General features: G+C 35.3%; 6 protein-coding genes across 8 annotated transcripts; 4 read left to right on the top strand and 2 right to left on the bottom strand.

The window, feature by feature from the left end:
- Window positions 1-5104: 5104 nt before the first annotated feature.
- Window positions 5105-10469, top strand: MNS3 (alpha-mannosidase 3). Its single transcript, XM_059579690.2, has 6 exons — window positions 5105-5440; window positions 6851-7791; window positions 8123-8384; window positions 9013-9210; window positions 9416-9564; window positions 9725-10469. Exons 1-6 carry the CDS (start codon window positions 5360-5362, stop codon window positions 9981-9983), a joined length of 1890 nt encoding a protein of 629 aa, XP_059435673.1. The 5' UTR covers window positions 5105-5359; the 3' UTR covers window positions 9984-10469.
- Window positions 10360-15166, bottom strand: LOC132168677 (potassium channel KAT3). Of its 2 annotated transcripts, none has more exons than XM_059579687.2 (11): window positions 13940-15166; window positions 13637-13852; window positions 13385-13540; window positions 13240-13297; window positions 12822-13139; window positions 12229-12468; window positions 12044-12142; window positions 11923-11955; window positions 11648-11833; window positions 10889-11540; window positions 10360-10692 (listed from the first exon to the last, which is right to left on the bottom strand). In XM_059579687.2, exons 1-11 carry the CDS (start codon window positions 14119-14121, stop codon window positions 10532-10534), a joined length of 2301 nt encoding a protein of 766 aa, XP_059435670.2. In that variant the 5' UTR covers window positions 14122-15166; the 3' UTR covers window positions 10360-10531. The 2 variants fall into 2 exon arrangements, with proteins under 2 accessions (XP_059435670.2, XP_059435672.2); XM_059579689.2 differs by having other exon boundaries at window positions 10360-10674; window positions 13940-15164.
- A 21966-nt stretch (window positions 15167-37132) lies between these two features.
- PFD6 (prefoldin 6) lies at window positions 37133-40425 on the bottom strand. The gene is made up of 5 exons (XM_059582176.2): window positions 40286-40425; window positions 40034-40104; window positions 39589-39713; window positions 38480-38540; window positions 37133-37343 (listed from the first exon to the last, which is right to left on the bottom strand). Exons 1-5 carry the CDS (start codon window positions 40362-40364, stop codon window positions 37287-37289), a joined length of 393 nt encoding a protein of 130 aa, XP_059438159.1. The 5' UTR covers window positions 40365-40425; the 3' UTR covers window positions 37133-37286.
- Window positions 40426-45220: 4795 nt separating this feature from the next.
- LOC132171966 (choice-of-anchor C domain protein, putative (Protein of unknown function, DUF642)) lies at window positions 45221-51609 on the top strand. Its single transcript, XM_059583386.2, has 3 exons — window positions 45221-45399; window positions 49556-50062; window positions 50702-51609. Exons 1-3 carry the CDS (start codon window positions 45312-45314, stop codon window positions 51295-51297), a joined length of 1191 nt encoding a protein of 396 aa, XP_059439369.2. The 5' UTR covers window positions 45221-45311; the 3' UTR covers window positions 51298-51609.
- Window positions 51610-53937: 2328 nt separating this feature from the next.
- On the top strand, window positions 53938-62961 carry LARP6A (RNA-binding protein). The gene is made up of 11 exons (XM_059581187.2): window positions 53938-54296; window positions 55229-55310; window positions 59837-59931; window positions 60033-60104; window positions 60201-60280; window positions 60403-60487; window positions 61905-61952; window positions 62045-62110; window positions 62180-62317; window positions 62498-62591; window positions 62674-62961. Exons 1-11 carry the CDS (start codon window positions 54042-54044, stop codon window positions 62811-62813), a joined length of 1155 nt encoding a protein of 384 aa, XP_059437170.2. The 5' UTR covers window positions 53938-54041; the 3' UTR covers window positions 62814-62961.
- A 2061-nt stretch (window positions 62962-65022) lies between these two features.
- TRANS11 (translocase 11) lies at window positions 65023-69541 on the top strand. Of its 2 annotated transcripts, none has more exons than XM_059582322.2 (8): window positions 65023-65438; window positions 65516-65590; window positions 65769-65983; window positions 66203-66635; window positions 66770-66834; window positions 67308-67501; window positions 68158-68366; window positions 69148-69541. In XM_059582322.2, exons 1-8 carry the CDS (start codon window positions 65307-65309, stop codon window positions 69328-69330), a joined length of 1506 nt encoding a protein of 501 aa, XP_059438305.2. In that variant the 5' UTR covers window positions 65023-65306; the 3' UTR covers window positions 69331-69541. The 2 variants fall into 2 exon arrangements, with proteins under 2 accessions (XP_059438305.2, XP_059438304.2); XM_059582321.2 differs by having other exon boundaries at window positions 66203-66653.
- The last annotated feature ends 563 nt before the right edge of the window (window positions 69542-70104 follow it).

Below are 70104 nucleotides of genomic sequence, written 5' to 3'. Positions count from 1 at the left end.
ACATGGCAAGACAAGCACCACGGGAAGGAGACTTTGACATTCTCACCTACCAAACAAAGCTTATATATATATATATATATATATATATATATATATATATATAGATCCTATAGATTTGTGCAAACACATAGCAAAGTGAGCCTCCCCATTGCATGCATGGAGTACACGCTACGAAAATGTCAATAGCCGGCCCGTGAAAGAAGAGCCCCATCAACGATGCAAACTCACGTGCTTTTCATCCTGCTGTATTTTTTGGCTACACCTTTGAGCCACACAAACATATTGGGTCCACTTCCATTAAATTCGAAGGAGCAAGGAAAAACATACTAGGATGTCAAACTACGTAACAGACATCTCAGCTTCTAAAATGTCAAAATTCCCACTCCATTAATGCAATTTTTCATTACTCAAAAAATAAATTCTCCAAAGTCAAAATGGCATGGTCCCAAAAATTCTCTAATTAATATTTGCTGATAATTAATTCATACAAAGAAAGAATACCCTTATGAGCCTGCTGATCAAAAATCTATCTTACCATATTCTTTTCCTCTTCAAAAGAAAATTGTGGGAAAAAAACATATCATTTCTACAAAATGTAATATGCAAGAATTACACTATTCAAAGAAAGAACATCTATAATGATTGTTTTGACTAAGATCACCCGAGTTGCCCAAGATCATCATCATCTAAACAAGAATACCAAGAAAGATACAAAGAAATTAAGTGCAAAGAGATGATAAAAACTCTATGGTTTTGTGGTGGAGAGCTCGCAGTAGGAGACGGATGTGGGGTATTCATTGTGGCAAGGAGATGAACCTGAGGGAGGGACAAAACCCTTCGGAAGCATCACTGAGAAAGGCCTGGCGGCTTTGATCCTGTTCTTCTTCATCTTCTTTCTTTTCGGGATTTTCCTTCTGCTGATCATCCTCTTCTTCTTGCTCATGAGCTCTTCTTCTTTGTCTAAGAAGAATGTGTTGGTGTTCTTGTGGTGGAACACTCGGAACTCCGCCGGGGGGCCGTGAATGTCGGCCGGCGGGGCTTTGGGTTGGATTTCATGGGGGGAGGAAGGGGAAGGGGAAGTGGGGGTGATGATCAGGAGAAAGAGGAAGAGAATGGCGGCCAAGAAGTTGTTCAAGTTTTTGTTGAAACCCATGAGAGCTGAGAGATTGAGTGGTTTTGGTGCATTTGTGGGTGTAAATTCTGAAAGGAAAGAGAAGATTTGGACTTTCAATGGTTTTCAACTTTTCTGAAGGTCAGGGCTATTGGATTAATCTGTAATTTTCAATTGACTAATATATATATATATATACTTTGGGATTTATGGAGTTAATTAACCACTTTGAAAACTGGGGTTTTGGGTATATGTATATTTTAAGTTTAACCAACATTGATGATTGGGATACAACCGACATTACAAGACTTGATTTGCACAATTAATGGGACTATATAGAACTGGGGGGAATAGGATCCTCTCCATTTCAAAATCCCTCCATTTCCTCCATTTAGTGCATTTTGAAGGGTATTGTATTTATTGCACTACCATCATTAAAATTTTTGGACAACACTACCCTTCAAAATACACTAAATGGAGGAAATTGAGGGATTTTGAAATGGAGAGGATCCTTTTCCTGAATGGGGATGCCCTACAAACTAAAAGTCACCCCCTACCATAACATTTTTTTTTTAAAAAAAAAAAAAAAATTGATATAAATCACACTTTTATTTCACCATTATTTTACTATGCTAATGTGACATGTTAATTTATTATTTTGAATTTTTTTTTTTTAACAAGAGCTAATTCACATCAATATTTGCACTGAGATAGTGGTAGTTTCTAATGTTACATTTTATTTTTATTTTTTTAACCAAATACAAAAGACATGGGAGGAAGGTTCATGGAGGTTTACTCTGACAAAGAAGCCATGCATATATAGAAGTTGTGTACAGTGCTTACCCAAACAAACAAACAAAAAAAAATTAAAAAAAAAATTAAAAAAAAAATTAAAAATTAAAATTAAAAAGTAGTGGGATGACTTGCCTAGATAATTACCAAGTAGAGTATTAGATAGGAAAAATTACCGTCAGATAATTATTTTACAACTTGTTAATACGTGTCAACATGTGATTATTAGAGGGTATTAAAATCTTTCTTAGCGGTTAACGTGTCTCCAACCATGTACTAACAAAGATATAAAAGACTTGCAAGTATAGCATTAATCAAATGTATAAGTATTGTATAAGTATTAATCAAGTAGTGTCTCCCTTGAGATCTCTCTTCTTGATCCTGACCCCATTGATTTATGTTCCTTTTTCTCTCTTTCTATTCTACTTAGTTCCCTCTTACCCATTCCAAATGCCCTAAAATAAAATAAAATAAAATAAAATAAAAAATCTTAAAATTTAAGAGAATTGAAAACATTGTTTTCATTCAAAAGATTTAAATTTTGTTTTAAATAATAATAAAAAATGATGCATATAATATAGTACTCACTACTCATATTAATTATACCAAGACAAAGCCCTCCTTGTCAAGCATGGGTTGAAACTGCTTGAGGAAGAAGACCTTCTGCAGGGGGAAATCCCTCAAAAACAAGAATTTTTTGGAAGCATTGCCCTTCTCAAGGGCCTCATGGCTGTGGGAGGGTATTATAAAAACACAATGCCCTCAACAGTAAAGGGGGACCTTAATTTGGATCCTTTCTTTGCCAGGTTCCAATCCCTTTCTTGGCTCTTTCCCAAATCTGAAAGTTGCAGATAATTCTTGGCCTCAATCAAGGCAGTGGGGTTTGAGCAACCTAAAAATTAGCTTTTTGGTCAAAGCCCTATTAACCATATTCAATTAATGAATACATCTAAGTGGCTAATCTCTATCAGATCAATGGCTATGAATTCCCTCATCATCTTCTTGAGCCTTTACAATTAAATCAAGGAATTTCTGAGCCCAATTCAAACGGAGGTTCAAAGCTCGGCTCCAACTTGAACGCTTAAACATGATTCTGTTCGGCCGATTCTTGAACACTATGCAAGGCATACCAACCTTCAGAATGACCAATGATGAATGTTAAAAATTTCATTGACCATTTACACCACAATAGTTAGAATTTATTATTTATTTATTTATTATTTATTTTTTTTGAAGTTTCAGCATTGTTAATTAGCTGACTATTTACTTTCAAATTAAATATTATTTTCAAATTTGCTATATCAGTATTTATCATCTTTACCAACTTAATATTTATTATATTTTCTTATTTTAAAAGTAACAAATGATAATATAATAAAATAATTATTAATTATTAAAATTTGATAGAAATCTTAAAAATTCTATTATATTCTTATATATTCTCCAATAACTCAAAAGAAATTCATATTTTTTTAGGAGTAACTTTACTTTATACCCCTGAATTAGTAAGCGATTTGAGAAACCTTCCCAAACTTCAAAACCTCTTAATTTTGACCCATGAACTTTCAATTGCAATCAATTTGAACCACCCCATCAGATTTTAAATGTTAAAAGTGAACAATGATATTTATACCCCTGCTTTTTTTATAAATTTCAAATTTACTATTAATTCCAAATAAATAAATAAAAAAAATTAAAAAGTTTTTTAAAAAAATCAAGGATATTTTGGTCTTTTTAGAGCTAAATCTGATGGAGGGTTCAAATTGACTGCAATTTAAAGTTCAACGGTCTAAATTAAGAAGTTTTGAAGTTGGGAGCTTCTCAAAATTTGTGGGAGGTCTAAAGTAAAATTACCCCTATTTTTTAAAGAGATATGCTAGAATCTAATAAAAAATTCCATATTTTGCTCATAAAAATTCATGTGGCAAGATGCCACATCATCTTCTTTTTGTTTTGTCTTTTTTATTAAAATTAGAAGATGATGTGGCATCTTGCCACATGGATTTTTATAGGTAAAATATTGAGTTTTTATTAGATTCAAACATTTCTATTTTTGAAATGAGAAAACCTTTTATTAGGATCATCCTGATAACATTCTTTTTATAGCCCCCAATCAATAACCGACACATAAGCAAAAACATAAAAAAAAAAATGCACAAAAATAAGTTAGACCAAAATACACTTGATTTTTAGGGTGATAAAATCCCTAAAGGGTTAACCTTTCACCTTTAGGTTTTAGTTTTAAATCAAAAAATGAGTTTTTGAAGCATTAGAAATGGGTTTTGAGGCATTAGAAACGGGTTTTGGGGCAGATCACGGATGTCGGGGTTTGAGGCGTTCACCGCTGGCCATAACTCTGGGTCCAGAGACCCAAGGCGTGGGTCTATGGGTCCGGCGAGACCCACGACGTGGGTCTGGCCAAACCCACGTGTGAGTCTCGCTAGACTGTCCAGCTACGGGTTTTTTTTTTTCTCTGATTTGGTGTGATTGTTTCCACTTTTATTTTTTACATTTTTCTTAAATTAATGATTTGTCACATAATAATTAAAGACGGCAAAATTGGTGTTATCAGAATGAACCTAATTGTAGAGGTTGTCTTTTTAAATTAGTAAAAGCATTCCCAATGGAGGAGCCATATTTTTATGTAAAATGGCTTTTCAAAACTCACTTTTATCTAGTTTAGCTAAGTCATTTTTAAATGTCTCTACATTCGATTAGCTATATTTCTATCTATTCTATTAAAATATTATTAAAAGTAAGAAAAGTTTTGAGAAAAAGAGAACATGTGAGAGAAAAAATGGGAAAAAGAGAACATGCAGAGAAAAAGTAGGAAAAAATTTGGAAAAAAAAAAAGAAAACAAGTGAGATAAACAATGAAAAATAAATTAGCTCTCTTGAAAAGTGTGGCTATATTTAGCTTCTTTTTTTTTTAACTATTCCAATCAAATATCTATTTTATATTTTCTTTTGGCTAATCCAATGTAGGGGTTTTTTAAATATATGAAGAGTCATTTTAGATAAAAGTAACATTTGACTCTTCCATTGAGAATGCTCTAACTAGATGGTATAAATGATTTATCTACTAAGATGAACTGTCGTGTAAATTTATAAAAAATTATAATAAAAGTTCGGATGTCACAATCATTTTTATAAATAATATTAAAAAAAAAAAGGCTAAAACCTTAATGGTGAGAAGGTTCCGTATGAACACCTGGCCAACCTCAATTGACTTGGAATCGAAAGCCAAAGTCCGAACAACAGAGTTTCGAGCTCAAAGGCATTTTCCCGGGAATCGAATTCCGCGCTTTGAATTTCCTCTCTTTCTCGGGAAATTTTTATATCGGGATCCGGTCAAACCGATCCGAAATTCTCAGACAGTGTGAGTGCATCCGAGCCTCCGACGTAGAGCTGAGCGGAGCAGATCACGGAACCGCAGCCGGTGATCTGGATCCAGCTATGTCGTCGAAGCCTCTGCCTTACTCTATGAAAGATGTACACTACGACAACGCCAAGTTCCGGCACCGATCCTTCTTCAAGGTTTTGAGATCTCAGTTTCTTTTCGCGCTTCTTCTTGTTCGCTTTTGAATTCGGTTCATTCTTGGGATTTTCGAGTTTGGTTTATGATACTTATGTCAAATAATGGTGTATTATTAGCTTGAATTAAGACTTTCTGGTGTGGTAGTTAGTGACCTTTGATTTGTTCAAGTTTTGGTTATTGAATTGTGTATGTACGTTTCATAATTCGGTGCACATTGCATTTTCTAGAAATTGGAGTGAAATTGTTGTGGAATTGAAGTCAACTGCATTTGGAGATTGATAACAATTTAATTGTTCCGATTATTTGATAGCATTATTAGATTTGGAACACTATGTTGTAGCTCAGTATTAGGACTCAGCTCCTCTAAAGCGGAAGGGTGAGATGGGCCTAGGGTTCGGGTTTTTCTATTGAATTGTTATTGAAACTAATGATTATAAAGATTCAATGAAGCTAGATAAACCGTTACCAGGACTGTTTGGGATTGGCTGCTCCCCATTCAACGTAATTCATTTGTTGGTCTCAGCTAACAGTAACTTTGGTTTGATATGTCTGCATATACGATCAATGAATTATTAAGGCAAAAGAGATAACTTTTGAGGATTTTTTTTCTTCAACAAATGAGTAATGTTAGACGTCCTCCCCTCCCCATGTCCCCCTTGTGTCCCCTCAAAACTAATGTGACTTTTAAAATCATCAGTGAATTTGTGATAATCACTATTAGATTTTGATCCAATGCTAATTGTAAAAGCCATGTCAATTTTGGATGGACACAATGGAGTTATGGGAGGATGTCTAGCATTACTCTAAACAAATAGTATGTCTTGGAGTCTCATGTGAAAGTTTGTGCCATGGTGCTCCACCTCTTGTTTTTGTGATTTTGTGGACATGTTGCAGTTTCAAGTGTCAGTTAAAAAGTTTATATACTCGATTGTTGTTTTCAAAAATTAAGATTTGTTGATTGCAAAATAAATTTTAGAGCTATTAAAGAAGCTTCATTCTGTTAAGGAGAAAAATATCTTGAAAAAGAACAATTTAAAGTAATATGAAGTGAGTGTGGATGTAAATTTGCTTGTTATTGGCAAGAATAAAAGAGATGGCTAAAATCACAAACAGAGTTCCCAAATTAATCTGAGTTTCTCTGAACTTGATGTTACTTTATCTTTTCTCCCTTTTGTATAGTTTTGCAACGTTTTAATGTGTTATGCCAATGAGCTCTAGCTCAAGGAACACCTTCTCTAAATAAGAACAGGGTGGAGGGTAAATTTTGGGATTCAAGACCCATCAGGTTTGTTTGTAACTTATTAAAAAAAGTGAGTAATTATTGTTGTATCAATGGCTTTTCTAAGCGATTTTACATAGCAGATTCTTTGCTTGAATATCACTCTCAGTTATCTTATTTTGTTCTCCAGGTTATTACTCAGACCTTGTTCACTGGTAAAGTAAAGCGCGATTGTCAAAGTTGTAGTACAGGGAAGTTTTTAGTGTTACTACTGATATTTGGTTTAGCATATCTTATGCTTACACATACAAGTCCTGCCCATTCTGTAACTGATAGATTAAGTGTTAAGAATAATGAAGAGAATGTCGTCACAAATGGGGGCAGCAGATTGGGAAAATTTTTGAGAAGAGCACCAAGGCTTCCTCCTCGATTACCACCTGATGAGAAAAGTAGTAATAGTAGCGTTGGTCTTGAGACTGAGAAGCTAAAATGGATAGCAAGGCAAGAAAGTGTTAAGGAGGCTTTTGTTCATGCGTGGTCTGGCTATAAAGGATATGCAATGGGTAATGATGAGCTTATGCCAATGAGCAAGCGGGGAGTTGATGGGTTAGGAGGTCTTGGTGCTACTGTTGTGGATGCTCTTGACACTGCCATGATAATGGGTGCTAATGAAGTGGTCTCTGACGCAGGCTCATGGATTGAGAAGCACCTTTTAGATAGGATTACTAAGAAAGGTCAAGTCAATTTGTTCGAAACTACCATACGTGTTCTGGGTGGTCTTTTAAGTGCATATCATTTAAGCATTGGGGAAGGAGGGAGCAACTTGATAAACATGGGGCCTAAACCAACTGTTTATCTAGAAATCGCGAGGAACTTGGCTGATCGTCTCTTATCTGCTTTTACTTCCAGTCCATCTCCTATTCCCTTTAGTGATGTTATTCTACATGATTCCTCAGCACATGCAGCTCCTGATGGATTGAGTAGTACTTCAGAAGTTTCCACTTTACAGCTTGAGTTCAATTATCTCAGTGCCATTTCTGGTGATCCAAAGTACAGCATGGAAGCCATGAAGGTCTTGGAACATTTGAAGACTCTTCCAAAGGTAGAAGGATTGGTTCCTATCTACATTAGGTATTGACCTTGCATATTTCAGACTACTAGTGTCTTTTTTCTTTTGTTGTGGGGCTTCTTTTTTTTTTTTTTCGGGGGGGGTTTAATATGCTTTGATTGAATTTACTTCACAAGAAACTACAAGAGTTTTTAAAATTACAATGAGCTGCCTCATTTTTAAGGGTTGTTTTTGGACAATAGAAAGATCTTTGCCTTTTTATTGAAGAAATGGTTTTATGAGCTCACTCTTTTGAATTCAAATTGATTCACCTTTAATCCATAATTTAATCATATTCTTATTTTCCTTTTCCCTTGATGACTATTTTTCTTATTTTCTATTTACTGAATGCAGCCCTCAATCTGGTGAATTTAGTGGAGAAAATATAAGACTAGGATCTCGTGGTGATAGTTACTATGAGTACCTACTCAAAGTGTCGCTTCAGCTGGGAAAAAGCCAAGATAGTAATTCAACTTATCTACATGATATGTATGAGGAAGCAATGAAGGGTGTTAGACACCTTCTTGTTCGGAAATCAATCCCAAATGGATTGGTTTTTGTTGGCGAATTACCTTTTGGACATAAGGGTGCTTTTAGTCCAAAAATGGATCACCTGGTATGCAATACTTCGTCTACTGCCTGATATTCACCTAGCTCAAATGTGCTAATCGTTGCTGGTCTCACTTAGTATATTCTTTGTAGTTCAACTATTAAGAAATGGCTGGTGAATTGGACATTACTGATGTTGCTCCACATTGGTTATGTTTGACTTACTTTTCTTGGAAGTTGCTCCATGTTGGTTGGTATGATTTAATTGGCTCAATTTAGCCTCATCAAAAGTCTTTGGAAGCCAGAACGGACTAACATGTAATTTGTGTATAGCAATCCATGTTGAAATTACAAGAGGAATAAAAATTTTCACCCGGATACAGGATGTACATTCTTTCCTCCTGGAACATAGCACATTAAGTGATACTAGATTTATACCAACTTTTAACCAGCAAAGATTACTGCATCGATAGCATGAAACTTAGTATTATATCTGATGAATAAAGATATGCTTGCAACTTATCGAATGTAGATATACTTAACCTTGTTCTAATTATTAATAAATGTATGTTTTATGTTGATGGTACCATGGGTAAAGGCAATTATGCCATTACAGTAATCTTCACAAAGACTCTTCTTTATCTCTTTTGGAAATAGTCCTTGTTGTAAATTGTTTTTACTGCTTTTTTTTTCAGGTCTGTTTCTTGCCTGGTACTCTTGCGCTTGGTGCCACTAAAGGCATTACAAAGGAAAAAGCTATGAGCAACAATTTGCTTAAGTTTGAAGACCTGGAGAATCTGAAGCTTGCAGAGGATCTGGCCAAAACATGTTTTGAGATGTATTCTGTAACTTCTACCGGTCTTGCTCCAGAAATTGCTTACTTCCATACAGAGGTTAGTTGGATATGTATGACCTATGTGTCGGAAGCACTGATTCGGTGAATTAAGTATATATGTGCACCAAATTGAGTAATATTATTAATATTCTCCTCCGTTTAAAGTTGTTGTCATTTTTTGCTTTAATTTATTATCTTTATTCTTTCGTTTACTTTTTGCCTATGTTGTACGGGTATTTGACATCTTGCTCTGGTTGAAGCAGGAATTTTCTGAAGCAGGTCTAGATGGTGGGAACAAGAGTTCGAAATTCATAAACGACATTATAATCAAACATGCTGATCGTCATAATCTGTTGCGTCCTGAAACTGTAGAGTCGTTGTTTGTCTTGTTTCGTATCACTGAAGACCCAAAGTATGTTTTCCTTCTTTTTTTCTCATGCATTGCATTTTCTTGTATAATTCACGTTTTGTTGTCCAAATCTGACATACACGCAGAGACACACACATGGAGAGGGGGTGCCCCCTAAATTTATGCTGCTTTTAATTAATGATCAAATTGATGAGTTCTGCAGGTACCGCGAATGGGGTTGGCAGATCTTTGAAGCATTTGAGAAATACACAAGAGTTGATACTGGTGGATACAGTTCTCTGGATGATGTTACCTCAATCCCCCCTCATAGAAGAGACAAGATGGAGACCTTCTTTTTGGGCGAGACACTTAAGTATTTGTACTTGCTGTTTGGGGATAGCTCTGTTATTCCATTGGATAAGTTCGTCTTTAACACAGAAGCTCATCCTTTTCCCATCGAAGGCACTATTAAGAGGGAATGATACTCGTCACCTCAGAAGGATTCATGCGAATGAAAGCATGTATAAACTGATCAACTAAAGCATTTTCTTCCGGGCACAGACTGGATTGCTTTTGAGACTGACTGGTGTATCTTCTACATGGTCCTAATAGCATTTGCTGTTTCTAAAGGCAGTGAACCTGAACAGTCAGGTTATGAAAAAGTATAAGGATAGCTTAATTTGTTTCTTTTCATGTGCGGCGCATCAGCGATTAAATCTGCTTTCTTCTGTCATCCTCAGAAGCTTGGAGAAAGATATTTTCTTGGACATTCATATACTTGTGGAGCGACTATTTGATGTATTGTTGTAATGGATGTTTTGAGTAATTATTGGATGGGGTTTTGCCCATCAGAAAGTATTGAGTGAAATTCCACCTTTTTGTAATTGACTCCAGTTTTCCAGTGCTATTGCTGGCTATGGAGACTCAAAATCACCGACTGATGCAATCAAATTTTTGTTACCAACTTATTATACATTGCCTAAAAGTTACAAGTCGTCTGCATCTCTACATCATTGCCTTTGAATAATAATTAGGTCATATTGCAGCCCATACTTTCACACTCATTATGAAGGAGAAACAGATGATCACCATCTCGAATGACGTTGATGTCATCTATTTCTGCATTCTCCGCACTAATGACTTTTGTAGGTTTGTAGCCGCCGAACTTCTCACCTGCAGTTTCACAAGCCGCTGGGATAACAAGAGGATAAAGCTTGAGGAAGAAACTATGCATTCATTATAATAGTTTGTCAATCCCTGTTCAAGGTTGAGTTTTCCTTTCAATTTCGGCTTTGCTTGCATTGTTATTGTGTCTATTCAAAATTTATTAAGCTAATAATTATAATTCTCAATTTTCAGTTTTACTTCAAGTCCAAACAAAGCTTACCAGCTATTTTGAGCAGCTCTTCTATTGAATCAGGTAAGATAATTAGCCTCCCAAGCTGCCTCTGTGACGTACTATTGTGTTGAAGCTTCATGTGGATGGTGACTCTCTTCTTGATCATTTTAGTCACTCCTGCATCAGTGGGACAACAAAATCTGCTTTGATAGGAGTTTGTGGGTTCCTTTTTTAAGTGGGAGTCAACAGATTGGGGGCCTTTTCTTCTGTGTATTCTTTGACTATACATGCTGGTGTCATCGGATGCTGGCTCGATTAAATCTATTCTGTGTTCATCTGATTTTCTTCTATTTTCAGAACTCAGTGAGAGGTCATGCACGTTCTTGTTCTCTTGCTGTTGGGCTAGAGCTTTTGGTGTCCATCCACTGGCATCTTGTTTGTTTACATTTACGCCACCTTCCAGCAGAATACTAACCATCTCAAGATGCCCGTCGTGATCAGCCATCGTATTTAAATCCACTGCCGATCTGCTACAAGTCTTGATTTTGTCTGTTTCACTCTTTTCTGTAGCCTCTGGTCCTGGGAAATGTAAGTCCATTACTTCCTGCATCGACGGATACCCTTCGGGTGAGCAGCTTCCTCTAAGCCCCCGATCTTTCTGTGCGTTTTCAAACCCTAAGCTTTCTTGCCCTTTCAGTTTCTGTTGATATGAAGCATCGGTTGTCAGTTATTTGTTTGGGCAAAAGAAGGGCAAATCTCATAAAATATTTGTTTTTTCTCAATTAGTATGACTAATATTGTACCTACTTGGAAAAGATTGTTCACAACTTTGTGCCCATCCTCCGGATTAGCTTGTATAGCGTTCATCAGTGAAGTTCTGCCGAGTCTGAGTATTTGAGAAATCTTAGTCGTCCGAACAGTAAAACGTTGTGGCCTAGAATACATGACTTCAAACTCTCCAAACGATTCTTCTGCATTTGCCTCTCCATGAACCTGGTCAATGTCCGAATATGAAGTTAGAATTACCTTTTTGTCCTTTGTTCGAAATAGACTGTTAAAACTTTCAAAATTACACAACGTACCTTTTCACACCCATCAATATTGCGCAGGAAACGCTGCAGCAGCAACCACGAAATGTTAGTAGGTAGGCTTTCTTTAGAAGTTTTGGATGCTATATGTAACGGAAGACTAAAATCAGCTTACCACCACGCCTGAGACCAGTACATAAAGATCTGTTGGAGCCTCATTCTGCAGAATTACATTTTCATTGGGTGGAAAATACTCGGCCTCCATTTCTGAAACCTTGTTATGAGAAAAGTGGATGGAATTAGCATCTTGTGAATGAGAATGTACTCGAGTCTATTAGGGCATGTGAAGAATATTATTACCAATTGGAAAAGGAAGTCATGAGAAACCCCTTCGAAGAGAGGGACATTTTGAACAATGGGGAGGAAGAGATGGTGTGCGATGCTTGAACGGATAGCTTTTGGTAGGCCATTTAAGGTCTCTTGTTGATTCAATCCTTGTGTTTTGAACTTGAGACATATGTGTGACAACATCTGATCCTGTATGGGACGGGGCAAATGATTTCTTGTTGCAAATTCTGAAGCAGCTCTGACTGTGTCTCTCTGTAGAAAACCAATGCAAGCTTCTTTAGCATGCTACTCCCAGGGCCGAGAAATCCCCCCTTTCTTTTGAATAAAATATAATTCCGTAATCGAATAAATGTTATTTAGTATGCTGCTATACTACTACCATATAATTGGGATAACGTGACAGTGAAAATCAACTCTTGATTTTGTTTTTTTAATGCTGATAAAAAATGTGGGGTAGACAGGATATTTTTCAAGAAAACTTTCAATGCCCCCAAAGTAATGGGGCCTTTAGAATATTCTAGCTACTACTTGAACTATGAAGTTGTTTAGGAGGTGAAAAAATCAATTGGAGCAATAATGAGAGGCATTAAGGAAAGACGACGTACGAAGTTTCTGGTGCGGCTTGTCCAGTGGACAACAAGGTTGGTCATGTTTCCAATGAGGTAAGAAGTCAATCCCAAGTTGAAGAGCATGTAAAAGATATCAAAGAGCATCTCTCTGGGGTTTTCAGCATGCAAGTCCCCATAACCGGTGGTTGTCAATGTTGTGATAGACCAGTAAAGAGCAGTTACGTATCTATCCCAAAGGCTATCTTGTTTGAAATTCGGGTTTACTGCACCAATCCATGTTCTCTTTGGATCAGGGTATCTGTCTGCAATCAGATAGTTTATGCATCCAGCAAAGTGTACAGCATACAGGGTTACCTGAGATCCACCAGAATGGTTAATCATCCAAATCACTTTGATGGGATCTTTAGAAATTAAAGGAGAGAATATATATAGTATGAGTTGGTGGGTGGCTTACAGAAATGAGCTTTATGCACCGCGTCCAGAAATAATTGAATCGAATGTCCTTCTCAAGTCTGAAGGAAAGGAAACTGGCTGGTTAGTATTATGATGTTTCTTCCACCACAACAATTGTGAGATTTGTTAAGAATATGGTGATGGACCTTGCAAACAGAGAGCTGACTCGTCTGAGACGCCAGAGTCTGAGCATGTTGAGTATTTTAAACCCGAGTTCACCGCTATGATTTGTGAACAGGAGGCTGATGGACTGAATTGGTGCGGTGGAACAGACATCAAAAATAAACCAGGTAGATATGTACCTGAAAGTTGGGAGGGAGGACAGAATTGTTGATTCTTGTCGAACTCATGAAATAAGTTGATGAGCAAATGCTGCAAAAGAATATTTATATATTCACCTGACTGCGATTTTCTTGGGGTTGTCGATAAGAAGATAGGATTGGCTGTCGAGATATGCAACAAAGAAGGTGAGAACGATGTCAATGGCAAAGAAGCCATTGACAATGTTGTCGAAGACAAAGAGCGCATCTTGCTTGTAAGGCAGAAATGCAAACTCGAAAGGGCAAATCCAGGCGGAGTAAATGACCAGAACAACAAGCAGCATCTGCCAAGCCCTGAAAAAATGAGACCACCATGAGAGAATTGCAGCAGCTACATTATACAAAAAAATATCTGAGTCAAAGTGTGGCAAAGGTCATCACCTATAGCGGGGACTGAAAGGCGAAATTATATGTCGTCGAAGCTTATTTTCCTGGTTGATTCTGGCTCCAAGTGATGGTAAGAGATCATTACTAGAGAAGAAGCTGCCACCAACAGCACTCTCCATATGAAGTCCATCGGTACAGAACCGGTTGAAGAAGCTTTTTGCACAAGAAAACGACATTTTTTTTTTTTTTTGGTGATTTTTGAATTCCTCAAAAGGGTACAGTAGTGAGTGTTAAAACTCTTCCGCAGGGGTAAAGCGAGCCTCCGGGAACGGTTATAAATAGTACTGAGGTTGGTGGCTTTCTTCTTTTTTTTGTCGCTTTTCTCTTCCTATGCTTATGACAATATTTGTTTTAACGACTATATATGCAGGAAGCTTATGCAGCATCTAGTGCGTCATTAACGTCTGAAAAGAAAAGTAGCAAAAAAGTTGAAGGGAGAATTTTCCTTCCTGTTTGAGCAAGAAAGGTAAATCAAGAAGCAGGCGATCGATACAACAGACAAATGCGAGAGGAGAAGAACTACTGCAGGAAAGTGGCAGACACACCAGACTCTCTGTAATGCAGTTGCAGAGATAAGAGGGCAAAGAAAATGGTAATGGTGCTTTCTTGTTGTGTTAATGGTGGTTGTGGGAAATCCATCATATATATGAACATGTGGAGTCGTGAATGGATTATATAGACAAAGGCTCTGCAGGATGGACGGATTTGAGTGAAAATATATGGTGTTTTCACTTCAATATCCAGAATTGGACCAGGCACTCGTGGGGCCCAACTTATGGATGCCACATAGACAAATGGAAGGTTTTCTTAGACAAGTTCACACGTATGAATGGTCAAAACTATGTTTCTATCTTATAATTATCTCACAATGTTAATGCGACGTTCTAAAATCATCTCTTACAAAATTTTTAAAGTTGGTAAGAATTGTCAAGACATCATTGTGAACATAACTCAAATTCCTAGAAAGTGCTTAGGTTGTTCTTTTATGCCATGCAATCACAACCATACGTGTGAGATTGATTCCCGCCATATATCTACCATATCTCTCTCTCTCTCTCTCTCTCTCTCTCCGTGTGCTGTGTGTGTGTGTGTTTGACCCGTTTGGTATATATCCGCGGACCTCTTAAAGAGTTACTGATTTTCAACGACTAGTTGTTTGTGTGGCCCAGATCTTTTATGATTATCCCTTGCTTAATGATTATTCCAAAATTCCAGAGTGTTTTAGATGAATACCGTACCCAATTGAAGGGTCGAGGTTATCTCTTAAATTACTTAATATAATGATTCCAAAATTCCAAAGTCTTTTATCTTTTCCCAGATTGATGTTACTAACTAATGATCATTTAGAATGATTACACTGCTGCAAAGCAAAAAGCAGCTTAGCGAAGAATTTGGGAGATTGGATTGTGGAGGGATTCCTGAAAGCAGAGAAATTGGAAGAAAGCTGTAACGAAAGAAAAGAAACCACCACCTCAAAAAAGTTTTGTCTTCTATTTCGACACGTGCCCAGAGAAGTCCCATGGCCATGGATGATGGATCGAATCCTTCAAGAATCTTTTCCCAGTGATAATGGAGTGACAGATTATGATTCCCACTAGCCCAAATTCATAGACAGCAGCTAAAAGAATGAATGAAGACAGCTAAATTATTGTACGTCTGCCTGCCATTTCTGCAACTCTGCAGTCTTTTAACGAGGTTCGATGGTTTCTGCAAATTGTTATTTTAAATCTTTTAAATATTATTTTTTATAATATTACTGAAAATGTCAAAGTCTAATAAATATTTTAATTAATTAATTAATTAAAATAAAAAAACTTTGAAATAATTGGCCTTCTGATTGCAGAGAAGGGCCACCTCCCACCTGGTCGTATTCATGTAATGTAAGCCAACCTTCCCGGAACAAGGACGACATGCAGATACGCTAAAATCTTTGCACCACTAAAAGCACGTGCACTCCCCGCCAAAACCGAAAGAGGAAAAGGGCAAAAAAGGAAAAAATGAACAGTAGGTGCACAACACAACATGTGCCATTGGGTTGGGTTGGGTTTGGTTTGGTTTGGTTTGGTTTGGTTTGGAATTGGGTTTGGTTTGGGTTTAGTTAGGCTAAAACCCCCTCCACTCATTTTTATTCTTTATGTTTTTTTCTTTGACAAAATTATAAAAATCTCTGGCATTTTTAGTTACGGAACTTCAACTTGTGTTAGGTTTGAGACTTTGAGTCTTATGTTAAAGGTATTGATATAACTTATAAGATGGTATAGATTAATCTTAATTCAACTAATTTAATTAAACAGATCAAATCACTTAACTCTAACTTATTAATTTCGTATTGATGAGTTCATATCGTGTTCGCAAATCATATCAAAAATTGACAGCTCTAATGTTACCTGTCGAATTATTTAGGTGGTGTCGAGATATGGATATAAATAAGTCAATCTTAATTTGACCAATTTAATTAAACAAGTCAAACCCTTTAATCTTAACCCGTTAATTTTGTATTGAGTTCGTGTCGGATTTACGATCGTATCAAAAATTTCTATCCCTACTTTCACATATAATTTAGCAAAAAAATTATCAATTTTTAGCAGGGAAAAAAATTATTTACCAGAATAAGTTTTAGTTAGTTAACTGTGAATGCTTAACAAAAAAAAAAATTGAAAATTCATTTGAGTTTGTTAGGAATCCTCAAGAGCCCCGTGGCTCTGAGGGAGGCTGGAATGACGTGGACACGCGGCTAAGAGTGAGACAAATCTCCTCCTCTTCTTCTCCCCTCTCACACAATTTTAAAGCAATGGTTGAGCTTGTCACGTAGCAGCCCCCACACGGGAAAAAAGATGCATTGCCTCATGAATGTTGTGAAAGAAAAGAATGATGTGGCACTTTCATTTTATTATTATTATTATTATTACTATTATTATTATTATTAAATTATCACTTATTTTAAAATTATTTAAACATAATAATCAAGTCAATCCTAATTTTCCAACTCTTCAAGAATATTCGGGAGTCATAAGGGAACCTCATTTGCCGACCACCAAAGATCCAAATAATATTCCCTAACCCAATCTAAAATTAAAGAAAAAGAAATTTCTTTTTCTTTTTCTTTTCAAAAAATTCTCATTAGTGATACCTCATTTTTAACCTTTCACATACGTATAGTGACGTGTCAAAAACGGGTGGTCAAAAAAAGTTTTTTTTTTTAGTTAAATTTTTATGGAAAAAGTAATGAGAAATGTTAGGTATTTTTTTAATTTTATGTAAATATTTTTTTAAAAAAATCAAGTGAGAAAAATAAGAGTCAATTTTATTTTTAATTTTTTAAAAAATAATATTCACGTAAGACCATAAAAACACTTTAACATTTTTTAAAACAAATATTACAAGTTGACACAGAAATGGAGGATAAAAGATAATCCACGATTAGCATTAGATAACACCGAGAAGTGAACACCAAATCTATTATTGCCGGTTGACTGAAAAGAAAAGATATAAAGTTTTATAAAGCTACTTTTACTTTGATTATGTTCAGAAAGTGGGGGCTAAAATAAAAATAAATAAATAAGATTTCTGTTATATGTTCTTCCTCTATCTAGAACTTGTTTGTTAATGGGTTTTGGATTTTTTATTTTTATTTTTATTTTTATTTTTTTTTAAAAAAGAGTGTTTTTGATGTGATATAAATGTGAAAACAAATTTATTTGAAAAAAAATAGTATTTCGTGTTTCAATTGTTTATTAATAATGTCTTTCATTTGAAAACATAAAACAGAACAAAATCGTTAACAAACATGGTTCTAAATTTTTCTTAAGCATGAGATTAAACTACTTAAACGCATAAATAGGCTCAAAAATTGTTGAAGTTATCTCATATCGGTTATAGAAAGGGCTGGTGGTCACTTTATAAGTGTGAGGGAAAGCCTCACCTCTTGAGCTAGCTTTTAGAATTGAGAGAAGCGCAAAACCACCCAACAAAAATAAATCTTGGACACATTATTAAATCATCATTTATTCCAAAAGCTTAAGCAAATAAGAAAAAATGAATTTAATCATTTAAACGATCAAATGCATGCAACTCTTAAAAAAAAAAAAAAAAAAAAAGATGAAGAGATGAAGAAGAAGAAATTAAAGTTTCTGGTGATGGTTGGAAGGCCACGGGCAAAGATGGAGGCAGGTGGTCCTGTAAAACGACGGTTCATCATGAGAATGCCCCAACTTTCCATAGCTTCTCAATCAATCATGTGGTCCTTTATTGTGTTTAACTAATCTCATGACTACTTGGAAAAGTAGGGAACTTGTGAAGCATATATCAAATTTAGGTCCCCAATTAATGGCGATGGATCAAATCTTGTATGCCATCCTTTAGAGCTAGCCTTTAATAGTTGATCTTTTGGCATTTTCCCAACCAAGAGTGTTTTTGGGATTATATTAATCGATTGGTGGCTATCATCATCTAGATTAAGTAAAGTTTCAAGCTATTTAGTCAATGAAAATCATGTTTTGATCCCAAAAAATTTGATTATGGTCCATAATGACAAGAACCCAACAAGGATTAGTTTGAATTCCAAGGAATAGGATCATCACTGTTGGATCAAACATTTGATCGACTATCTTATTTTTTTTATGGCATTTAAAATCACACCCTGCAATGTATATTCTAAGAGTCATCCTTGTGAGCACAGCAACACTGTTGCACCTCAACAATCTCTATTTCATGGTTTAAATTAATTAAAATTTTATAAATCTAACGATATATATGTTACCGTATAATAAAACCTTAATTTGAGTGTATAATAAATTCACTTTATTTCAAGTGAAATGGAGAGGTCTGGCTCAATTCAAAATGTTTGGAACTAGGAAAGGAAAGCAAAAATGCTGCTAATAATGTTTAGATATAACTCAAAGTTCTTCATTCTCATGAAGGGTGGTGTATACAAATACATTCATTAGAAACTCCAACTAGAAATTAATTTCTTGATATTAATGCTCTCCAAGAGTTTTTGCACAGGAATTACTTTATGCACTCTATCCAAATTCCAGAGACACGAGTTTGTCCAAATTCCAGACAAATCTCCAGCTTCTTGCTGCACAATTCTTATGCCGGTAATCTTTTATACGACTCATGAATTTAATATGAACCTAACACAAAATTAAAGGGTTAGAAATGAGGAATCTGACTCATTTAATTAGATGAGTTGGGTAATGATTGACCTATTATACACATGCCTCGACATGCGACATATGACTGACAATTTTTTACATGACCTGCAAACCCGACACAAACCCAATACAAAATTAGAGTGTTAAGATTAATGAGTTTGACTTATTTAATTAAATTGGTCGGTTTACGATTGACCTATTATACACATACCTCGACACGACCTGAATTCGATACGCGACATAATGGCTGATAATGTTTTACACAACTCATGCATCCGACACAAACTCAATACAAATTAGAGGGTTAGGGTTGATGGCTTTAACCTATTTAATTTAATGAGTCAGGTAATAGTTAATTAACTTATATAGTTTTATACTTATATTTCAACACGACTTAAATCCGACACGCGAACATGAATTGTCACCCGTTAATTGGGGCTTTACAGCACACCCTTTGGACATCTCTCTGCACGTGTAGGGCGCATGATATATAAATATGTGAGTGGGTTTTGGTTCACATGGAAAACTGTGTGAGTTGGTCAACTTGGCAATAACCAAAAAGCATGTCACAAGACACAAAGCAGATATGGTTTTACTTTTTAAGATGGGTCAGATATATACCACTCTCTATCAAAACCTCATGATATCTCCCAATTCAGTTACCCCTCTGCCCTACCTACTAATCAAACTCAGGGTCATTACCACTCCATGGGAACAAAGAAAAAAAAAATATGCATGTGCTTTCATGGCTAGGGTTGGGTTTTTTTATGGCACAGACATTCTGATATTAGTTTGGTAAACTATTATATAATTGGGACGACGTGACAATAAATTTATTCTCTTTTTATTATTATTTTTTTTTTAACAAGAACTGATTCAATGACTGATTTTCATTATCGCGTCTTCCCAATTATATGGCAGTCTACTAAATAATATTAGTGAAGTTGTTTTTGTAGGGTGTGGCACCATGGCAATAGTATGATCATATAATTGTGGGTTGGACAATAAGCTAGCCTTTAAGAAGACTCTGACCACAACATATTAATTCCAAAGTAATCACCAATATTAAGCTTTTCATGGGGGACAAATAAACCTAATTTGGTGGGTTTAACTCATATCAGTATCATCCCAAGTTTGGATATGGAAAACAATTTTCATACAAACAAAAAAGGTCACAAAATTTTCATACCAAATAATATGGAAACGTTCTCATCAAGACACACCAAAACATAAGGGTTCATCTCTACATTGCATGTGCAAATCCCAATTGCACATCATTATGTAAGAATATTTTGTAAATTTGTTTAATTATAATATGTTTAGTGGGACTTAAATAAATTAAGTACTTAAAACTCATTGAAATGAGTTGATTTATATATATATATATATATATATATATATATATATATATATATATATGATCAACAAATTAAGACTAATAAAACTATATAGATGGCAATCATCTATCTTAATAATCATTGATTTGATGACTGTTTTTAGATAGAACCCAATGGGAATGAACTTGACATAAAGGAACTTAAGTTTTATCCTTGCTTTATATTTTGGATAACATCATCTCATGTGTGGCCGGTTCTTTGTCTGGTTTAGTTTATCAAACCCAATTTCCCAATTAATTGTGTGAAACCAACAAACAAATCCCCATCCGATCGAATTCAGTACAAAATTGATGGGAAGCCTTCTTTTCCAACCATTATCATTGATTAGATAGGCAACTTTAGTTGGCCCAATTGTCTTTAACGGCTTAATTTGTCCTACGTCAAGAATCAACCAAGCCTCTTGGAAAAAAGTTTTTTTTTTTAATAGCAACAAATATAGCTATGAAAATTTGAGATGATCGATTTCATGATTTAGATTAGATTTTATAAATTTAATGGTATACGTCTAAATGCATGACGTGATACTATGTACACCATTAAATGCAACAAAACAAAATCTGAACCTTTAAATGTATGTTATCCATTCATTTCACATATATTCCATTAAAACATGCTTTGTTTAAGATTATAACCGGCGAAAAGTGTGGAGAACAATCCATATATAATGATGTGATGCATGCATTTATGTTTTAGAACCAACTATAGCACATAAAATATACATATAAAAAAAAAATAGAAAAGCAGCATATAGTGGTATGGAATTAATTTTGTAGATTAATGCTATTAATTCTTCATGCCGACATTAAAAATCACTTAAAACACGTCATATCAATAAGTGTAAAATTAGTGTAAAAGTATAATGTAAAAAGTAGCATTACTCAATTTTGTAACTTTCTGCTTATATATATATTACCTAAAAGGCTAAACTCACCATTGCGGGAGCACATGCAATGCAAAGTAAGCTCCTTAACGGACAAACAATTACAATCTTGAGAATAAAACAATAATTACCCTTATATATAAAAGTAAAGTTACTCTTCACACCTAATATTTATCACACTCATATTCACATACATCAGCTGAAGTACAATATTTTAAATGGGTTTTTATGTTAGTTACTTTAAAAAAATAGTATTGTTAGTTACTTAAAACACGCAATATCAGTCGATGTGAAATGAGTATAAAAAATAACATTACGCTTACTCTATATATATAAAGACATCATAACCAATAGCAAAACGACAAAATCTTTGACATCATGTTGCTCTTAAACTCGAGTTGACGAGTTAGTTCATTTGTTAGTTGAGTAGTATTACTACTCTTCACATTAATTTAACATCAGTTGACGTAACGTGTTTTAAGTTATTTTTTTATGCCTGTCACTAAAAAAAAAAACCCCATTAATCACTTAAAACATGTCACATCAACTAATATAAATCCCGTGCTTGTAAGAGTAGCATTAATCTTGGTCCGTACGTAGGTAGTTTTATTCCTACTTGATTCTTCCATGGAAAAGACGCCAAATATCTTCCCCACCACAAAGTGATTGGCCAGCGCAGCCCATTAACTTTGATTGATCGAGGACATCGGGACCAATATTGATAACTTACACAAAAGGAAAATCTTCTAACAATGCGGTGGTTGCATGTACGTCAAGTGTGCCTTTTTCCAATCACCCCATACACATGCTATGCCTATGGCCATATTTCTGGTCCACACTTTGAGTGGTAGGGAGCTATTACTTATCCCTTTATAAAGACCTCAAAATACCATTGAGGGCCATGGCTAGGTCAATGGCCTCAAGGCAATCCGTCCCTACGTGGTTAGGTAAACATTAGGACATGGGTTTAACTCCCGCAATGAAAACTCTCATTTCATTTAGTGTAAATCATCTTGGCTTCCACTAATATCCTCATGGGTCTAAGTCAACGTTTGCAATTTCCACGTTCTAAAACCCTCTTGTCATTGATTTCTAGGGACTCCAAATTCTCAGTAACATTATTACGCATCTACAAAATTAGATGGCTCATCTTTGTAGGAGACCAAATATGGTCCTTTTGTTGCCCTAAAAATCATATTCTTTAGCTGATAATGAAATGAGCTAGCTTGACATTCTATTCAAAAAACATTCTCTTTCCTTTTTAGTTGAGTAAGCTAGTTAATTTGTCCAAACTTGGCCATGACAAAAACATGATGTTGGAAGATAAAGAAGAGTACATTAATATACATAATTGAACACAACTCTAGCCCAAAACATAAGCTAATGGGCTAATTAAAGTCCACTTAAGTATATTAAGCATTTTTTTCTTTTATATTTTTTCAATGTGGGACACAACACTCACAAGTGCACTCACAATACATGACATGGCTAATTCTATTCCCATATCCTTATCCACTCTTTTTGTAAGGACTAAAGAAAGTTGGTTAAGTTGGTCTTACTTATTGAAAGTGCCAATTGATTTGTACTTTAAAGATTAATGTTCAGTCAGAGTGCTTGCATAATTAGAATTAAGATTAGCTTGACAACATAAGCTAGTAATTTGAAACTGGGGATTGAAGCTGTAAGGTGAATCGGGAAGAGAAAAAATAATGAATAAAGTAGAGCAAACCCTAACTGCATAAGGATTGAAAACAAATGAGTACTATGAAAATACGAAATATTATTCCCCAAAGTGAAGTACATCAAGTTCTACCAAAAAAAAAAAAAAGTCTAATTATTACATAAAATAAAACTAGGAATCCTGAAAAAATCTGGAGAAAATCTGACACTAATAACCTTTCTAAAACGACAACATAAATATTTCCTAAAATAGAAAGAAAAAATCAAGTGAAAACTAGAAATTTGGAGGGAAAATAGTAGATTTTGAGCTCGAAAACAATCGTCACCGAGCATATATAGCTTTATAGCCATGACATGCGCGCTATGAGGTTTTATGCCCGATTCTAATATTCGTAATAAAAGTTATATATGTCATGTTTTATTGTAAACCGGGCAATATTATCCCAATTACACCTAATTCTGCCAATTCTTGTCATTTATATACTCATCATGCATCTTTGTCAAGATATTTCAATGTTATTAATTCAATGCTCGTCAACTCAACATCTGTCGATTCTCCTGCAACAATGTGCCAACTTGTTTGTGGTGAGGGGGCTTCCTTTGAACCTGCCATGGTGCTGCTGGTTGCTAGCAATCATGGTTGTCATTTATACTCAAACTAATATATTAATATGGTATCAATATCTCATATGACTTGCCTACTAGGTTGAAATGGGATAGAAAGGTGCATATTCAATTGATGGTGTAAGTTCTTCCAAGTGATTAATTAATAAAATCTAAATATATAGCCCAATGGGTAGAAATTGAACTTCTTTTTCTCAGTTTTCTTGAGTTCTATAGCATTATTTTTTGACTAATTATTTCTATCTTCTTGAAGTACTCTTTCTTTCTTTCTTTCTTTGAGTTGCAACAATATTGTGTCGAAAGTAGATTGGTTTGAACCCAAAAATATCGAAGTACTTTCTCATTTCCCTCAACTTTTTGACCCTCATAATATATGTTAAGATGGGCACTACAAGCATATAATATCACCAAAAGGAAAGCATTAATTAGCAATTCAACATAAATTTAAAGGATAAATGCAAGTTTCCACTAGAAATTGTCTGCTTCGGCACTATTATTGCCAAGGGGAATTCTAAAAAGTAATTGCATTTTTTTTTTCAGTAATGATTGCCTCTCCACAAATTAAGGAAAATATCAAAAAAATCTGTTGATAACCACCTTATTGAATATCTAGCGAGCTTCCTCCCTCCCTCCCCGCTTGTGCAGTTTTTCCTTCTGTTCTGTTTTTGTTTTGAGTTTTTTTCTCTCTTGGTGCCCCATAGCACAGCGGCCGTCGTGACTCTGCCTTGCCGTCTCCACCGTACTACCGATCTCACCTCATCTCTTCATCGCCCTTTTTTTGCGCCGCCAGCAGCCTCCTCCGCTCCTTGCTCCAATGGTTGTTGCTGTGTTGTGGGTTTCTTTGTTGTTTTTTTTTTTCCCTATATTTTCTTGCTTATTTTGTTGTCCTGGCGTTTGTGCTTAGGACATAAATAATTTTTTGGCCTTTCAGCTCGAGAATGACTTGTTTTGGTGTGGTGCTTTTGCTCATGCCTGGAGAATGGCTACCTATATTGTCCCGGATTGAGTCTGCACCGAGCAAATCTGTTCTTTAAGCCAAAGATTTGGCATGGGTTAGCGGATGTAGACGATATAGGATTTCAATGTAAGATTTGTTTATTGTTGACCTCTATGTCGTATAATCCTTTACCTTCAGCTATGAATTTTAGAGCTTTATACTCTATGATTGTAAGAGCTTTTATGCTCTTGATTATTCACCAATGAAATCGGAATGAATTTCTCTTAAAAAAATAAAGAATCTCTAGCAAAAGGGGAAAAAAACAAAAAGAGATTTTAGTTACTTACTTTTTCTCAATAAGCCTAGGGCCTAGGGTGTGTTTGGCATTGCGAATGATGAAAGCTAAGAGATTAGGATTGGTAAAGTCTAACACCGTTTGAGTTTGCGATTCTAAAAAGTGCAATTTTCAAATAACAATTTTAAAACGTGATTTTTAAAAACGCAGTTATAATCAGTTGGCAAAACATGGTTTGACTTTTAAAATTGTGCATTTTCAAAAAAAAAAAAAAAATTCTTACTTACAATTTGAAAAAACAAGTTTTTTGCGTTTTCAAATCGCAATAGCAACTTCTTTTGTATGTTCATAGTATTTGTAATCATCTCAAGAATCCTTTAGGTCCACCAAGCTGACCAAAATCCTGCCTGATAAGCAATAATTAAGACCCATTTCTGCTAGCTATATATATATATATAACTTCCAGCAACTAGGGAAAATGTTGCAACAATAATTAGGCTACGAGTTTGAGCTAGCTGTGTTAGGGTGAGTTAATTAGGGTCATTGGGATTAATTTGTATCATTTTTTTTTTTAAAAAGTAATTTGTATCAATTTTTGATTGCTCAGAGAGATGGAATCATACATCCATGGTTTTGGTCTCAAACTATCCATAAATTTTAAAACCTCCTCAAATCAGACTATCTTGACTCCGTCTTAAATTATGCACAAATTTTAAAATCGGAGGGTTGTGAGTCATGCCCCATGGTCCTTCCCTCATTCCATCTCTAGTTCAAATTGAAAGTAATGAAAAGTTAAATGAATATAGCCTAATTATATGTTTTCATTTTTTAAAAACTATCATATTTTATGATAATCCGAAACAGAAAATGCTCTCTCTCTCAACCAACAAATTAACATCTTAAAAAACGATAGGGTAGTTACGGTTCTAAAGAGAGAGGCTCTGTCTTCTCTCTAGAACTACTCTATTTTTTTTTCTAGACAACACCAAGAAGAACTTCAGGAGGAAGGAAGATCTAGATCTAGATCTTTCCTCTTCCCCTTTCACGGTAGTAGTGTTCGATGTCTTCTCTGTAGCCTGTAGGCTCCACCGGTCTCCATTTCTGGCAGGTTGCTTTAGATCTAGTTTGTAGATCTAGATCCAAATCTAATCTCTTTAACTTTAGATCTGATTGTCTTCTTCGGCCAAGGCATGTCTTCCGAAAGGATGTCTACGATGTCATGCTCCTCCGCTGCTGCTTGTGGGGTTTTTGTTTTTTGTTTTTTATTTTGTTTGTCCTGGCCTTCGGGTTGAGGATAGAGTAGATTGGTATGGGGGCTTAACTCTCACGGCCGAATTTTTAGTTTCTCATTGTTTTTTATTTTTGTTTTGTATTTAGGCTACCCATGTCATAGATCTAGTCTACACGAAGCAGATTTGTTCTTTAAATGTAATTGTATATAGGTTAGCAGAAGTTTGAAGTCATTTTTATAACTTTGTAACCTTCATAACTTTTGGTTATGACTTTTCAAAGTTGTATGCTCTATGACATTATGATGTAAAAGCTTTATGCTCTTGAAATTTCATCAATAGAAGTTCCATATTTTTCAAAAAAAAAACAAATTAACATCTTTTCCTTTGTTATTTTTTTGTTTTATAGATGATGTGGCACTTGACATGGCATTGATATTTAGTTATTGCTAATGTGGACATTCACATGTTAAATGAGACACGTGTGATAGGTAGTCTTTATTAATGATGGAAGAATGTAAAATAAAATAGTCTTGGTGTTAAAGTATTTCACATTCTTCTATTTTCAATAAAAGCTATTTTTTTTTAAAATAATAATCATTCTACGTACCAAACGTAACCTTATTCTTGAAACTAGATATTTAAAGACTAAATCCAAATTCAGTAAAAGCCTAATCAAAAAATTCTCTCTCTCTCTCTCTCTCTCTCTCTCTCTCTGTGAGTGATTAACTAGACTTCTTCCTTGCAAAATTTATGCGTTTAGGATGTTATTGGCCAAAGATTTTAATCCATGCAGGACAAATTTACAATGGGGGATAGCACAAAAGCAACCGAGTGGGATGCAGGTATAGCATATCTTATGAATGTCAGATATATATATATATATATATATATATATATATATATATATATATATATATATATATATATACAACCCCACTAAGATCACACATGGAAGAAGCCAATTACCTCATGAGTGGAGTGCTGCAAGTGCATGTCATGAGATACCTCTTTTTACAGCAAGTTTCGTACGCCAAAAAAATTCAAAATAGCAAATGGTAAATGCAGGAATTATCACCATTATATATATATATATATATGCAATGGAATATCCCACATCTCTTCACATTTCAGGAGGGAAGTGCTCCTGGCACCACTACATATTTCACTCAATGAGAAAACACCACCACCATTGTTAGTGCATGCCCCCCGTTATGTAACAATTTCTTACGATTCTCCAAAGTCATGGAAGATGTACACTTTTCCTGCAAAATTTATACCATTTTTACCATTTTCTATGGTGCCTACTGCCTACTGGCTAGTGGGTTCTGCGGTGTAAATACATTTCGTAAAACCCGCATGATCTTATCAACCATGGGTGCGATGATGTTGATGATGATGATGACACGGCTAAAGTATGTCAATCCCGAGAAAACAAAACACCCAGATATTCTTCATCAAAAATCTTGTCAAAGTTTTCAAAACATTGCACGATATATGATACCCACGTGAAAAATGTTCATGAGGAGTTCTAGTTCTAGCTAGTATTTCCTGCACGTTGATGCAACATCACTCATGTCTCTTCCACTACATACCCTTATCTTTTACACATTAATGTGTGATGAAAAAGCCAAATTTCTTTTAGAATATAGATTAAGGAAAGCAATTGTAGTTGCTAGATTTTGCCCTGCATTCATTCCTGAAATCCACACTTTGAACTAAATATTTGGAAAAGTTTTACTTATCAATAGTTTGATTTAAGGCTGAATTCTGGCGGAATGGTTGATATTATAAACTTTTGAAAGATGGTTATCATAAATTGACACTTTTTAAAAAATTAAGGATATAATTGTAAAAATAATGAAAGATCAAGGTGGTAAATAAAGTTTTTTCCTTTTAATTAAAAAAGCTAGTGCAATGCCAACAGAAGAATAGCAAGAATATTTGAAGACATATTCGCATAGCATTTGTATATTGGGAAGAAGTTGATGAGCACTAGGATATGGTAGTGTGTGTTTTGTGCAATGCTGAGGAAGAAAACCATAATCACATATTTTTCTCTTCAGTCTTCTCCTCCTCTTTGTTTTTTTTTTTGGCAATACAGACGACATTACTTAAGGGATATGATTCATTTTATAATTCATATTAAATCTTATAGATTTAATATATAGTGTATATGGCATATAGTGAGTATGTTGTTAATTAAGTCATTTAAAAATTTTAAACAACTATAGTATCATGATACATTGTTAAATTCGACAAAACAAAAATCTTGATCGTAAAATAAATCAACTCCATTTTACTTGTTCTCCATTACTTGAGTACCTGTACGTCTTAGAAAAAAATGGCTAAAAGTCGGAATGAAGTCCCTCTCACAATCTCTTATAATTTCTCATGTTTCCGTACTCTAAGCAGGTCATTGTAAAGGATTACAAACCCAAAGATCATAAAATGTTGAGAAAAATATGAGGACCGACAGGCATCCTAAAATTTTTCTTTTTGGACAATCATTATGGAAACATATATACATATAAGTAGCTAGGATTACATGCACAAGCATGCTGTTGTTCTTAGATAACTCATGAAGGACGAATTTTTCCTATCAACTCACCATCAAATAGCCATTGCTGGCATAGTTTTTGACCCTATTAGAACATGTAGTTTTCATATTACTAGAATATTCACCATTTAGGGTTATTTGTATTCTCTCACCTAGTACAGTTTTCTTATAATTATGGACATTTGTATTGTAAACACATTATAGTTAATGAGAGCACAATGTAGACACCCGGCCTTGACGTAATTCACAATGGTTGACGTAGATATTTAACATCGAACCACCCTAAAATTCTTCATATTTTTTTCTCTCTCCCAAAATTCGTTTTAATACGCAAACTGTAACACTCAAATTACTTTTGGTTTAATCAAGCCCCAAACTTGGACATATTAATCCCTATGGGCAAGCATGCATGACAACTAATATGCAAATTTATCATCAAGAGCCAATCCATGATAAGATATTAACTGGTGCAAAAATTGAAACCCCGCCAAAGAGCCCCAAAATTAGCTAATCCAAAGTTTCTTGCAGACCACTCCCAAACTTACATATTGTTAATCCTTTAGTAATACGAAACTAAAAACAAAATAGAAAAACAAAAAACAAAAAGATAAATCTATCTTTCGTGGGATGTACAATTGCATTTAGATATACAACAAGCATTTTAAACCCCTAGGAATTCCCTAGAGGACGAGTGAAGTCTCGTAAGGATTTTTCAGAAATGTTACCCACAAGCATTATACACAAGTTCATGTTATCCAAAATTAAGGTATCACTCAAGATCATGATTTTCATTTATTAGCAAGCTTAAAAGGATAAACTCTATCTTCCTAATGAATTCGGAATTTTAAAGTCTAATCATTTACAAAAGACAAGCTAAGGCATCACAAGTTCGAAACAATGTAAAGTGAACTAGCACACACATATGAAGCTTCCAATTATTTTCAATGTGCAATTTCTCAATATCTCAAAGTCCACTAAAATCCCTATTAAAATGATTATATATGGCATAACTCCTTTTTCTTTTTTTCTTTTTCTTTTTTTGGTCAAGCTGTACAATGTTTGGTTCCCTTAAGCTTTCTAATTGACCCTTGTAGCGAGTGTTAGGCCAATGACTCCCAAACCAAGTGGTTTTAGGGCATTAGGTGTAGAGATACCCATAAGACTTACTAACTCGAGTCAAAAAGGCTACGAAACCAAACTAACCATGACATTAACCAAATCAAAATTCTTCACCCTTTGACGTGAACACTCAACGCTTTGAGGTAAGAGATCCAGTTACTTAGTGAAAAGCTTATCAATGATTTTTTTTTTTTTTTCTTTTTATCACATATATATATGTCAAAGTATCCATCTAATAAATCATCCAATTTCACCCAAGACATAGAAACACACATCAGACTTTCATGTCATACCCCACAAGTTATGTGTTACTGTGCTTGTGTAAGATCATATCAAACATGTGAATTCTTAATTGCCAAAAGCAAGTAACCAAACTGAAAAATCCTATCATCAGACCATGTGTTTAAAATTTTAAGCTCACCAATGAGAATCAAATCACAATTTTTAAGATCAACCAAAATTTTAAGACAAACATGAACATGCATATATTTTTTTCTTTTTTAAAAAATGGGACAAAGTGTGTGTAAAACGTCTCTCATACCCCCAAACTTAAATTACACATTATCCCCAATGTGTGTATAACATGGAAAGAATTTACCCGAGAGATTGACGAACTGTTTAGAATAATATGGCTCATAGCACACCCCTAAACTTGAATTGAAGCACACTTGTCCCTGCAAAACACTAAAGTAACAAAGGAAAACAAAAACAAAATAAAAATAAAATAAAAATAAAACAAACAAACAAACAAAATAAAAATGATATGCTGTGGGGTGCCTCCCATGAGCGCTACGTTTAACTTCTTCGGCCAGACTGTGGCACTTTAAACTTAAAGCACCAATCTTTCCTTCTCTTGCACCAAAGGGAATGAATCTTCTCTATTGGAAGGTGATTCCAAATGTCTATAGATCGGAGATGACCACTTTGAGTTTCCTCAAATAGTTTCTCATCCGGTGGGGAATCATGAATTGGAATAAAGTAGGAAGAAAACTCAGGGAGCTTTTCTATCTTGATGTTCTTAATTTGTTTATGTAGTAGCTCTAACAGACTTCTCTCTTAGCCTCTTGGTGTTTCAGGAATAAGGACTAATGTTGAAAAAATCTTAGTACTCTCTTCTTTTTCCTGATGTGGCTCCTATGGAACTTCGGTTTGCTCCTCCTTCCCCTCTTCCACTTGATTTTCAACCACCTCTTCACTCCTCAACGTGGCAGCTTGAGCATGATAGTAGGTGCACTCTTCCTCCATGTATTGTCCATTAGGGTTTTCCATCAACTGACTTTGACACTCTTCTTCTTGGTATTGTTTAGGTCAATTGATGGGAGATGCACTCAGCTCCCTGGCCAATTGTGTCATTTGTACTTCCAGTCTCTGAATAGCTTGATCGGTCCGTGTATTGATTTGTTTTTGATCAGTCGTAAATTGCTGTTTGGGAAGTTACTAGGGTGCGTAGCATACTCTCCAGGTTATTCAGCTTTGACTCTTGCTCTTGATTTACAGATGAATACAAAGGACAAGTTTCAGTAGAATGATCAGAATGAGAACATATGGCACATACCTAGAATTGGGTGGCTGGCTGAATGGGAGAGATGCTCTGAGTAGTCATGGAGTTTATAATCATATTTAATGTCTTCTGCATGGCAACCATCTGATTTTGTAGTTGTGGGGCCGATTGAGAGAAATATGAATGATCATAGAACTGTGGATATGATTGATGATGCAATTCATTAAATTGTGGAGCATGATTTCTAGGAGCTTGAGCTTGCCACGGAAAATTTGACTATTGGCTCCAGGTTGGGTTGCAAGAATCAAGATAGTTGTCGTTCCTCAGTCTAGAGAACGATGTGTTCTTATGCCTACTGATTTTGTTAGAAATTTGTCTCATTGTAAGACATTCTCTAACATGCTGATAAAGGTCATGGCATGATGAGCATGGTCCATGGGGTGTCGGAATGCCTCCCCACATGTGTGAAATTAAAAATAAAATAACAAAAATTAAAAATAAAAACGAAATTTAAAATGAAAACTTACTAATATGCAGACTCGAATGATCCTGCATGAAACAAAAGAAAGAAAAGAAAAAAAAAATTCAGATCTATAATTAGTACAGTAACTGTGCTGCTGTCTGAATGTGCGATCGATCGCACTGTGAGATGCGCTCGATCACAGTGGTGTGCTCGATCGCCCTGGATGGGCGCTCGAGCGCACCTCCAAAGGCAAAACAGTAACTGCGGAAAAACTTTAGAAAAACAAACAAATTAAAACATAAATAAAGTTAGGGAAAAAATTTCAAACAAAATCAAACAATCCCCGATAATAGTGCCAAAAACTTGTTGTGCCAAATACTACCTAAATTAATAGATAATATTTAGTACGTTTTACTCACAGGTGCACAAGATCAAACGATAGTATAGTGCAGCAAGTACAAGATCGATCCATGAAGATTGTTGATTTTATTTAGAATTGATATTATGAAAAAGAAATAAAAAGATATAAAGATAAATGAAAAGGTAAAAGTATAGCTTTGATATCCACCACTAATCATACTTAGATAATATAACAATATGTCAATGATCCAATCATATTATGAATACTTAATGTTTGTCAACCTAAGGATATGAGTGTCTACTCCTTAAGTTATTGATTTCCCTAAGCAACAAATTAGGCATAGGTGTCTACTCTAATTCTTTTCTTTCTTAAAGGATTTAGTATGAGTATCTGCTAAGTTGTTCTTTAAGAAAGCATAAATCTATGGAAATCGACAAACACATGAGGCCTAGGGCATGGGTGTCTACTCTAGGTTCCCCATGTTGATTAACTCAAGAATCCGGTGTGGATTTCTTTTGTTACTCTTATTAAACTCAGGATTCGATCATCTAAATTGATTTAATTAACTAGTTCATACCACATGCATATGTTGATCAGACAAACACATATGAGGAATTCAAGAAAACATGAATTAATCAAGTTAAGCAACATAATATGATTATCACAAATGCGCCAATATTGAAATATTAAATAAACATAATTAGGGCTTCAATCTAGCCCTCCTAAAGAGTTAGTTACACATAATTAAAATAAAACTAAAAAGAAAAGGGAAAGAAAGAACTGAAAAGCGCTCCTAGAAGTAGCCTCAAATTCCTCTCCCTAAAGTTGTGTCTGTTCAAGGATGATTATTCTCAAGGTTTAGAGGTCGATTTATAGGCTTAGGAATACTCTAGAAAACCTAGAAACCCTAGTAAACTCGTAGGGTTTAGTCCTAATGCAACTAGGATTAGAAAAACCCTAATATGGAAAGCAAAGGGAGTCTGGCCGCAATTTCTGGAATTCTCCAGCGCATGGGTGCGCTCGATCGCACCTCTGAGATCGATCGTATGTCTTATGCGCTCGATCGCAATGCGATCAAGTCTTCTCTTGTGCGCACGAGCGCACGCCTTGCACTCGCTCGTCTGGACCTCTCTAGAAGTGCGCTCGATTGCAGGTCTCCTGCGATCAATCGCACTACCATAATGTTTTTTCTTGTTTCAAGTCTTCTAGCTTTTTCCCAATTTTATCCTTTAAGCCCGATACTTCCAAGAATGCTTTCTTTTCTTCCAAAAACCTATAAAACAAAGAAAATACAAAAAGGAAGTAAAATAGCACAAACTAACAATTCTAAGGAATTAACACATATAAGTTTAAGGGCTAAAATATGAATATTTTGGCACTTAACACTAGCCTTCTTCTATATAATGATAACCTTTTTGCTTTGAAATATGTTATGCATCATTCATTCAATTATTTTTTTTTGTTTTTGCAAATCCAATTAATTCACCATTCACTACAAGAAAATTGGTCTTTAGCGACCATATTTTTAGCGACGACCCCAACGTAGTCGCTAATATGTTAGCAACAGCAACAACTTTTGCTCTCGTCGCTAATTTTACAATTTTGAAACATAAAAAATAAAAATTGAGAACAGTGACAACACGATGTCGTCGCTGGTATGTAAACAATTTAAAACATTAATCAGCCAAAAACAAAAGCATTTGATGTAGAAGACGACGATCATCAGCGCGACGACATATGTCGTGGCTACTGACTATCAACAACGACGACATGAATGGTCATTGCTATTAAGTCTTTATCGACGGATTACTTGCAACGACTAGGAGCGACGGCCATAGTCATCGTTGATGTTAATTAGCGACGACTTGTGGGCCTTTAGCAACAACTTTGGGTCGTCGCTAAAGACTGATTTTCCTGTAGTGACTAGATTTGTGAATTCATGAGTCTCACACAAATTTAATGATAAATTCATCCGTTCACTATACAGAGATAAAAAATAAAAATAAAAAATAAAAATGATTGAAATAATAATTTTTAGCATTTCTCTCTTGGTTTAAACTCAATCCTCACCATATAATTTACAAAAATTAAAAAAATAAAAATAAAAAATCCCCACCATATGGGTATCATGAATTGACATCAATCAACTTTTAGCCCTATTTTCAGCCGTAGGAAGCAAAAAGAGAATTCCAGCCTTTGGTCATTAAGCGATGTCTTCGGGTTGATGGCCTAAGAAATAACGACAAAGCGGCCAGTGCTGGAAATCCTCAATACATTCATTGTGGGAGCTCTTTTCTTTAAATCGAATCCTACCGACAAAGTTACACCAAATTATAGCAATCTTATATCTTTATTCTAGGGAGTAGTGATTTAGGGAACACCGGTGTGCATGAATAGTGTGCACGCCGGTGTTATAATATTATTTTATTTTTATTTTTTTACAGTTTAAATATTATTTTAATAATATTTTATAATATTATAACACCGGCGTGCACACTGTTCATGCACGCCGGTATCCACTAAATCATTACTCTATTTTAGGGATACAAGGGCTATAATTTTTTATTTTTTTTTCAAGCAGCTCTTATATATAAATCAATTTAAGTAGCTCAACAGAAATAACATCAAAGATACACAAGAAATTTCTTTCGGAAAGACCTCTTCCTTAATAATATCATTTTAGATATCTCACAACTATCTCAGTATTAATAAAGTATTGATTAAATAATTAAATTCATTTTTTCTTATCCGTTTAGGCTTTTGAAATAAGTGATGATTTAGCCATTTTAATTAAATATTTTACGTCTTAGGTCTCACCTTTTTAAGCTCACACGTTAGAAAAAGTGTTAAAGTATTGATTTTAAATGATTAAATCCATCTCTTTTTATCAGCCTAAACTTTTATGATAAGTGGTAATTTAGTACCTATAATACTAACGTCGTAATACCAACTGATCGTTAGATTTTTTTTTTTTTTTTTTAACAATAATTAATCCAAACTTGTCACTTCTAGAGCCAAAGGAATCAAGATTATTAAGGGAAAATTTTAGTAGCCGTTAAATTCGTGACTTGCTAGAGCTTCTCCACCGTTGGGGGCGTTTGGGCAAGGAAGTTGTTTTATGGGCGTGGCCTGCCGCCATTAACTTGGATGTGGAGATGGAATTTTCCTTTTTTCTTTTTCTTCTTTCTTTAGCAATTATATCAAATTAATCTCTTCGAAATATCCTTGATCTTATGGGATATAGATAGGATATCCATATAAAGACCAAACTCACCAATAGATGGTGCAACTTCTGGTTACTCTTTATATGTATGTAGTAGTCTTCCATTTCATAAACAACAACCTCAGATTTTTTTTTCTATTTTGGAAAAAAGATAAAGAGTTCTGTTGCTAAGAAAACATAACCTAATTATTAAGAAATTGTTAAAATACAAAAGGATTTTGAGTAAGCCATAGCAAATCCCTTTGTATTATTTACTGTCTGTTTAGTAAATCATACAACCTCAATAGTTTTAGTGTCTGATTAGTAAAAAATTGTATTTTCATAATTAATAGAAATTAGCTATTATTAAAGAAAAATACATAAAGAGGGGGTGGGGCACCCCAACAAAGACCCCAGTATAAACATTACAGTTAATAATAAAACTTAACAACATTTAGGAATAGAACAAATAAATGGGTCGGCCCAATACTTTATTGGCGCACAATCCAAGAAAGAGGTCATCAAAAACAACGATTTTTTAGGCAGTGCATTGGGCGGACTACCTGGAAAGACACGTGGACACCTACTGCAACTGCAAAAGAACTTAGAAGCCACAACAGAGAGGATAGCACTAATAATATCTAGACTAAAGCCGCCAAAGATAAGCAACACCACGACGTCTGAGGAGGGAGGTGCCCGATGGAGGATGCTTAGTGGACATTGCAATTGGATATGCGTCTAAATCTGGGAGTCTTCATAGGCATAAAGGCAGGGCATTGTTTAAAGAGATCTAGAGGAGAAGGTGGAGGGAAGCCAAAGATCCACTACAAGAAATAGAAAAAGGTATCAACGCCCGTATAGTCCACGCATGTCGTGGTGCCTTGTAGGTAGCACCGGCGGTGGAAGGAGGCATCTATGTCTGTGTCTTGGTGTTGGCTCCCAAGACACAGACAAAAAAGGGGGAAAAAGAGGAAGAAAAAACTAAACAAAAAAAGGTATGAGGTAGAGGTAGAGCTCTCTTCTCCCCAGTTTGAATTCACTTGGGATTGAGAAGCCTTTTCCAAAGAGGTGGAGAATCTCCACAGAGGGAGAGGGAAGACTCCACGGAGTAAGAGAGGGGGAGGAGGTATAGCTCTTCCCTCCTTCCCTAATGCCGCGCTGGGTAGATAAAACATCTCTCCATAATAAATTCTTCCAATGGCCAGCATATGGTATCCGAACGTTATAAAACATCCCTCTCGTCTTTAGCTTGAGGCATCCTGACACAAATCGCAGTAGAGTCTGGAATTGTTTTCTGATCTGTAGATTTTGGATTTAAAATAGTATGAGATTGTCCCCTGCTTATACAATACATCCATTGTCTCCTCTCTAAGGCTTGGACAGCTGGGAAAATTCATCATATTTGCTAATTTTGTTGCCCACAACATACGCAAATGGGCTGCTTCCACCAATCAAACCTTGTTGCTCACAACTTAGTCAAATGGACCGCTCCCACTAATCAAGCCGAAAGCAACATTGAGCAGCTCCCTCCCTGATCCCTTGATAGACTTTGTTTGTTTGGTTTTATATTTGGTCAGAAAATCAAAATCCAATTCTACTAGAAACACTAATTTAGGGAACCTTCTAATCACCAATCAAACCTTCAAATTTGGGGAACCTTCACCTAAGTGTGTACACAAACATTGTACAGCAGTGTCTACAATAGTAATTCATCATTTGTTTAATCTGTTTAATGGCAAAGCATCCTGTTTTCGTTTAACTTTTAGTAAATCCCAGATCCCCAGAAACAAAAATGAAATCGAAATTTGGTACAAACAATTTAACATCCAACAGTTGCTAGTGACAATGCAGCTTCAAATAGAAACAAGTAACTACATCCAAGCCTCCACAAAGATTTATAAAACACATTAGAGCTCGAAAATTAGTGTGAAAGCAAACTAGACCTTGGCTTTTCCAGCCTGGAGAGATTGAATCCTCTGTTGTACCTTTAATACCTGCAACGTGACCAAACCGGTAAAAGCAATTAATTTCTGACTGAAATATATGTTCATACCACTGCAACATCCCTATTGCGTAGCTATATTTATTAGCGAAATACCATTGATCTTTAACCAAAGTATACAAAGATGTTAATTCACTAAAATATAAATGAACTATTTCTCAGAAAATTTGAAAAAGAAAATGAAGCAACCATATTTCAGCTACAAAGCATCAAGACAAACTGGAAGACAACCTTGGTGTCAGGATTTTACACTAATCAACTCCACCGTAAGTAGCAAAAACAAAAAAGAGAAGCATAGAAAGCAAGAAGGAAAATCTGGTTTGGGAGGATTTTTTTTTTTTTTTTTCACTTTTAGACCACAAAAACAAAATCAACTAATGCAAGGACAATTCCTAGCTATTGCTTTTGGTTACAAGAATAATAACATGTTAGAAGTCGCAAGAAGTAAACCTACAATCCAAAATATACTAACTTCCTAAGCAAGAAATCTAAAACTTTCATTTATCATAAACATCATGCACAAATTACTCCCAAGATCATGGTTTAATCCTGAAAAAGATCAAACAAGTACTGTTCATGTAAGAAACATCTCCAAGTACAAACAACTATAAGAAGTTTTGCAATAAAAGGTTATTGAAATGTATAAAAATAAAATATTTAAGTTGATATCAAATAGCTACAATAGCTACCTCCTCATTAGTTAAAAGTACCCAACACGTGCATTTTTCTTATGGTAAATTTCACAATTCGAATGCACTATATTACTTTTACTCAACTGTCTCAATAAAATTTTATTATTTCACAGTTCAATATCACAATGCTGTCTCCAGAAGACATCCCACAGTACAAGCTTCTAACTAGAAGAAATTTGTATGAACATCTATTTATATGTCCTAATGTAACTATAAACTTCAAATTTTTTATATTCCATCAAAATAAAAGTTGAAATGGAAATTTTTACATCAAGATTCTTCACCAAATCACAACCTATTATCATGAGTACAATGAACTTGAAAAGACAATCACATCACATTGACCTTAAGAACCCGAGGTCAAAATGAAATGACTTAGGAATCATGAGAACGTTGAGTGCATGTGTGTGTAAGAGTGAAAAGGAAGAATACAAACCGCATCTTTCTTGCTATTTTGCTTCTCCTCCAAATCTTGAACAGTTCCATCAAGTCGTTTCCTGTTATGCATAAAAAGTTTTACAGTCAAAGGTATGCAGCAAGAGCAACAATACTATTATAATGATGAGATTAATGACAACAATGACAAGAAGAAGAAGATGAGGAAGAGGAGGAAGAGAAAGTAAATGCAAGAGTAAATTCTTTGTCAAATAAGTGCCTAAATATTTACTTATAAGAGGTGAGCTAATCCACCAGAACAAGAAAAAATTACATCCCACAAAGTATTTGAATAACAGTCTTCATAGAATATGTCTAGCCAGTTTCAACCCACCAAGTAATAGTGGAAAACATCTAGCAAATAAATAAATAGTAGGGGAAAAAAAGTAACGGCAGGAAACAATCCAACCTGAAAATTCAAAAAAGAAGTTTCTCACAAGCATAATAACATTGAAAGAGTGAATCTTTACATGAATTAAAACAGGAAAAAGAGAACATTACAGGCTGCATGAGCGTGAAAGAAATTCAGGCCCCATGACACCTGTTTTTGACTGGAATATGCATCAAGTTACTTTTATGAGGTGGTGTACTAAAGATATATGAAAGACCTTTTGCGATAATATTCAGCATTTCTCATTCTGTTTATTGCCGTTGGTTTCCAACCAATGGGGTAAATTCAAACTGAAGGAGATCTATTTGTCATTGGTTGTAAATTCCCACCTTCAGTCATAATTTTGAAAGACAGGAAACACATTAACATACATTTTTTTACAATAAACTATCCTGGATTCCTAGTCAAGCTTCTAGATTTAAAAAACTAATTGAGAACCCAAGGACTCTCTTCTGAGAAAATCACTTCCATTCCATATTTGAAGAAGAAGTTAGAAAAGATACATGAAGCTACCATTCTTTTTTTTTTTTTTTTTTGATAAGTTACCAAAATAATCTACATGAAGCTACCATTCAAGACGATTAAGTGTGGTTTTTTTATGGGTGGTAACCACATCCTGCAAAATTAACTAGGAAAATGACCAAAAACTATCATCTACATTTATATCTTATCCGATTGCTAGAATTAGTAACAAACGAAGTAAAGCATCAGAAGCATACAATTCAGCAGAGATATATTCGATTCTCTTGCGCACATTCGCATTCGCCTCTGCCAAATCCTGCTTCACAAGCACCGGACCGATCAATTTGTAGACATTTGCATCTTCTTTCAGCAGATCCAATTCCTATAAACACGCACAAAGTGTTCAAACCTAATTGATACTACTCATAATTAGACTATACAGATTATAACAACGCTAAGTTCGCTAAAAAACAAAACAACCTTAGAATCCTTCATTCCATCAAATCCAATACAAGCATCATGGCATTTTGGAAAATTTAAAGAAACAAAACACTTTCAAAACATAAGCCAAACAGCTTCTCAACTTACAAATATCATATCAACAAGAAGTTTAACAGCTAAAAAAACTCATTTTCTTTTCACTCTCCTTCACTTTCCCAATAACCAAACAGAAAAACAAGTACGAGATCAAAAGGAAGAAACCTTGAGGACGAGCTCGTTCTCGCCGAGCTGGATAGTGTACTTCTTTCTCACTTGGTGATTCTTCGCAATATCTGACAAAGTATAAAACATCCAAGGGATTCAATTTAAAAACATGCATACATACACACACAAACACAAACACATATATGAATGACAATGGAGGAAATTGAAATTCTTTGAGGAGCTTAGGGTTAATTGGAGGGAGAGATAGGTAAGGATATGAAAAAGGATAGGACTGGAAGTATTGCTTGCCTTTTTGGAGTTTGCTAAGATCGTTAGCCTTGGTCTCCAAATCACGCTGTAGCTCTCGAAGAGCGCTTGGGGAAGCCATTTGTGTTCGCTGCTGCTTCTTCTTCTTCTTCTGCTGTTGCCTTCCTTGATTTGAACAAGAATAGGGCCAGGTATTGAGGGCTAGAATTGAACAAGATTAAGGCTATTTGGGCCTTCAAGCCCAGAAAAATAAATGGTATTTTGAAAAATATTGGACATATAAGTTGGGCTGACAATTCAACCCGCGAACCCCACACGGACACAATACGTAATTTTAGGGTTAGGGTTTAGGTTAAGCGGGTTTGGTTCATAAACGGGTAACATGTCGTGTTTGAGTTTGACATAAACGGGTTCGTGGGTTGACACTTTTATACAATCTATTTTTTAAAACAATTTTTATTTTTATTTTTTAAAGTAAATTTTAAGTTTAACTTAATTTATGATTGACAATTTAACATACGACCCGCAAACCTGATACGAACATGACACCTAGCTTTAGGGTTAGGGTTTAACTTAAACGAGTTCATGTCATGAATGGGTTTCCCATTTAATAAACGTATCGTATTCTGGTTGGCGTAAACGGGTTGACACGAACCCAACACGTTAACCCGTTTTTCCAACCCTACCTATAACTCTTTTACAATTTGTTAACAAGTGTAACCGGTTGCGAAGCTACAAATTTAACTTTGGAGGGGCTGAAATAAAATGTAATAATAAGATAATTTTTTCTCTTTATATACTATAGTTTTACACTATATATATATATATATATATATATATAAACATAATACATAAAACTTTGGAGGGCCCAAACCACCCCCAAACCCTTTAGGGGTGGCCATTGGGGATGGCAGGCAACTAAGTTATTTCCAAGAAACTTATCATCCATCTTGTTATCAATGACTTTCACTCATTTGGTAGTCGTTTTAGACAATTGAATAATCAAAACAATGTGAATCAATTTATCAATAAGATGGTATATGCTTTTGATTTTTCCTTTTGTATCAATCCTCAACATAATTTTACAACATAAGACAATTTTTTTAAAAAAAAAAATAAAAAAATTAGACAATTAAGTACATGATGCTCAAAATGCTTCAGCTGAAATCTCAAATTAATTTTCTCTTGCTAAAAAAAAATCAAGAAGATAATATTTTTTTGCAATATTACATACATCACAACTTTTAAACAATTATAATAAGCATCATTTGAATCCAAAACTAAACTAAGCGTCAAAAGTTTGGTTGCCTTTTTCACCAAAAAGCACATATTTAGAGTATGAAATTAGGCAGAGGATTTGGATGAACATATGCATGAATCCTGCAGTTAAAACACAAATATTTTAAGAGTATACAAATAAGTTCTGCCAATAAACACTAACATAAAAAAAAAAAAAAAAAATTAAAAAAAAATCTCTTAATCCTCATGCAATATTCTCTAAAAACAAACAAACAAACAAACTCCTACGTTAGGATTGACAAAGTTTTCCTCCAATTTGGGTTAGAGGAATTTCCTTCAATCTAATTTATAAAAGTGATATGTGTCTTATGAACATGTGAGATGCATATATTTTTTTAATAACATGGATAAAATTGAAATAAATTTTATTAAAAATTAATGTGTATTTCACATGTTATTAAACAAAATAAACACATGTCACTTTTATAGATTAAGTTGAAGAAAATTCTCCCGCCTTAGTTTTGAGAAAAATTTTGTCGCATCGGCATTGCAGCAAATATGGATGATTTCAACATTAAAGTGATTAGGTGGAAGAGTAGGAACAATGTAATTAAGTAGAAGACGAAGGTGAGTATGATATGATAACAAGGTGGCACCAAAAATCTGGACAACAAATAAATAGCTGAAAAATGATTTCTCCATTCCCACTTTAATAAGCAAATTCGTACAACTTTAGAGTGAAGGCATTTATTAGTCTATTCGATTGCAAGATCTCTGAGGGCAAGTGGAAGAGGAATGTATAATTGTTGTTATTGCTATCACTATGTAATGGAAAAGGACCACCTTAATTTGATAGGTATATCTCTAATTTAGAGAAACATAAAATATTTTTTGAAAATATATAAATATTTTTTTTTTTTCAAATATGTTTGACATAGGGTAAATATTAGTTAGTTTGAAAATGTTTTTAGTTGACTAACAAAACTGATGTTCACAGGGCGTAAAATAATTTACGTTTCTCGTCTAAGTAACTTTTTTTTGCTGCTCTCTCATATTTTTAAAAATACCCATTATAGGCCTATCTGCCTGAGATGTCTCGGATTACCCGTACATCTGTCAAGATATGCGAGTCTCGCAATAACTCCCTCATAATTGCTTGCCCATATTGTAAGCAACATAAATAGTCAATTGTACTATATCTCAATTTCACTAAGAAGGCCTTTAATGTGCTTTCTTTCTCTTAAACTCCTCTTCGTTGTCTCTTTTTCTCCCATATCCTCTAATTATATGGAAATATAAAAAAATGTTTGTGGATTTCTCCATACAAGCCAAAATGTCGAAAATTGTTTTAGCTAAAAACAATTTTCAACAAAAATAAAATAAAAATGTACGTGGAAACAAATGGGGCTTAAAAACATTGATTTTCTTTACCAGCTGTTTAATTCATAAAGGTTAAAGAAAAGAATCTTTATAGTATGTTTTATTTCGCTAAAATCAACATTAAGTTACATTTCCTTTACTTTTAAGTACAATAAACTCTTCCTCCTTCTTCTTCTTTTTTTTTTTTTATTTTTTTTATTTATTTATTTATTTTAAGAGAAATTCATTCCGATTTTTTTCATGAATAATCAAGAGCATAAAAGCTCTTACAATCACAGAGGATAAAGCTCTGAAATTTATAGTTGGAGCTAAAGGATTACACGTCATAGAGGTAAAAAAACATACAAATTACATTGAAATCCTATGACGTCTATATCCACTAACCCATGTCCAATCTTCAGCTTATAAAATTGATCTGTCCGGTGCAGACTCAATTCAAGATATAGGTAGCTATTCTCTATGCATGAACAAAAGCACCATGCCAAAACTATTCATTCTTGACCTAAAAGGCCAGAAAAGTATTTACGTTCTAAGCCCAACGCCAAGACAACAAAACAAGCAAGAAAATATAGGAAAAAAAAATCACAACACAGCACCAAACATCAGAGCAAGAAGCGGGGGAGGTTGCCAGCAGCGTGAAAAAAAGAGCGATGGATAGATGCGGTGGAGATCGAAAGCATAGTGAAAATGGCAAGGTGGAGTCTCGACGGGCACAGTGCTATGGAGAATTAAGAGAAAAAAAAGCTCTAAGCAAAAACCGAACATACAATGGACATAAATTTTTATAATTTTTGGTACTAAGAAATTTTTGTAATAAAGTATCGGAACAAAAATCTTGAGTATATCGGATATCTATTCCCCTTTGAGAGCGACAAAACAAAATAATCGAGACGTTTACTGAACTTTGTAGCCGCGATTCCAATTAATTAGACGGCAAAACTTAATAAATTGCCTGCCATGAGACTGACAAGCCGCTCATTCATTCAACGTGTTTTCTTTGTGCTTAAATATAGAATCATATCATAAATAACAATTGTTATTTATACATATTTTACATTTTCTTTTTTAAACAAGAATATTATTTCATATGATCGATATTTTATTTTTGTTACATCTGATACATGTAAAATAGTGCTAAGTTATTTATAATTTTTAAACGACATGGTAATATATTTACCATGTAGCATTATGTATACTATTAAGAAAATAAATTTTGATCAAAAAATAAATTTTCTCTATTTCACATGAATTTGAGAGGTTGTAGGTGGCCGGACCACCCCCAAGGGCCATGGGGTAGCTTCGGCCACCCTAGAAGGACCCCTTATTATTTTATTTTATATTTGTTTTAATATGAAATTATATTTTATTATTATTATTTATTAGTGGGACAAGTGTCTAATTTGTAATTCTAAATTTTTTAAAATAAATCATAATCATGAACTGGATATTCTCCTATCCATTTTGAACTGGAGAAGATCATGTTCCTTTTATATGCTCCTAATATGTATCATTAATGATATAACCTAGTTATTATCTCTATTCCTTTTTTTCTTTTTCTTTTTGTAAACACAAAAAAGTATTTGGTGTTTCTCTCTCTTCTCCCTAATTAAGTGGGTCGTGTCAAATTGTCAATGCATGAGTATAAAATTATATAGATCAATTACAATCTAAACTATTTAATTAAACGGGTCAAACCCATCAACAATAGCTCTCTAATTTTGTATTAAGTTCGTGTCAAATTCACAAATCATATAAAAAATTGTTAACCAATATGTCGTGTGTCAAGTTTAGATTGTGTCGATGCATTTGTATAAGAGTATATATATTAACCATAAATTGACCAATTTAATTAATCGAATCAGACTTTTTAATCTTAACTCTTTAATTTTATATTTAGTTCATATGAAATTTACAATATTATTAAAAATTATCAACTCTATATATATTTCTTACTTATTCCACCGGATCTTAATCCCTCCAAAATGGGTCGCCTTGATAAATAAGTAGACCAAAAACTCACGAGTGCTCTGAGCAGTGTCTGGCTCCGTAATACGGCGGGTGGCCGGGCCCACTACTAGACCACGGTCATCAAAACGCGCAGACGAAATTATTAAAAAAAAATGGAAAATAGAAAAAAAGAAATTATAAAATTGAATGGTTTAAGTGGGAACAATAAGAAGAACTTTTACTTTTATTATTCATTTTAGTTGAAAAAAATTAAAGAATTCCTTTTTTTTTATTGTCAAATAAATCATATTAAAGTAACTTTAATTAAATAAAGTAAGAGCAACTTAAGTTTAAACAGTAAAGGCCATAGAGCCGGAATCTTGTATAAAAGGACATACACTCTCACTGCCTCTTTCCCCTGTCGCAGTTGAGCAGAACAACTGAGCCAGCGACTGAGAGAGAGAGAGAGAGAGAGAGAGAGGGAGGGAGATTTGGCCGGAAAATGGGTCAGAGCTCGATAAGAAGCAAATGGGTATCACTGTTGATGCTTTTCTTTGCTCATTTGTTTACCACAACCACAGCAGAAGATGGTATGTTTTCCCTTCTCATATACCCACCTATTTTGTTGATTCTTGGTCCCCATTTTCTCTCTCAAAGTTGAGATTACATCTGCTATTGCTTTTCGCCTCTCATCTGTGGTTAGATTTTTGTGGGTGGCTCTTTTGTTATTTCTGAGATCTGATAATTTTGGGTATGTTATATAGTCTTATAGATAAATGCACTTTACATTTTTGGTTATATTAGTTCCCCTCTTCTTCTCCAATGGCTCCATGCTGCTGGAGCAAGTGTATTTTTGTGAAATCCAACGAACCCAGATGATAGTATACTAAGCTTTCGCCTAGTGAATGAGATGATTATGGTCTTCAAACCAAGAGGACTCAGAGGCCCACCTGATTTTTTGACCAGTCTCTGTAGTTCCTGCTTTGCCTGAGTCTCAGGGCTCAATCAAGATTTTCCTTGGTTGTTGAAGCTTGCTCTTCTTTTGCTATGCCCCCACCTTTGTCTTGTACATTTTTTTGCTGATGAGGATAAAGATGCAACTTGAAGGTTTGCGACCCACAAACCAAATTGTAGGATTAGTGAATAAATTCCAAGCCTTTCATAAATCTTTAGAAGTCGATGTCAGAATCACATCCTCCAAGTTATGTTCAAGATGTGTAGAGAACACTAGTGATTTTTGCTTCACATTAGCCAGTCAAAATAGTCAAATATATATATATCCGATTAGTCAATTTGGCTAACGGGTTGGAATTGCGTTAGAGGTGCTTAAAAGTGTTTTTAATACTTAAAAAATTCGTTTGAAAAAAAAAAAACTCATTTGGTTAAAAAATTAAAAGTGCTTTTAAGGGTTTAAAAAGCCTATAAATGGTCTAAATGCACTTTGACAAAAGCTTAAAAATGAAATTTTTGTCCAAAAACTCTTTTTGACTTAAAAAGTTATATTTTTCAAACACAATCCCAAACAAACCATAAGAAAATGACTAGATGTTATAAATTTGCATAGAGTACAGAGCTCAAATAAAAGAAGCAATTTGGTTCTTTTTCCTCTATGTAAATAGTGACAAAAATATTTTAATTATTGTAAATAACTAAAATGCTTAGTCAATATAGGTATTTTAATAAAATGTGTATTTAAAGTAGAGAAAATATATGTTTGAGTTAAATTTTAGTTAAATATCCCAAGTGAATTCTCTTAATAATTTGCTTGGAATCCACTTGTCTTAGTAAGTGGTGGGTCAATTCAAATTTATTTGAATAAATGAGTTGTATATAAACTTTCTTACAGTATGCTACTGAAATTATTAGTAATTTGAAAAGAAAAAATGTTGGAGATAAATCTTGATCTTTGCTCAACCCCACCATGAACATCATAAAGATGCTAGGAGTAGGAGCCTCTTTCACATAGACTTGCTGTAATCTACTATATGTTCATGTCTTAATCCAAAAAATAAAAAAGAAAGGGAAAAAAACACAATTTGTCAAACTTTAGGGCTCGAGGCTTTGAAATATTTTCCTCTGATGCGAGAATCGAGAAAATTAGAAAATGAATTTGGGTGCAAGGGCCGGCCGGCCGGGGCCCCTGCCCTATCTATATTTTACTTTCTTCTTTTCCTTTCTAGGAGTGGTAAAATGACCCTAGTGGACCACGTTCCCGCCAAATATCAGGGGTCCTTTTCTCTTCCAATACCGCAAAAGGACAAGGGCCTTTCCGTAAAGGAGACCGGAACAGAACTTTTTTTTTTTCATTATTTTTTTGGGGTTACCCCAGCCATCCCGATTTCCAGCTTAAAACAGTGATGGTGAAAAAAAACACGGCTTGTTTGCTCGGTCAAAGTTGAGAAGACCCCGCGTTGAAAAAGATGGGCCTTCAGACGGTGGGGTGGGGCCCGTGTCTGAAGATCAAGTTCGATCGGACGAATCCTATATTCGCTTTCCTATCACATCATTTTTTGTCGTTATAATAATGAGAAATACTAGCAAGTGGGCGTCCTCATATTCTTATCATGAGCTTCTTTCTAATTTGTCTTTATTATTATTATTTTTCGTTTTAATTAGTTCTTTGTGGTTGGTTGCATATACTTTCACACTACGGTTAGATAAGGTTATCCATCCATATAAAGAAAAAAACAATTCCCTACAACAATGAAGAAGATGTGATAAAGTTCCTAATGTTTTAGAGCCTTGAGTTGTGGAATCTTATCGTGTTATAAATGTCTAGAGGATCACTTGATGTTCACATCTCTAACCCTAAGTAGAAGTAGTAACTATCAAGTATTAAATAGTTTTGGTACCCGTGAACCTTTTGCGGCTCATTATGCCAAATATATATATGTATGTATGTATATTAGTGGCTGCAGATGAAGCTTCAGACTGTTTTATCATGGGACCATATGAGTTGGATGCAGAATGGGTAATACTCCAATTAGCTGTTTATATAGAGCCATGGTTTATAAAAAGACATTAATGGGCGTTAAGTCTCACATTATTTACTTACTAAGTAAAAGTGAGCTTTATAAATGATTATACAGAAGTGATAGCGTATATGTAGCATGCATTTTTTTTTAGATTGTTACAAATGATATAAGAACCAAGTCGTAATGTCATGTGGTGCTATTAGCACGACATGACTTGACCCTTACGAGGAAGTCAAGGGTTTAAGGGAAGAGTTCATAACGCCCGGTCCTATATTAGGAAGAAGAGTTGTCCACATAGTGTGTGGTTTATAGAAAGAGGAAAGGCATTCATGAATGTTAAGTTCTGCATTACTTGCTATTTAAAACTTTACTTTATAAGTGATTTTAATAAAATTCGAAATTGACAATCCTTTTAGGGTAATAGCTCATATGTGAACTGCCACCATAGTTTGATGTGTTAAGTTTCACATACATTGTCGCGTCAATTTGTAGGAAACTCAATTGAATTTTTAATATGAGAAATGTTATATACTATTATTCTATCCTTATTTTACTAGCCGAGGAAAATTAAGAGTTGATAGATGTTGTTATATTAGTACAATGAGATTAGAATATAGTATATACCATTACTCTTTTAATATATAGCTTCGCTGATGTAGCGGAAATCGTAATATCTATTCTTAGTAGTTTTTGAGCATTGGATATGAAAATGGATGATTGCATTAAAAGACTGAAGAGAGATTGGGTATAACATAATTAGTAAAAATTAAAGGGTGTGACTGAATTTTGCATGAATTTATTTAGCACTTATATTTATCTGCTGAAGAAAGAGACTGCTCACGTCAAACATTCCTAACATGTATAAATTCAGTGCAATCTTTGTTGTTTGTTTGCTTTGCAAGGTGCCACACATTATATAGATGACAAGGTTCTTGTCTCTTCGATAAAGAAAAATGTATGCTGTGTATCTGCAGCTGTACCTATACGAACTCCTCAGGCCCCATGGTTTTTGTCCACAACCAATACATATCATTTAGATTGCGTGGTGTGATTGCATTGTAATAATTCATGCCGGTGCGCTCCTCTGAAAAAATTGTCCTACAATTTTCTGTTTCCTAATAGAATTTTCAGCTTTTGTAGGACCCTCTCATATTTTCTTTTTCTTTTTTTACCTTATTCTATTTTACTGTCTGATGTGATTGTGTTTATCGCTTTTTGGATAAATCATTGTTGAGAAAAGAAAAAACAAAATTAAGGGTCGGGAGGAGTACCTAGCTAGTAGCTTATCGAAATGAAGATGAAATGTGGGTGTAGTATTTAGCATTATCCGTAGTCAAAGTACGGGATTAAGATTGGTGGTAATTCGGACAATCCTACCCAATCCCTATATTGAGAAAAGGGTTTTGACAAGGCCTTTACAAGAAATTTCGGTCTCGAAATCTTAGTTGAAAAGGAAAATCGAGCTTGTTTTTGCCTTTGAAGTAGAGAGAAATTGTTTAAACTCGTGGTAACACGAGTTTGTCTTACATACAGTAGATTTTAAAATTATTGAATAAAGATTTATCTTATATTTAATGATGATTTTAAAAGACATGTAAAAAATTGTTTAAGGGACTGAGAATAAGTGTAGCGATATTCAAGTACATATGATTTAAAGCATTAGTGACATTTAGAATTTCAAATCATCTTAAATTTTTTATTTTTAATTATTTAATAAATATTTTCATGAGAAATACCAAATTAATATTTCTTTTATTATCCTATATTGCAGGCCTTGTAGCAAACGGTGATTTCGAAACGCCTCCATCGAACGGGTTCCCAAGCGAGGCCATAGCCGTAGGGGGCGGCGGGACCAAGGAAATCCCCAGCTGGAAATCAAACGGGACCGTTGAGCTGGTGGAAGCGGGGCAAAAACAGGGTGGGATGATCCTCATCATACCGCAGGGTAGACACGCGGTGAGGCTGGGCAACGACGCGGAGGTCAGCCAGGATCTGAAGGTGGAGAAGGGGTTTACATACTCGGTCACGTTCAGTGCGGCTCGCACGTGCGCCCAGCTGGAGTCTCTGAACGTGTCCGTGGCGCCTGCATCGCAGACGATAGACCTGCAGACGCTGTACAACGTACAGGGGTGGGACCCATACGCGTGGGCTTTCGAGGCGGAGGTTGATGATGTGCGTTTGGCTTTTAGGAACCCGGGCATGGAGGATGACCCCACGTGTGGGCCCATCATCGATGATATTGCAATAAAAAAACTTTTCACCCCCGATCGATCCAAAGGTACACATCTCGTTGTCTCTCTTTTTCCTTTTTCTTACCAACTTTTTTTTTTTACTTGTTGGGTCCAAGAACACGTATGCTCATGGTGCTTTTTTTTAGCTTTAATTATTAAGCAATTTACCCAAAAAAAAAAAAGCTTAATTATGGAGTAGCATCCAATTATGTGGGGCCTGATTTATGGGTAAGAGGGCATGGTGGCTCCCTGGTGTGATAAATGGACACAGATTTTAGCAATTATTACGTTTAGTAAATATGAGGTAGTTAATATAGTAAGTAAGTTTTTTTAAATTATGTGGCTAAGCATTTTTTTTTTAAAAAAAATATCATCATCTCTCGTTTGAAAATATTTTGAGGAGAAGTAGTGTTTACCACATCATTTAAAAAGGATTTTGAGAAAAATCCTTAGAACACCTAACTGGCTTCAAGACATTAATACCCAATATTCAGACATTTCTGTTGCAAATATGTTAAAAGCAATGAAATTGCAGGACTACCTGTCTCTCGAACAAATAAATCCGATATCCTAAAATAATGTAAATGGGTCAAAGTCAACAATTACGGAATGCCATGCCTGTTTTTCGTCATAATGCAAATATTAAATTGCTGATAAGTTTGCCTAATTTGCCGTGATCTTTGCAGACAATGCAGTCATCAATGGCGATTTTGAAGAAGGCCCATGGATGTTCAGGAACACCTCACTCGGCGTCTTACTTCCCACCAACCTCGACGAAGAAATATCCTCACTACCGGGCTGGAACGTCGAATCCAACAGGGCCATCCGCTACATCGACTCCGACCACTTCTCCGTCCCGGGAGGCAAGCGGGCGGTCGAATTGCTTTCCGGCAAGGAAGGCATAATTTCCCAAATGGTCGAAACGGCGCCAGACAAACAGTACCGCTTGACCTTCTCCTTGGGCCACGCCGGCGACAAATGCAAGCAGCCGCTTGCCGTCATGGCATTCGCCGGAGACCAGGCGCAAAACATTCACTACACGCCGGATTCCAACTCCACCTTTCAGAGCGCCAATCTGAACTTCACGGCCAAGGCGGAGAGAACCCGAATTGCGTTCTACAGCGTGTACTACAACACCAGAAGCGATGACATGAGCTCGCTCTGTGGGCCGGTGGTGGATGATGTGCGGGTGTGGTTTTCTCGGTCGGAAAGAATCGGGTTTGGCGGATTAAGGTTGGGGCTCGGGTTTGGGTTTTTGTTGTTTGTTTTCACCGTGGTTTAGGGTTTGTAAGGAACTTGTTTGTTACCTTAACGTGTATGCTTTTGGGATTAGTATCACTTCCGTTTAAATCAACTCGAGAATATCTAGTTAGTTATATTTGAAGAGTATTTTTGTCATATCAAAAAGTGAATGGACAATAATACTTTTTAAATATAACTAATTTGATAACTCTCCAGTTGAACTCGAGAGGATCCGATTCCATGGTTTTGTAGGTATGGCATGGGAGGGAGTATAGGTAAAACATATACCCGTGTCTCTATGTATTATGTGTTGCTTTAGAATTTTGTTTATCCAAAATGAGTGTCTTATTAAGGGTTGGTTTTGTTTTGCGATTTCAAAACATACAATTTGAAAACATAATTTTTAAAAATGCAATTAAGCAAAGCTTTTGGTTAATTGCAAATCTGACAATTTAAAATATATGTTTTTAAAAATGTACATCTTTTGTAGTGGTGGAAAGAAAACGGTAGTTATATATGAGCCATAACTTTAAAATGATTAATCAAATTGTAATTAGAGCTCAATATAATAGGATAGAGTTGGCCAACTCCCATGCTTTTCAAACCAATATTGTCCAATTAATTATTGTTGTGCATAAACTTGGGTTAGGATGTGTAGACTGGATTTTTTACCCAAACGCAACCATGACAACCCTACACAAAGTTGGAAAACTCAACATGACATTCACAATGATTTAAAAAAAAAAAAAAAAAATTCATTAATTCATAAGAGTAATGCTATAAATTATATTTTTGTTTTACAACTATCACACAATTTAACATTGGACAAGTCTTTGGTAAAAATAAAAAATAAAAGAATTAAAAAAAGAAAAAGAAAAAAAATGCTAATTGAGACAGTTACATCTGTAGTTGAATGTAGGATAAAAATGTAATATATAACATTACTCATTCGTCAAACACTTCTTACCAAAAATTGCATCAACCCAATATGAATATGGTTTTTATCATGACTTGTGACATAAAGATTGAGAAACTTCTTTACTTCAAACACATTTAATAAAAATAAAAAATAAAAAAAAAGACATTGTATCACCAGTAGATCTTAAATCATTTTCAAATTCACAAGGTTACAACTTGGTCCATTATCGAACGGGAGTTCATTTGAATTTTAAAATAGGCGTTTTCAAATGGTAAGTAAGAGATGATTTTTTAAGACAAAATTATAATTTAAAATGCTAAATTGTAATTTTAGGGTTATTTTTGTCTTTTTATCCTTAATTTCACATTAAAAATTTTAAAAATAAAAATAAAAATAAAAAGTCAAGGGTAATTTGATATTTTTCACATTAAATCATAACAGAATATTAAGGGTAAAAATCTAGAACCGCTAACCGCTAACCGCTTTTGAAAGTGGTTATTAAAAACTGTTAACCGTCTAGCGGTTAGTGATTACTGGATTTTTGAAAATTGCTAACCGCTAACCGCTTTTTTTAAATATATATATAGTTTTATTATTATATATATATATATATGTTGTATACAATACTACAAGTGAAGTGATGATTTACAAGAATTGTTGTAATTTTATTTGTATTATATGTTATGTAGATTCGTAGAAGGTGGCCAACAAGGATTTTTGTATATAGCAATTTTTAATGCTTAAATGGCCATAAAAAAAAAAAAAAAAAAAAAAAGTTTAAAGTGAGCCCAAAACTGGCCAAAAAAAAAAAAGCCCAATAAAAGGCCCAAAAAAGTGATTAATAAAAAAGCGATTATTTGGATGCAGTTAACTGCTAACCGGGTGGTTAGCGGAGGTGGTTAATAAAATTTATTAACCGCCTTTTCACCCATACAGAATGTGGTAAATTGTATTAAATTAGAAGTTTTAGGGTTGGAATTGAGAGTTTTTAATTGAGGAGTCTTCTCAAAACGAGTGAAAATTGAGGGGGCCTTTATGAAGTTAACACAAGTTTTTTTTTTTTTTTTTTTTTTTTTTAAGAAAACAATATCCATGTAGGATAAGGTCCTAAGGACAACACCAGGAGAAATAGTAGCATTCCTCAAAAAAATATGAGGGACCAAAGGAGTAAGTTTTTTTAGAAAACAATATACACTTAGATAAGGTGAGCATTAAGAAAACACTAGAGAAACCGTATCATTTTTTTTTTAAAAAAAAAAAAATTTGCAAATCCAAAAAAAGGTTTGCCTTAGAGCATTCATATCCGATTCTTTTGGCTATTTTGTTGAGCTGTAATGCTAAAATCACTTTTCATCTGGCTCAACAAACTAACCAAAAGTTTGCAAGCTAGTTTGCTGAGCATTGTAACTCAACAATCTATAATTTTATTAATAAAAAAAACATTTCATTATCTCTCCTTTAATTAAAATTAATAAAACTTTATTTATCCTCTTTAGTAAAACTACATAAAAAATAAAAAAATAATAAAAATAATAAATTTTAAATGAAATAGTAAAAGTAAAAAGTTAAAATAATGAGTCTGAGTATACGTACTTTTAAAAAATGACTAGTTAAAATAGAAAAAAATATGCTCTTTAAATAAAATTTAGCAAAAGATTTGCTGGGAAAGATGTGAATGCTCTTAAACCCCATGATTTGGACTTTGTTCACAAAGCCAAAGGACGAATTCGTCTTTGTAAGCTCCATCATCATCTCAGCATAAAAGGGCCCGAGAGAGTTCACGAGAGTGGGCAGGAGAAGAAAATGCGGGGGTAAAGGATTTTCTATTTTCCTCTTGGATCGCCTTCGCTCTCCTCCCTCCTCTAATGGAAGACCAAGAGGGTCCCACCTCCGCCATCACTGCCCCCGCCCCCTCGAGCCCACCGTCTCCGCCGCACGATCTTGGTCCTGACTCCACACCTGTCGGATCCCCAGACCACGACCACGCCCTGCCCGAGATTCACGCAGTGCCGTCCGATGACGAACACGATCATGAAGATCACGAGCACGGCGTCAGTCTAGATCAGTCGGCTGGGGCCGGCGTTCTCACCGAGGATCTAAAGAATAAGATTATTAAGCAGGCAAGGACCTGTCTCTCCACGCTCTCTTATTATAAGCTTGTTGAGTTTTGAACCCTAGGAAAGCTTTGTGCTCTGTTTGGTTGCTGAGAAAGCGTGGAAAATGAGAAATAAGAGTAATGTTTTTGACCTTAGAATTTGAAAGAACTTCCTCTTCGCTTAGCTCGATTTGACTTGACTTAGGGATTCTGTGCTCTGTTTGGTTGCTGAGAAAGCGTGGAAAATGAGAAATAAGAGTAATGTTTTTGACCTTAGAATTTGAAAGAACTTCCTCTTCGCTTAGCTCGATTTGACTTGACTTAGGGATTCATGGCTTGACTCTCTTGGGCGGATTAGATCTTTTTCTGTACTTGGTTTATGCCTGTTGCATGTTTTAAACAGTAGAATCTTTGTCTTGTTTGGTTGCCTAGAAAATGCTGAAAAAAAAGAAATATGGAGTTTTTATTTCTACAATATTCTACTTTCGAGAACTCGGAGTTGCTTAGAAGATCTTATTGAGTTGAATGAATTCACTTATGGCTTCTAAAGCTGTTATCAGTTCATTGCTAGGTAGAAATCCTTGAACATGCGCTTTACTTTGCTTGTTTGCAGTTAAATTTAAATTTAATTTTTTGTGCAATTTCTCAGACAATAGAGTTTATTTCCTAGACATTGATTTTTTGAGACCTCTAAAGTACATTTGAAACCTTAATCACGTATACGAATTCAATTTTATGTGTTTATTACTCAGAAGAGGGTCCTCAGACCATGAACATAGGAGTGCTAGATGGAAAGTTATTGAAAATTTATTTTATAATGTTTTGTTTTTTAAGTCAATGGCCTTCTGGCCAGATGGCACCCCCACACAATATGAGTTTATTTGCTGGTTCTATTGTTTAAATTTTACGTTTAATGTAAGTCCTCATGTATCTTTGAATCCTTTTATGGTTTTGTAGGTTGAGTATTATTTCAGTGATGAAAATTTGCCAACTGACAAGTATATGCTGAGCTTCATTAAGAAGAACAAAGAAGGGTTTGGTAAGTCCTGAGATTTCGTTCTTTGATTTAATCTAGCATTAGCTCTAGGTTGATGGTGCTATTGATGATTCTGATGTTCTGCACCTCTAACACATAACACTCCCTTGCCAATGCGTTAAAAGATCCAATTGATAAAAAATCAAGATGGGTGCTTAACATGCAAAAAAAAAATATGAAAAACTTTTAAAGCCTCAGTCTGCTGAATTTTTAGCCTACCTGTATTGGTACAGGTATTTGGTATTTATCCCATGCTCATTGGTTGTATAAGGTTTGTAAGCGCTTAAGTCTTACAGTGTAATCGAAATCATAGGTAACTACTAGCAACACCCCCCCTCCCCCTTCCCCCACAACCAAAAAAGACAAGAATAGGGAAGATGAAGGTGATGAGTAAAGCAGGTACTTCTGACAGGTTGCCTTGCCTGGATGTTTTCCTGGCGCAGCCAGTTTTGGCTGTGCCGAGCTTCCGGGATTGGTCTGTATGACAACGCAATTAACTGCTGACTGATTCCTTTTCTATTCTTATAGCTCATTTTACTGTGGGGGAGCAGTTTAGCTGTGCTGAGATTCTGGGATTGGTCTAATTGACTATCACTCCATCTCATAGATGCGATCCTTTCTGGTTTTGTCTATGCCAAATATGTTTTCACTTTGGATGGTGGGGCAAAACACTCTTAATTCCCTAAAAATTATCCTTTTTTCCATCCTCTCTCCCTTAATTCCCACTTGCAGAGTTGAAATTAAGTGTTGTGTCATGTTTGAACATGAAGTTAACGAGTCAATATAAATCCATTAATTGTGGTCACATTAGAATGTTGGCTTTTTGCTAAGAGGATAGCAGTAGATGATTTGGAAGGAGTACATATCAGATTTATATTTTCTATTTAATGATTTTTGTATTCTGTTGGTTGGCAAGATGTGCTTTTTGTTAGACTTATATGTGTAGGCATTACCAATATAGCCTACATTGAACTCTTTTCAAAATACAAAAAAAGAAAAAATACTTGGCATACACAACCTTAAGTTCTAGAGATTTTCTTGGTAGAAAATCTTTCTCTTAGTCCCGTTTATTTCGATGTAAGATGTTTTCAGCTGAAAACATTTTTCGAGAAAACTTGCTATTTTCCATGGTTTGTTTACAACCCCGAAAATGGTCTGGAAAACATTTTCCGGCGTTTGGCTCATACGGAAAATCACGAAATATTTCTTATATTTTAATATAAATCCTAGTAACCTATAAATAAAAACTTTCATTCAACATAAAATATTAATATTAACCAACTAAAAAAATAACTTAAAAATTATTTTTATTAGTACTTGCACATATTGACTAGTGATGACTAATAAAAAAATTATAAGTGTATATACCTATAAATATACTTTCAAGTTGGAAAAGCCATAAAAAAAATCTAGCAACACGTTCAAAGTACCATAAAAAAAATCAAACTGCAAATATTACCCTTCAAGTTCAACCATAAATATTACATTTAAGTTTTGCCAAAATATTTCTGACTTTGGATAATCTGCGGAAGCGAAGAATTATTGTGGTGGAGTGTTGCATGTGTAAGAGGAGCGGCAAATTTGTCAATCATCTTCTTATTCATTGTGAGGTGTCCCGAGCTTTATGGAGTGTGATATTCAATCTGTTTAATGTCACTTGGATCATGCCTGGAAGGGTGCTTGATTTGTTAGTGTGTTGGAGACGACAAAGAGGTAATCGTTCAGTTATGGATGTGTGGAGAATGGCCCCACTGTGTCTAATGTGGACTATTTGGAGAGAGTGGAATTCACGGTGTTTTGGAGATCATGAGAAGACGCCTGACAAGCTTAAAAACGTATTTGTCAAGACCCTCTTCAATTGGGCGAGGACGTTTAATGTTTCTCAATTTTCTACTTTGCCTCAATTTGTGGATTTTTGCTCTTCTTTTCACCTATAGTGGGGCATTTCTTAGTATACAACATGTGTACGAGGGTTGCCCTCTACTACGCTTTTCAATGGATTATTTATTATAAAAAAAAGTTTTGCCAAAATACTACCATCCAAGTTCAATCATTTGTGTTACTACAATCAAGTTAGTATTCTACTACATATCCATAACACTCATATTCTATTCTCCATTGTGGTTGAAGAAGTTGTCCAATCAAATCTTTCGAAGTTTAGCATTCTTGGCCAAAAAATTTCTTGCAACCTTCTCATCATAAATCAAATGGTTAAATGCAGATCCAAGCAGAACATTATCATATCCTTCTATCTTCATCACTTACTCGTAAAGGTGACTGCATCAACTGCACCCAATTCATTCATGATTATTGCAGCAGCAACTCCTCTGTAATACATAGGTGCCAAACTATGGTATCTCTCTTGACCTGCTGTATACCAAATCTAAATTTTGCAGTTGCATCATTTACAGCCAATGTGTTAAAAGGCAGCACCTAAAGTTGATTCCTACAATCCTTTATATGAACTAAAAGTCAACCTCTTCGATGAAAGAGGCAAACGGTTAGTTGAAAATGTAATAGATCCAACAATCTTAATAACCTCGAACCTGAAATGCAATGATTTCCCCTTTAACAAAGTGCTACACTAAACTGGACTTTCCAGCTCCAACATCACTAAGAAGCATATGATGCAAAACATCAAACATTATCATTACGAAACTCAAGATCATCCCAAAGCAATTGCAAAAGAAAATAGGACATTAGAAAGGAAAAAGAAAAACAGATAACGTGAACAATTATGTTTATAACTTCAAATCCTAACTTCATTGTATGACTTACCTATGAAAATTAAACAAACGAGCTCCTCATCTGAACAAGCTTCTTCAGCATTGGTATGGAAAAAGACACAAGCATCACAAGATCATTCGGACCAAAATCACAATTTGTTTAAGAACATACACAAAGAAAGAAAAAAGAAAAATGCTACACATACCTGGGATTCAATGAAAAGAACCAATCCCAGGAAATAATAACAATAACAAATACCAAGTATAATAGCAACTCATACCAGAACGTGGATAAGAAATATACAAATACAAATCCACAATTAGAAAAAAAGGATTGAGCCTTATCCATGCCGGGATTTGCATCAAAATTATACACAACACAATAAAAGAAAAAAGGAAACAAATCCTTGAGAACTAAGTAAGACACAAATCAGAAATTGTATAAAAGCATGCAAAATGCGAAGAAAATTCTTGAGAATCGAAGCAAACCAAAATCCAAATTGCATCAAATTGTGAAAACACACAAAGACCAGCTAAAAAATGGAGATTCGAACAAAATCATAACTAAATTCTTCATAATCAAAGCAAACCCACATATAATTTGCATGAAAACACATACATCAGGCATTAAGTGCTAAAGTCCCTACTGATTTGACATAGATGTTCTTGTTCCCAGTGGTAGCCACGATTGTAATTGATCAAGGATCAAAATAATTGATAAGAATTAAAAGCGAAATTCAGATAGGAGTTGATGCAAGCAAAGGCGAAGTCACAAGAGGAGATGCGAAGTAGTGCATCAACTACTAATCAAAAAACCAGAGAAAGGGTGAGAGAGAGAGAGAGACCATAGTAGTGCGTGCAAAAATGAGAGAGGTGCAGAGAAGGAGCTGCGGCTGCTGCACAAGAACCCCAATGGTAAAGGCAAAAAGGAGCTGTGGAGGAAGAGAGAGGGAGATTGTGCGAGAATCAAAAGGCTCTTCATAAACGTAAACCATTTTACACCTGGTTGCTCTTCTTTTTTCTTAGTCAACCAAAATGTTTTTCAGTTTGACCAAGATTTTCAAGCGTCTCAAACACCCAAAAGTTTGGAAAACATTTTTCAAAAAGGTTTTACGTTGAAATAACTGGGCCATATTTTGGAATTTAAATATAGAAAAATGCACAATCTTTCTGCAACATTCATCCAAATCCTTTGGCTCTGTCCTGTTCCCATCTTATCTACCCAAGTCCTTCATTTACATTTTTGTAATATTGCAGTTGTGTATAAACCTATGAGAGTTCAGGGTTCTTAGCAAACCCCCCCCCCCCCCAAAAAAAAAAAAATGAATAAAAGAAATGAATAAAGCAAAAGAAAGTGACTTCATTGTGTAGGGTTGATAATGGGTTTGATCGCAGTAGACTGTTGAATGGCATATGTAGGCATAGCATTGAATTCATATCTCCTCCATCTAGACGCATTAACATGTCTGTAATTAAACTGACCGACCTTTTCTGCTGCCACTTTTGTAAGGGGTGTGTGTTGGAAACTTAGGGACAGTTACGCCCAATAGTAATTTTAGCCATTTATGTATGTCTATTAAATGTACGTGTGTGTCGTGTATATCAAAAAGATGGAATATGCAAGAAAAGAAGACTAGTGGTTGTACCTTTTCTTTGTGGCAATTTGGTTGTGATCTGTTAACATTAAATTTTTCGTTATGTATGGGTTAATTTCCATTTTTTTTTTTTTTTCATACAGCAGTAATATTTATTTATTCTTTCATTTAAACGAGTATACTTATTTTTGGCATATTGTCCTTGCAGTTCCTATAGCGGTCATTGCTTCTTTTAGGAAAACGAAAAAGCTCACCCGAGACTATTCATTGATAGCGGCTGCACTAAGGGAGTCTTCTTTCCTTGTAATCTTCCTCTTTTTCTTTCCTTTTTTTTTTTTAGGTGATGATGGAGTGACATGCATGCTAAAAGTCATAATTCTAAATTTTTTACTTCACAATTGCAGGTTGTGAGTTCAAATGGAAAGAAGGTGAAGCGACTCCATCCTCTTCCACCCACTGAGGTTAGGGATCCAAAGGTATCACATTGAGGACGTTGATAGTTTTCACTCAGATGTTTTCACTCAGATGTGTTATTTATTGTATTTGTGTAGAATCTAATTTGTGGACCCTAGTTTTACACTGTTTTGGTAGAAAATCTACCGGAGGATCATTCAGCGGAAAACATTCAGAGAATATTTGGTGAAGCTGGAAAGTATGTTTTCTCCCTGATTTCTGTTTTCCATGTGGTCAAATCAATGCTTCTTTCGCTTCATTGGTTTCATGTTGGCGCCTTCTACATTTTACTGATTGTAGAGTTGCGTATTAAATTTCCAGTATCAAGAATATATCAATTCATGACCCCCTTTCTGTTGAAGAGTCATCTAAAGGCAGCAAGCCTGATATGCTGATCAGTAGTAAGGTTTGTAACCAGAAAAGATGGACTTCAATGTCAAATACTTTATTTTTACATTACTTTATTTACTAATCCTAAAAGTTTTAAATTTTATTCATCGACCTTTTGTCCCTCTTCTTTTCCATTAATATTCTATAGTATTGTATATTTTTAATTTGGAGTTTTGTTTCCTTGCTACATTGGATTATGACAGATTAGATTTTCTTGCATTAAGAAAAATGGTGAGATTTTCTAGATATTGGTGAAAGTAATATGCTTCTTTTAACTGGAACTATGAAGTGGATCGTGTTTTTTATGATTATCTTATAGAGGGGTACATGCCCTTGTAGCTGATGAAAGAAATGTCATAATTGACTCATCAATGGATAAAGAGATCAGAAACTGCATTGATAAGTGATTTGATCTCAGTAAGAGAAACTTTGGTCCTTGACACCCCGAATTGATTAGGTTTCCTACTCCCGCTTGATTATCTTTTTCTAAATCCTTGATTGCATATAGAGGGAAAGATAAGTTCTGTTGGATTCCTTCGAAAATACAATATTTTGATTTAGAACTTTTTATAAGGTCCTCATTTCCAACGCTGACTCCTTCCCTTGGAAGAGCATATGGAGGTCCAAGGCTCCGTTGAGGGTGGCCTTCATTTGGACAGCATCTTTAGGAAAAATCCTCATTCTGGATAATCTTCTCAAACCTCACATTATAGTGATGGAGTGCTGTTGTGTATACAAAAAAGAGTGGAGAAGCTCCTGATCATCTCCTTCTTCATTGTGATATTGCGAGAGAGTTTTGGAATTTGCTTTTTCGGATGTTTGGAGTACAATGGGTTATGCCTAAACGAGTAGTGGATCTCCTGGCCTGTTGGAAAGAAAGGGTCAGTTAGAGAGATCTTAAAATTGTTTGGAGTTTAATCCCTCTGTGTTTAATGTGGTGCATTTGGAGAGAAAGGAATGCACGAAATTTCGAAAATTGCGAGAAGACCAGTTCGAACCTAAAGCTATGTTATCTTTTTTTAAAATCCTTGTTTGAATGGATCTCTGCCAATGCCTTTCTCGCTAACTTTGTAGACTTTTGTGCTCTCTTTTCTTATTCTTGACTTTTATGGATGTTTTCACTTAAATACTCCTTGTGCACTTTGATTGCGCCTCTTGCGCTATTTTAATAAACTATTTCTTTTAAAAAAAGCCTTGATTGCATATAGACAAGGCAGAGTATTTTCTGAAAATGGAAGCTCTCTGTTTGTGGCTTTCTTGAATTAAACTCTTCTGCCCAGCTTTTTACAGCGGACGATTTTCCTAGGAGTTAATTCCACAAATAGTCTTTTGATAAACAACTTTTTGACATTTGTGGAATGTTATATAGTGAAGGTTGTATTATTTTGTTTGGCAGCTTTGTTAATTTTTTTTTTTCTGGTTTTTGTATGTAGTTACACGTTTTTGTGGAGTATGAGACTGTAGAGGCTGCTGAGAAAGCTGTGAGTGTCATTCCTATTGTAAATATTTTGGATTGGTTTTGATGCTCAGATAATTAACACTAAGGGCTTAACACTTCCTGGTAATGGATCAGGTGGCGACTTTGAATGATGAACGGGACTGGAGGAATGGCATGCGGGTCAAGCTTCTTAATCGAGTGGTAATTAGTATGACCTTGCATCTCTATTTTTGGCCAAAACGGGTACCAACGATATTTTACCTGCTTTAGGGCAAGTATGGGCAGAGACGACAAGCATGGAGGGGATATGATTCCGAGAAGAATAGCACTAGTCGAGGATCTGATCATACCGGAGATGAGGAAAATCATAACTTGAGCGAGCATCATGATGATACACCTGATGAAGAGGTCAGTGGTGTCTCTTCCTTTTTTAAGTACATGTCAATATTTTTGTGTTAAAGCCATGAGAGCATATTGTTGACTGACTTTTTGACGGCAGATTATACCCACTTCCTTTCAAGGGAGACTTGCTATGAGCTATTGTAATGTATATATGCAATTATCATTGTTGTGTCTTCTTCATTTCAGGAAGGGGATTATCTTTCCAAGGAGAGAAATGGGCATAGAGGTCGTAATCGAGGAAGATCAAGACGGCAGAATTATCGTGTCATCAATGGGCTAGGTATCTAGACAGTAATTCCTTCCTCTCTTTTTTTTGGTTCCATTAAATTTGAATTTTGAGATTTATATTGTGTTTTCCTTAGGCCACGGAAGTACTTCCTCTACTCATGCTAATGAAGCTTCAAAGCCACCTCCTGGACCAAAAATGCCTGATGGAACTAGGGGATTCACAATGGGGCGCGGTCGGCCTCCTGTTGCCAATCAAAGTCAGCAAGTGTTTTAATGAGCAGATGCAGAGTAATTCTTGTGTTATGTGCTATATTTTTCCATTCGGTGATCTGGGTGTTTGAATGTTGGATTATACCTGTAACTCTTGGAATTATCAAATTTTTGTGATGTCTCCATGCTTATACAGTGTTTTTCTTTGGTCATTCCTTTGACATGGTATGCATGTATGTTAATGTGAAGAAGAAGTTTGTCATTATAATGTTTTCTAGGAAGATTGCAAAAAAAAAAAAAAAATGTACCTAGATTCTTGATGGGGACTCCCTGGCTCTTTTTATTTTTTATTTTTAATTTTTTAATTTTTTGTAAGTGGGACTCCCTTGCTCTGATTCCTTGATGGCAATTCTGTCCGCCTTACTACCGATTGGAAGATCTCCATAAGGTCTCGGACATCCTTAGCTTGCTTGGCTTATTTTAAGACTGGACAATCGCCGAGGTTTATAGGAGTGCAAACTAACACTCTCACAACTTAGAGCATTAACAGAATCACAGCAGCAGCTTTCCTATATGTGGTCTCTTTTTGAAGTTCAGAGAAAATGTCAAAAAAAATCACAAAAAGTCATCCATTGATAATCTCCTATGCGGTCCATCTGCAAAAGAGGTCTTTTGCAGCAACCAATAGAACAAAAACACATCACTTAAAGCACAAAAAATGCACACAAATAAGCTACAACTTAATGCACTGGATTTTGAACTCAAAACAAAGAAAAATTGAACTAAAGAGGCAGAAAGCAAGACACCACGTGGGTCTGTGCTGAAAACCACCCGGCTAGACCCATCGACCGCCGGCAAGGGTCTGCCGTGGGTCGAGACCCACGGCGTCTGCGGCGAGAGATCCTCGTGGGTCTTTGCTAAAAACCACCCGGCCAGACCCATCGTGGTCTGGCGTGGGTCTGGCTCCGGCGCCGTGAGTATTTTTTCCGGCTTTAGGATGAAAAATTTCCTAGAGGGTTAACCTTCCGCTCTAGGTTTTAATTATCAATAAAAAATGAGTTTTGAGGCATTAGAAGCCGATTTTTAGGCTGAGTTTGGCAAAAAAGAGGCCGGAGAGGGGGGGCTAGGTCTGCCGACGCCGATGGGATGCTGGCCGGCGCTTTTTTTGTGGTGCTCACAATGGGATCATTTTGTTCTTCTTCTTCTGATAGCTCCTCTTGTTGTTCCTCTTTTGTGGGTGTTGGGAGATCTTCAGTACTGGAATTGTTTTGGGTTCTTTTGGTGGTTGGACTTGGATCAGGTTGGTGGTGGAGAGATCAGGACCTGGATGGTTATGGCTAGAGGTGTAGGTGATGACGAGCATTGAAGCATCTGTTCTACATCTCTCTACCTGTTCACGCCAGACCCATGGCTGGGTCTGGCCGGCGCCGCCGATGGAATGCTGGCTGGCGCTTTGGGATGCTTGTCATCTAGTGTTTTTATGTTATTTTGTTAAAATGCAATGGGTGATGTGTCGACAGCTCAATGGATGCTGCAAAAGATCCCTTTTATGCACCGACCGCATAGTAGGGGCTCTCGTCATCCATAGCAAGTACCCTATATCACTTCTAAAGACTAGGATCCTTACCATACAACTTGGTATAGGGTTGCACCGAAGCAATCCTTGTGCTTACTAAAATAAAATAATTTTTTTTTAAAAAAAAAAAGAAAAAAAACTCATTTTCTCCCTTAAATCATTAACAAAGTAGAAAAATAAAGAACTAAACAAATAAAGAAAAGTAAAGAAATGATATTTAATTAGTATAAAGAATGATAAAGGGAAACAATCATGGAGTATGTAGATAGGAAAATAAAAAGTAATTTTGATCTTTAAATGTAAGGAAAATGACAAGGAATGCTCTTAGTTCAATGAGCCGCTAACTTGCTATTTTACTTACCTTCAATAAGAAAATCACAATATGTTTTATATTTTCATTTAATAATAAAAAGTAATTTTTAGTCCCAACATATTTTTTCTTTTAAAAAAAATTAACCTAAAAATTTGAGTTTGCGGCGCACTCCATCAATTTGTTAATGAGAAAAGTTCAACCTCGAAAAATTATTTATATTTTCATTTATGTTTGTTTCATTTTCTCATTTATTTTTTTAAAAATATCAATCCAGATGGAAACAAATCAAACAATGCATAGATTGCCAGAAAAGGACGCTGAAAACGTCAAACTCAAAGGGAAAGAAAAAGGAGGATAGAGATGGATCATGGATCTACTCTCGGGTCAGCTGGCACCCAACCCAGAGATGTCGACCCTTCACACGCTCCAGTATGGCGCGTGACCCATTTCCATTGCGCGAACTACGAAGTCGCCGCCTCCTCCACCTTCCCTCCACCCTATTCTCTACGCTGTAGAGGTATATCCTTATAAACGGCCTCCGATCTCGAATATCCTTTTCCCTTGCTCTCTTTCTCTCAACTGTTTCTTTTAATAATGGCCTCCTTCCCCTCACCAACCTCTGATCCTCTCCATTCCACGCGCTCTCTCTCTCCCTTATCGCTGTAGCCATGCCGTCGCATTCTCATTCTCTGAAGCTCAGCCATCTCTCTCGTCTAGGGCTTTCCCGATTGCCAAAACCGGTTTCGCTTTTCGCGCCCGCTCGCTTCCGATCCGTTCCGCCTTTTTCGCTTGATCTTAAGGTATGGTTTTGTTTTGAGCAATCAAACGGAGCATTTTCTTTTGCTTTGTTATGGCTTTAATTTATTGTTTTGTGTAGTTAAGTTCGCCGATTGTTCGAAGACATGAGTGCCGATTACGACGCAGGCGTGTTCGATTTAAGGCCTTCGATGAGGTATTCTCTTTAGCTCTGAGTTGAAGGCTAATTGAGCTTGTGTGTTACTACTCTGCGTTGCACTCCAAGATTTATTTCCTTGTGTTTCAGTTTCATAAGTCTTAACGTTTTTAAGAGCTGGTTGAGGTTGTAGAGATCATGGAGATTGTTGTACTTAGAGATATGTTTTGTTCTATAGGATTCGGTTGGTATTCCGTTTCTTGATGACTGGAGCGACGGTGATGGGGCGGCTGGGTACGTGCTTTCATCCAGTGAGGATGAAGAGAGCGATTCAGAAATTGTGATTTATCCTATTACTGATGATTCGCCTAGAGTTAGGATATCAACTGATGAGGCTTTTGCAATGACTACTCAACGGTTTGCCATGCTTGGAAGAAAACGCAGGAAACAGAGGCAAGTATGCCACTAGTAATTACGACAATTTTTGTTTGCATTCCGGTACTTGTAGTGTTTATATGGATTCTGTCTGTGTTTCACTCGAGGTAGTTATAAACCACTGAATTTGAGTGTTCTTTCTACTTTTTTGTTGCTGAGTTTCATTTGGTTGTATTTATGAGAATTCTTTATGGGTTTTCTTTATTTTGATCTTGGTATTTTGGACACTAATTGCAGGAATAAATTTGGGGTTTTAATCAGTGTTGGACTCATAGTCTTCTTGACGGTGCTTCTTTTATTTGTGGATTGGTGTGCATGGCGTATTGTCAGGCTGCCTTTCGGACAATTTTACTTGACCCGTCCATTTCTTATATCGGCCATTTTAGTCTCTTGTGCCGGCTATGTTTGTGTCCCGTTACTGTATAGGTTCAGGATCCGTCAAATTATTAGGAAAGAAGGGCCTGCTGGGCACTCCTTAAAAAAGAGAACTCCCACGATGGGTGGATTATTTTTTGTTCCTATTGGTGTAACTGTTGCAAGATTCATTGCTGGTTTTTCTTCCACTGAAGTGTCTGGAGCAGCGGCAGCAACTCTAGGTTTTGCTGCAATTGGGCTTGTAGACGATATCTTAACCATCATCAAGAATCATAATAGCGGCTTATCAGCATGGGTAAAACTTTTGTTGGAGGTGAAGCTTTTTTCTGAGATTTCTTTCTTTTTGGTTTTAATATGCTTATTGCCTTTTGAATTAGTCGTCAATTCTTATTAAACTTGCGAGTAATTTGAAGTTGTGATACTGCACAGGTAGCTGTTGGGACCTGGTTTTCATTTTGGTTGGTAACCACAAATATATCGTCACCCTACAGCATGTATAGCTTCTTGTAACTAATCTGATCAACATTTTTCTGATGGTAACTCACATATCTATTCTCATGATGGCAAACTTACAAGATAATGTCAACTTTTATTGTTTATTTAAATATTTAACTGCTAGTAGTACTTGACAAATTGATGATCTACTTAAAAATGACTCAATACAATAAAATTTCTAAACAGTACACTGATTTTCCTCCTTCCTCAGCTCCTCTCCCTCTCTAATTGTCAATATATATATATATCAAGGAATAAGAAGAAGCAAAGATTATTAAAAGTTAGACACCTTCATGTTCAGAGTAGTAATTAGCAAAGCAAGCCATGCATTTATAATCCCATTTTAATTAGCTAATGGAGTAAATACATCAAATTGATAATTCAGCACTCAGACATTTGGTTCCTACATGAACATCTATGTTATAACTGCATTGTGCATTGATTTAGGTCCATCTTTCAATTTGTATTGCAGGAAAATGTTGCTTCCTCTACCTGCACCAGTAGGACTTGTTTGCCTGGGAAAATTTTATCTCTTGTTGACTTCATTTTGTTTTGTTTCCATGGGGAATGGAGTTAACCTAACAGATGGTCTTGACGGGCTGGCTGGTGGGACTGCTGCATTGGCTTTTATAGCAATGTCAATCGCGGTGCTTCCAATATGTTCTGGTTAGTATAGAAGAGGGCATCTGCTTAAGAACACTTAACATTTCCTTAATTTTATTCTTGATTCATGATTTCATTCGTATCTAACATATGGTAAAAACAAGAATATGGTAAAAGCAATGAAAATCTGGTCAAACTATGATGCATTTATCTTAGGCATATAAGGAGCTGTTGTCGGGGAATGCAAATATTATGTCATATTCTCTCTCCAAGAACAGTTACTGATACTTTCAAACTGATATAATTTGTTATTGGCCTTGTCTTCTTGTTGATGTATTTATATTGTTTGGCTAATTCCTTGGGACTCAATCAAACGCTTGATCATTCTTTAGAGCAGATCTCTTAATACTTCATATTTATGGCTTGCAGATTTTTATTTGCATGCTCATCATGCTACTTTGCTTGCATCTTTTATAGATACATGGGAGACTAAATATCTGTGTTTCAATTTTGTTCCACCTTCATCATTAGAGTCCCACCAAGAAGCTGGATACATCATATTATAACATTGGGTGTGGTTGGTTGAGAATATCAACATGATGTTAAATTTTTCTTTGTTCAAAGTTTGATCTCCATAATATACTGACTGAGAATAGAATTGTACAACTAGCCTCTTCTGGATACTTAAGTGGTCACTATTGTTTTGCATTCCAAACCAGACCTTGCTATATTTGGGGCATCAATGGCAGGAGCCTGTGTTGGTTTTCTTTTGCACAACCGATACAGAGCATCTGTATTTATGGGTGATACAGGGTCCTTGGCATTGGGGGGGGCATTGGCTGCTATGGCTGCTTGTACTGGAATGTTCTTTCCATTATTTATTTCATCTGGAATTTTTGTCATGGAAGCATCATCAGTTATTATACAGGTATGTTATGCTGGCATCCTTTTCTCATCCATTTCAGTTACAAAATTCTCCATTAATCATTGGTGTTGTCACATTCAAGCAAGTTCTGCTATTTTGACAACTTTTATCCCTTTCATCACTGTTCCACTTGCAAATTCTATTCTATGGTGCATGCGGTCACTTCAGATGGGCCTGACTGGAGAAATAGAAGTCACTTATTAAGGCCCAATTAGTTGTACATTTATGCACACATCAGAATTGCCAAGGCTGAGTGGAGAAAAAGAATTCACATATTGTGGCGCAATTTGTTGAGCAAAGGATTCATGTAGCCTACCCACATAATTTGGTAGAAGGCTTAGTTGAGTTGGTAACCATAGTATGTACTTCCATGCACTCATACAGCTAGGCAAATGTATAGAGTTTCAGATTAGGATTTCCTAGAATTCTTAGGGTATTCTACCGAGTAGAATGCCAGTGGTTTGGAATTCAATGGTTAGGATTTTACCATATCAGCAATTATCACTTGCAAAATATGAATAAATATGATAACTACAGAGGTGATAATTGATGAGTTGCTAAAGGTGATAATTACTGATAACTGCTGATGTGGTAAAATCCTAACCATTGAATTTCAAACCAATGGTTATGATTCGAAGAAATTTACTCGGAAGAATACTCTTAAGAATTCTAAGCAATCTTGATCCTAGAGTTTCATTTTATTTTTTTGGTCATTGTCCTTTCAATTATGTCCTTCAGAAACTGCAATTTCCTTGTCTGATGGCTGACAAAACTTTTGTTTTAGGTATTGTACTTCAAGACGACCAAAAATTTGTGGGGAGCTGGGCGGCGTGTATTCCGAATGGCACCCCTTCATCATCACCTTGAATTATGTGGGATCAAAGAACCTGTAATTGTTGCGGGCGCATATGTTATATCATCCATATTGGCTTTATATGCTGGCTATGTGGGTCTTATTTCAGCATAACATCCCCCAAAAAAAAGAAGAAAAGAAAAAGCCATCGCATTCATTGTAGTTAGTGTCACCAAAATCACAGTTCTTTATTTATTCTTTATGGCCTATGTATTACTTGGATATGGAAGTTTTGTTTTCAACTTTCTGTGTGCCATTCTTTCGAGTATGTGAATAGAGATTGTAAGTTGAACCCGGGAGCCCAATGCAAGATCCTTTTTGTGTTTATGTCCTTCCCAATGTCAACATTTTGCACAAGAAAGCCACCGGCAGAACACCTATGATATGGTTGAATGGGGGAGGGAGCAAACAAAGGGGTTGGGGTTGGGGGTTACACTGCCTCCTGAAAAAGATTCTTAATACTTTATTTTCCCTCTTTTTGGAATATATATATATATATATATATATATATATATATATATATATAGTTTAAATTCTCATCTCCCTCTCTTGTGTGAACATGTCAAAATATATATATATATATATATATATATATATATATATATATATATATTTTGACATGTTCACACAAGAGAGGGAGATGAGAATTTAAACTAGTGACCTCCGCTTTATTAGGCGTGGTCTATAGCCGATTGAGCTACTCCTTAGGGATGGAAGTGAAATATTATGTGCACTTTCAAGTGCTTACTCTCAATGTGACCGTGAAAATTACAATAAAATTTTGGACAGGTTAATTTATGTAGTTTACATCAATAGTGATATTCGCTATCACGGGTTTGATTCATGGCAAGGCCAAAATTACCAAAATTTTGAAAAACATGTACCGTG

This window comes from Corylus avellana, chromosome 1 (assembly GCF_965113065.1).
Source record: "Corylus avellana chromosome 1, dhCorAvel1.hap1.2, whole genome shotgun sequence".
NCBI lineage: Eukaryota > Viridiplantae > Streptophyta > Magnoliopsida > Fagales > Betulaceae > Corylus > Corylus avellana.
This window is presented reverse-complemented; position numbering and strand designations above follow the sequence as displayed.

What these genes read in the sequence shown, in the direction of transcription:
- MNS3 (XM_059579690.2), top strand. Translation starts at nt 5,360, where the DNA reads ATGTCGTCGAAGCCTCTGCCTTACTCTATGAAAGATGTACACTACGAC. An exon ending in TTGGTTCCTATCTACATTAG is followed by an intron (nt 7,792 to 8,122) that starts GTATTGACCTTG and finishes TACTGAATGCAG; the next exon opens with CCCTCAATCTGGTGAATTTA. An exon ending in CGTATCACTGAAGACCCAAA is followed by an intron (nt 9,565 to 9,724) that starts GTATGTTTTCCT and finishes TGAGTTCTGCAG; the next exon opens with GTACCGCGAATGGGGTTGGC.
- LOC132168677 (XM_059579687.2), bottom strand. Translation starts at nt 14,121, where the DNA reads ATGTCGTTTTCTTGTGCAAAAAGCTTCTTCAACCGGTTCTGTACCGAT. An exon ending in GGTGCATAAAGCTCATTTCT is followed by an intron (nt 13,140 to 13,239) that starts GTAAGCCACCCA and finishes GGTGGATCTCAG; the next exon opens with GTAACCCTGTATGCTGTACA. An exon ending in TACTGGTCTCAGGCGTGGTG is followed by an intron (nt 11,956 to 12,043) that starts GTAAGCTGATTT and finishes TTGCTGCTGCAG; the next exon opens with CGTTTCCTGCGCAATATTGA.
- PFD6 (XM_059582176.2), bottom strand. Translation starts at nt 40,364, where the DNA reads ATGGCTTCCCCAAGCGCTCTTCGAGAGCTACAGCGTGATTTGGAGACC. An exon ending in TCTTAGCAAACTCCAAAAAG is followed by an intron (nt 40,105 to 40,285) that starts GCAAGCAATACT and finishes ATACTTTGTCAG; the next exon opens with ATATTGCGAAGAATCACCAA. An exon ending in AGAACGAGCTCGTCCTCAAG is followed by an intron (nt 39,714 to 40,033) that starts GTTTCTTCCTTT and finishes GCGTGTTTATAG; the next exon opens with GAATTGGATCTGCTGAAAGA.
- LOC132171966 (XM_059583386.2), top strand. Translation starts at nt 45,312, where the DNA reads ATGGGTCAGAGCTCGATAAGAAGCAAATGGGTATCACTGTTGATGCTT. An exon ending in CACAACCACAGCAGAAGATG is followed by an intron (nt 45,400 to 49,555) that starts GTATGTTTTCCC and finishes CCTATATTGCAG; the next exon opens with GCCTTGTAGCAAACGGTGAT. An exon ending in CACCCCCGATCGATCCAAAG is followed by an intron (nt 50,063 to 50,701) that starts GTACACATCTCG and finishes TGATCTTTGCAG; the next exon opens with ACAATGCAGTCATCAATGGC.
- LARP6A (XM_059581187.2), top strand. Translation starts at nt 54,042, where the DNA reads ATGGAAGACCAAGAGGGTCCCACCTCCGCCATCACTGCCCCCGCCCCC. An exon ending in CTGAGGTTAGGGATCCAAAG is followed by an intron (nt 60,105 to 60,200) that starts GTATCACATTGA and finishes TGTGGACCCTAG; the next exon opens with TTTTACACTGTTTTGGTAGA. An exon ending in ATGATACACCTGATGAAGAG is followed by an intron (nt 62,318 to 62,497) that starts GTCAGTGGTGTC and finishes TCTTCATTTCAG; the next exon opens with GAAGGGGATTATCTTTCCAA.
- TRANS11 (XM_059582321.2), top strand. Translation starts at nt 65,307, where the DNA reads ATGCCGTCGCATTCTCATTCTCTGAAGCTCAGCCATCTCTCTCGTCTA. An exon ending in GGTGCTTCCAATATGTTCTG is followed by an intron (nt 67,502 to 68,157) that starts GTTAGTATAGAA and finishes ATTCCAAACCAG; the next exon opens with ACCTTGCTATATTTGGGGCA. An exon ending in CATCATCAGTTATTATACAG is followed by an intron (nt 68,367 to 69,147) that starts GTATGTTATGCT and finishes CTTTTGTTTTAG; the next exon opens with GTATTGTACTTCAAGACGAC.